Here is a 72,089-nt window from a genome sequence, read left to right on the forward strand (position 1 = left end):
GCTAAAACTTTTTTTTTACAGATAAGTGAATGATGAATAGATTAGACAGTGAAACTCTGTCAGCTATAAATCACTGAGTCTACCTGTAGGTGTGCCTTTCACTTGCTAATATTAAAGTTTCTTGAGCAAGTTCAATCAAAACTGACAGAAATGCCACAGGGCACTAAAGTGCTTTATTTGTTCACTTTTTTTGCAATGTACACAAATTTCTCTGTGCATCATGTTGCAGAAACTGTCTTCAAATGTTGTCTTTCTCTTTCCCATACATTCTATTATCTTAATATCTCCAATTTCCTTTACACATTTCTTAGTTTAGAGGAAGTGTTTTGAGTATATTAGTAATAACGTAATAATGAGAAAGTCCTACTCACTATGGCTACAGTGTTAGTTGATAGAGAAATCCACTTATTTCTATGCTCCAACAGAAACATTTTTAATAAATTTTTTATTGTAAATATACTGTACAGAGGTGTTACATTTACATGAGCAAGGTAATGAGTACATTTCCTATCAAGAATTGCTGCCTCCTCCTTTGATTTTCCCTTACCATCCCTTTCCCCCCATCTCCACAACTGCACTCCTCCCCTGCCTAAATTGTAAAGTTCGTTTTTCAACATAGTGCCTTGTACATATTGTTACAATGGGTCAACCTGTGTCCCTATTTAAACATTTTGTTTTTCCCGTTCTCCTCCCCAAATTAGACCAACATCAAATACAGTAAAAACAAGGGTTATACTGGGGGAGGAACATACAAAGGAACAAAAATTCACATGGTACATTATAAATATATTAGAAACAATAGCAAAAAAGAAAAAAAACACTTGTATCCCTATCTTGGGGTTCATTTTGCTTAATATCACCTTAGATGGTCATATATGTACATAGCTTTTGACATTTTCTGCTTCTCCCAGACATATACTAGTTACTGCAAATATGGGAAACCATGGGACCTATGTTTCTTTGGGCCTGGCTTCCTTCACTTAATATAATTTTTTCCAAGTCTTTCCATTTCCTAACAAATGGGGCAATGTCATTCTTTCTGATGGAGGCATAGAATTCCATTGTGTATACATACCACATTTTCTTGATCCATTCATCTACTGAGGGGCATCTGAGTTGATTCCATATCTTAGCTATGGTAAATAATGCTGGAATAAACATAGTTGTGCTGGGAGCTTTAGTATGGTCTTGTTTGTGATCTTTTGGGTAAATGCCTAAAAGTGGGATTGGGGATCCTAGGGGAACTCTATGTGGACTCTTTGAGGAACCTCCATAATGCTTTACCGAGTGGTTGAACAAGTTTTCACTCCCACCAACAGTGCAGTAGGGTTCCCTTCTGGCCACATCCCCTCCAGCATTTGTTTTTATTAGAGTTCTTGATTATATTCATTCTAACTGGGGTGAGGTGGAATCTCAAAGTTTTCTTGATTTGCATTTCTTTCATGGCTAGAGAAGTTGAGCATTTCTTCATGTGTCTCTTGACCATACTTACTTTCTCTTCAGAGAAGTTTCTCTTTAAGTCTTTAGCCCACTTATTTATCAGGTGGTTGTTTCCTTGAGAATTTGTTGTTGTGGGATTTAATTTTTTGAGTTCCAAGTATATTTTAGATAGGAGACCTTTGTCCATTGTATGGATAGTGAAGATCTTCTCCCAATCCATGGGCTTTCTATTGATCTTGCTAGCTATGTCCTTTGCCATGCAGAAGCTCTGCAGCTTCATGTAGTCCCATTTATCCAACCTTTCTTTGAATTTATTGTGTTTCCAACAGAAACAATTTTATCATGTAAGTTTGAAAAGGCTACCTTCATAGGAAATTCAGCTAAGTCATTTTCAAGTATTTTCCCATGAAGTAGGGCCAGAAAACTAGGAACCAATTCAATGGCAATGAAATAAGAATCTTTCCTTCCACACTAAACTTTGATTTCAGAGGACCTCAAAAGAGTGTAAAATGCTGTGATTGTTAGTCGTAAAGTAACTGTAAAATTGTTATGAACATAATCTAGGAAATATCTATAATTCTACTGATTGATCCATCAATTGATAGGTACATTAATAGATTCCCTTTAGATATAGTTCCAAAGAGGACATTCCTAGAGATCCATGGTTATCATCAAAGGCAAAGTTATAGCAGAGCTATGATTATGGCTAAACAAATTTTGTCGAATTTGAGCATTTGATCATCCCTGTCCAGGGGACAGTTATTTGGGACCATTGTGAATTTCTTTCTCTGTTCCTGATTAAATAGGTGTTTTTAAGTTCTTCTGTTAATTTTCTATCACTGTGCATATCATGGTTGGTATCTTGTGATAAATATAATTTATTCTGCAGGATGATACAAATGAATAGTCACCTGTGAACTTACTGGAGGGATCTTAGACAAGAGCAGGATAAACATACTTGGATAGGACTTTAGGAGTATATTACCTAAGTGATTGGTTTTTTAAGTGTGGAAATAAGAGTTCACATGTACATTTAAGTGGAAAAAAAGAGAAATGGATAACAGAAAACCCAACTACCTGAGTCTAGCCACTCTCTTTCTTTTTTATTTTTTAAAAGTTTTTTAATTTTTTATTGTGAAAATACTGTACAGAGGTGTTACAATTACATGGGCAAGATAATGAGTACATTTCTTACCAAGCATTGTATCCTCCTCCTTTGTTTCTCCTTCCCATCCCTTCCCATCCTCCCCCAGACACCACACCCAATCCTCCCGGCCCTGCTCCCCCCCACCAAAGTTGTAAAGTTTGTTTTCGACATAAGGACTTGTACATCTCATTGTTGCAATGGGTCCACCTGTATCCCTATTTAAACGACTTGTTTTTCTCCTTCCCCTCCACAAATTATACCAACATCAAATACAGTGAAAGCATGGGTTATACTGTGGGGGAGGGACATACATAGCAACAAAGAAATAATCTTATAAATGTGTTAGAAACAATCTCATGAAAGAAAAAAAACATTTGAATACATAACATAGGGTTAATTTCCCTAACATCACCTTATCTGATCTTTTCTGCTTGAATCAGACATATACTAGATATTGCAAATAAGGGAAACCATGGGACCTATGTTTCTTTGGGCCTGGTTTACTTCACTTAATATAATTTTTTCCAAGCCTTTCCATTTCCTAACAAATGGGGCAATGTCATTCTTTCTGATGGAGGCATAGAATTCCATTGTGTATATATACCACATTTTCTTGATCCATTCATCTACTGAGGAGCATTTGGGTTGGTTCCATATCTTAGCTATAGTAAATAATGCTGCAATAAACATAGTTGTGCTGGTAGCTTTAGTGTGGTCTTGTTTGTAAACATTTGGGTAAATGCCCAAAAGTGGGATTGCTGGGTCATAGGGGAGCTCTATGTGGAGTCTTCTGAGGAACCTCCATACTACTTTCCAAAGTGGTTGAACCAGTTTATACTCCCACCAACAATGAAGTAAGGTTCCCTCTGTCCACATCCCCTCCAGCATCTGTTGTTACTAGAGTTCTTGATTCTAGCCATTCTAACTGGAGTAAGGTGGTATCTCAATGTTGTTTTGATTTGCATTTCTTTTATGGCTAGGGATGTTGAGCATTTCTTCATGTGTCTATTGGCCATCCTTCTTTCCTCTTCAGAGAAGTTTCTCTTTAAGTCTTTAGCACACTTATTTATTGGGCAGTTGTTTCTTTGAAGATTTGTTGTTGGGGGATTTAATTTTTTGACTTCACTATATGTTTTAGATATGAGATCCTTGTCCGTTGTATGGCTAGTGAAGATCTTCTCCCAATCCATGGGCTTTCTATTGATCTTGCTAGTTATGTCCTTTGCCATGCAGAAGCTCTGCAATTTCATGCAATACCATTTGTCCAACCTTTCTTTGATTTGTTGTGGTTCGAGGTCTCTATTAAGAAAATTTCAGCCTGTGCCAAGGAGACCTAGGGTTTCTCGTATTCCATCCTGCAATGTTTTCACAGTGTCTGCTTTGACTCTGAGGTCTTTGATCCATTTGGAGTTGATTCCGGTGCAGGGTGATATATAAGGATCTAGATTTAATTTTGCCAGCACCATTTACTGAAGAGGCTATTTTTCTTTCATTCTATTTTTTTAGCTCCCTTATCAAAGATTAGATTAGCCACTCTTTTTCTTGTAGAATGTTTTAGACCATAAAAATATTTATGCATTGATCTAGAAAAATGTTCATAAGCTTACTTTTCTATTGTAGCATTAGGTAACCATTGAACACCTGGGATGAGTTTACTGGGAATATGGAACTAATTTTTAATTTGTATGTAATTTTATTTGATTCGTGCCTGTTTAATTGAATAGCACACTTTTATTTCAATGGATTTTTTTTTGGTGTAGTGGGCATATGGTTACCTAGAAAAGAGTGCTATCTCCATGTATATTATGGTGAGCTACAAAGGATAAGGATAAATAAAAGTTTTGCAAATTCCAGATTATCTAGTTTAGAACATGGTGTGTTCCTCTTCTTTCTTCTTTTCTTTATAGCTAAATAGAATATAGACACCTGGCTTACTTTTCATCTTATGAATTAGTATATCATTTTGAGCGATGATAGAAACACAATTTAGGCTTAGCTATGGCACAAATTCTTGAAGGTTCACATTTATTTTCTTACTAATTGTAAGGAATGCATACATATCATTTTCTTTTTTTTCAAAATATTCTTCCTGTGATATTTCTATATTTTCTGAATCTAAGGCTCTTAAAATTTCTCAACCATGTTGTTTTGACTACTCTATCTTTATTTTTTTCTTTCCTGAATTTTTAAATATCGAATAAAACATGAGTTCAGACCTTTATTTCCATGTTAACTTCACTGACATATTTCAATGTTAATATGTGTGAGATGTATACTGAGTGATTTTCAATGATTATCCTCCCATATTATATTATTATTATTATTATTTACATATATTTGCATACTTTGGCATTCAAATAGAAATTTCAGAACTTATGCTTGAGACTTGTCTCCTTGGTTTTCTGCTAAAATTGTTAGATCTCTTGTTTATTTTATAATTATCTTTTTCTCTGTTCTAAATAGTTCCTCTTATCCTTTCAATATAATTCAATGAGCATGCTTGAAGAGTCTTGTATGTCTAAATTTAATAGTAAATTTAAGAAAGTATTTTTGTGGTGCTAGAGATCAACCTCAAGCACTCTATTGATGAGTTAAGTCCTCAAACCTGTTTTTGAAGCAGTGTCTTACTTTGCTTTCTGTATGCCATACAATAATTTTATCATTGAGCTGGATCAGAATTGTAAGTTTCAGTTTTCTGCTTTGGCTCTCCTGTTTTTATGATACTTATTCTAGTATGTTCTGTAAATGTGAATTCTGAGGTGAAGATGTTAAGCAGATTTTTCAAAAGTCATTGGAGTTGACTTTATTCTGTGTTGATTTACTGTATCACAGGAAAGATATCAAATTAAGTATATTTATCAATTGGGCTTTTCCTATACTAAATTGTTGGTCTTGGCTCATGTTAGACTCAAAGATGTATTTCTTCTGATAACTAGTAATATATATATATATGAGTTATTGATTATTAATATCTGCAAAGACTTAAAATCGGGGCTGGGAAGGTGGCTCAGTGGTAGAGCGCTTGCCTTGCATGCATGAGGCCCTGGATTCGATTCCCCAGCACCACATAAGCAAAAAGAAAAAAAGCCGGAAGTGGTGCTGTGGCTCAAGTGGTAGAGTGTTAGCCTTGAGCTGAAGAGCTGAGGGACAGCGCCCAGGCCCAGAGTTCAGGCCCCACGACTGGACCCCGCAAAAAATTTTTTAAAAAAATAAATTTAAAAAAAAAGACTTAAAATTGTCATCAACTTAAACTTCACCATGTCAGTAGTGTGACCACTCTCCTTTGCATTTCACACCTCCTAATATTTCTCTTTATTTTTTCTTTTCTTTTTTGTACTGGGCCTGGGGCTTGAACTCAGGTCCTAGATGCTGTCCCAGAGCTTGTTAGCTCACAAGTAGTGCTTTACAGCTTCAGCCACAGCTTCACATCTGGCTTTTTTGATAGTTACTTAGAAATAAGAGTCTTATATTTTCCTGCCTCAACTGCCTTCAAACTGTGATCTTCGGACCTCAGTCTCCTGAGTAGCTAGGATTATAAGTGTAAGCCACCAGAAACCAGGTTTGAAAATTTTCTCTTTTTAAGTGAAAAAAAAATTATTTCAAGATTTCAGATGAAAATTAGCTTTGTCTTTTTTCATGTTTCTCTAAACTTTAATTAGATGTTCACATTGACATGCCCAACTATTGTAGACTTCTCTTATTTTCTTAGAAAATGTCCTAGCTTTCCATAGTATTGTATTTTAATTCATATACTTACAGTATTACCTATTCATTCATTCAATTATTAATTTAGTGTTTGCTTATTAAGAACATTCTATGTTCCATGTATTTAAATTACTTTGGGAATCCCAAAGAAGCTAATGAGGCAATTTCATAAAGATTTTTATATATTATTAATAAATCCTGAACTGCTTAATTTATAGGAAATGTCAATGGATTTTAAAAATGTCAAATGAGTTCACACTCATTAAGGGAAACCCGACAGGTTTAAAACACATTTTAATGTATGTAGATTTTTATTACAACAATTTGCTCTAATTTAAGTGAGAACTCATTAACATAAAAAATTAGTAAAGCATGATATTATCTGGAGTCTAGAATTACACATTATATGGATTTATGGAATAGGTTATAAAATGCACTCTGTAACTTGCAGTCAATACAAATAGTGTTAGATCTGAGTATCAGTTGTACATGTGATATAATAAAATTAGATGGGAAATCAGTCAGATGATTATTTTTGAACAACTTGTAATTTTTAATATATACTTTTGGTGTATATTAAAGACTTTTGCAGCCTCAGTGATTTTTTGTTTTCTGTTTTCAATATACATATATTTATTATTATTGTAAGGGTGATATACAGAGGGGTTAAAATTACATAAGTCATTCTTTCCCTCACTTTCTTCTAGTTTTTCCCTCTCAACCCCCATCCACAAGTCATATACTTAATTTTCAACCTAGTGATTAGTGAGTATCACTGCTGCATTTGTTCACACTTTGTCTCACCTTCTCTGTGACTACCCCATACTCTCTTCAAAACAGACAGACTTGCAAACAAGGCGAAAGGTACAGAAACAAAAACAGCAACAAACGAAAAAAAACCTCTTGTTTCTATTTTTGAGTTCTTTTAATAAATATTATTTTATATGATCATGTGCACATACCTATTGAGCTTTTGTGATGCTCTCCTAAGAATATATTACTTTGTTCTCACTGTGTGGATATCTAGAGACCTGTATATTTTATTATGTATGAGTTTTTTTTTTGTCTTTTACTATCCAGTGTGTTTACTTGTAGATTTATAGGCACTTTCTAGTTGCAAAAAATTAAGAAAACAATGCATCCTTTATTTCTTTGCTGGTATGGCTTACTTTATATAATTTTTCCAAGTCTTTCCATTTTCATAGAAATTGTACAATATTATTATTTCTGATGAAGGAGTAGAAATCTATTGTGTATATCTACCACATTTTCTTGATCCATTTTTCCACTGAGGGGCATCTGGGGTGATTCCATATCTTGGCGATGGTAAACAATGCTGCAATGAACTTGACTGGGCTGGTAGATTTAGTAATACTTTGTGTTCTATTGGAGAAATGCCTAGAAGTGGAATTTTTGGGTCATGGGGAAGTTCTATGTTTGGTCTTTTGAGGACTCTCCATACTGCTTTCCAGACAAGTTGAACAAGTTTACATTCTCACCAAAAGTGCGGTAGAGTTCTCTTTTGGCCACATCCTTACCAGTATCTGTTAATGTTAGTTTTCATGACAATGGCCAGTCTAACTTGGGTGAATCCTGACCAGCATCTGTTAATGTTAGTTTTCATGACAATGGCCAGTCTAACTAGGGTGAGGTAGAATCTCAATGTTGTTTTGATTTGCATTTCTTTTATGGCCAGCAATGTTGAACATTTCTTTATGTGTTTATTGGTTACTCTTCCTCTTCTGAGAAATCTCTTTAAATCATTATCCCATTTATTAATTGAGATGTTGTTTCTTTAATGGTTTATTTTGGGGGTATTAAACTCTTTTTGAGCTCTAAGGCCCTTGTCTGAAGCATTCTATGGGCTATTTATTTTGCTACCTATGTCCTCTGTCATGCAGAAATTCTTCAGTTTGATGCAATCCCATTTATCCAGTGTTTCTTTGACTTGTGATTCTGGATTTCATGAAGTTTCAGCCAGTACCAAGGAGCCCTAGTGTTTCCCCTACCCCTTCCTGTAACGTTTTTTTTAATTGTGAAAATACTGTATAGAGGGGTTACAATTACATGGGCAAGATAATGAGTACATTTATTTTTTTCTTTTTTTGGGTCCGGTCTTGGGGCCTGAACTCTGGGCCTGGGCACTGTCCCTCAGCACTTCAGCTCAAGGCTAGCGCTCTACCACTTGAGCCACAGTGCCACTTCCGGCTTTTTTTGTTTTTGTTTATGTGGTGCTGAGGAATCGAACCCAGGGCCTCAGGCATGCAAGGCAAGCGCTGTACCACTGAGCAACCTTCCCAGTCCATGAGTACATTTCTTATCAAGCATTTGTGTAACATTTTTTAAGAAGTTTATTATTGTGAAAATACTGTACAGAGGGTTACAGTTACATGAGTAAGGTAATGTGTACATTTCTTATCAAGTATTGTTGCCTCCTACATTGTTTTTCCCCTACCATCTTTCCCTCCCACCTCCTCAACTACACTTCCCCCTCCCTAAATTGTAAAGTTCATTTTTCAACATAGTGTCTTGTATATCTCGTTACAATGGGTCAACCTGTATCACCATTGAAACATTTTGTTTTTCCCTTCCCCTCCCCAAATTATACCAACATCAAATACAGTGAAAACAGGGGTTATACCGTGGGGGAGGGACATACAAGCAACAACATTCACATAGTACCATTTAAATAAATTAGAAACATTAGCAAGAAAGAAAAAAATACTTGTCCTCCTATTTTGGGGTTCATTTCATTTACATTTAATGGTATCTGGCCTTACAATGAAATCTTTGATCCATTTAGAATTGATTCTGGTGATACATAAGGATCTAGCTTCAGTTTTCTGCATGTGGATAACCAATTTTGCCAGCACCATTTTCCATCTTGTGTTTCTATCTCCCTTATAAAATATTAAGTGGTTATAGGTCTGTGGGTTCATTTCTGGGCCTTCTATTCTGTTTCATTGGTCTTCAGGCCAATTTTTGTGCCATTACCAAGATGTTTTTAATTGTATGGCTTTGTAACAGAGTTTGAAGTTTGGTATTGATATTGCTCCAATACTGTTCTCCCTGCTATAGACTTTTTTTGCTATTTGGAGTCTTTTATAAGTGTTGTTTTTTAAATGATATACTTTAGATCAGAGTTGCAAGTGAAATACATGTATTGGCACTAAGAAAGGGACAATGAATATTAATGGTTGTTTGCTAATGGTTGCTTGCTATAGGCTCCTACTTTTGCTAAGCAGCTTTGAACATGAAGTCCTCTTTGTGTGATGTGTGTGGTCACCTGATATAACACACCTTATATAAAGTTCATTAGTTTGTTTCATATACTAAAACAAACACTTGCTGGACCTTGTCAGTTTTGTGATTGGTCAATTTCAAAAATTGGTTCTTGAGAATTTGTTTGCTTCTACAGTGGACTCAAACTTACAATTCAGTATTTCTCACATTCTTACATCCCCATGCTGTTATTTACCATACATTTACCATACATGGTATTTTCAGACAGTTTCAATCCTAAGCAGTAGCTATATGATTACTTTAATTCAGTAGGTGAACAATTTTGCCATATATTTTATATTCTTATGTCTTTCATTTTCTGTACATTTTGAAAATTAAATTTGCATTTATGTGTACCTGTACACTGAGCAAACTGCAAATTAGGGATTAAGCAAAACACTTGGTGTAGGATGAAATTGAAAAATCTAAGCACTACATTGCACCACATGAGAAAAAAATCCAGGTCTACAGATGGTGAACTACAGGAAATATATTTCTTTCCAGTTCTCCGCAGGCTCTACTGCTGAACAACAAGAAAACAAAGATATTAGAGTAGTGCATAAAATGAGATCACACGTTACTCTTAGACATGCAGGGACAACCCAGCAGACATCTGGTACCAGATTCTCAGTGCTAGTCCTTGGCAGACATGGCTATGAGATGACTCCTTTGAGTGTGGCTTCTGATGTGAAATTTCACCAAGATAAAACACACATATGATATGTTAAACAAGGACTGAAATACAACCGTATTTTAATCTTAAAATATAGATATATATTATATCAATATACCTAGACTAATAAAGTTAGAGAATAGTGGGGATTTTTTTCTTATACAACTGAAACTTCTCAAAGAAAGTCCAGTGAAATTTGATATATACCATATAGAAAGAAACAGGATACTTAGTTGAAAAGAAACATTGAAAAATGGAGCAATTTCTATAGATTTGGCTAAATTTTGCAAGTCATTATCACAAAGCCCATTTTTAACTTCGAGGATATTAATTGATATGAGATTTTTGAGATACCCATTTACAAACTATTATGTAATGATACTCCATAACCCAATGATGGGATCATTATTACCTATTTTTTTTACTAAGTAGAATATTTTTATGAGGCATGAAATTAATAAAGAGTGAATATAAAAGGCTTCAGAGACAGAAGATCACATGACTTTCTGATTCTATCTTTTCTGGTGATGTCTTTAGCATGTGCTACTTTCCTGTTAGTAAATTTCATTATGGACAATAACCTCCAAAAGAGATTAAACAGCTTCTGGGAAGTTCTCATAGATGCTCCATCAGTACAGAGCTTATATAGTACTTCATATTCCTGTTTGTTATTTGAATTATAACCAAATGAGGGGCACATAGACCTTGGAATCTGTTTCTCTCAATTTCTAGTTTGCCATGTTGTGTGATAAATATTACAATAAGAAAGTGTGACTTCTTCTAATGTATTTTTTCCATAATACTTTGTTTCATGTTATCTTTAATACTGTGGTTGCAATTAGTTTAGAGTGTATAAAATACAAAAGTATTATCTTGGGATAACAGAAGGTCTAAATTAAAAAATCATTATTTATTCATTATTTTTAATCTTGCTAAAGGCCATCAAATTCCTTAAGGGAAAACCATACTCCTTTCATTCTTTTCCTGATAGATCCCATATAATGATTTCAGATGCATTTCAAAAGGATATGAAATCCAAATACAATAAACTCCTTTATCTTGATTAAGATATTGGAAATGATTCTAAAAAAAATCTGTATAAAGAACTTTCTTTTAACATAAATAGCTTAAGAACTTGTTCACAGAGTGATAATGAATTTCATGACTTATAGGTAGGAATAAGAGATAAGAATTATTAACTCTAAATGGCATGGTTTATTTTCAAGAAGAGCACAAAAATTTACACACAGAATATGAATAACAAAAAATTTTGGTGACCTCAATTGCGTCACAGAGTGCCCAGATCCTGAGTTAAGTGGTGTGCTGGATATGTCCATGTGCTTAGATGTGAATAATATTTAATTAGTAGATTTTTAGAAAACAGATTGTTGTCCATAATGTAGTTGTCCCCATGTGATTAGTTGAAGATCAAAAGGCTTTATCTTTCCCAAAATCAGAGTTCTTCAGCTAATAGCCTTAAAGGTAGGCATCAGCCATCTTGGCTAGTCAACAGCTATTGACTGTTGAGTTTGAATTGAATCATCTTTCAGTGTCTACCCTTTATATTTGAATCAGGATCTGGGACCTGCAAATTTTGATCTTGTCAGCTTCTATAATTGTGTGAGACACTTCTTAATATATATACACACAAAAATGATCTTTGAGACTTTCATCTCCAATTAACTACCAAAACCCAGAAGTAGAACTCAAGTGGTAGAGAACTAGCCTTGAACAAAAAGGCCAAAGATTGTATGCAAGCCCTGAGTTTAAGCCTCAGAACAGACACCAAATATAATTTATAAATTAGGGGAGAGATAAAGGAGAGTGATGGAAATGGTAAGTTTGATCTAGATACATTGTGCGCTTACATGTAAATATAAAATCTTCTTGAATTAATACTAACAAGAAATTTGTTATTAATAAGATTTGCTTGTAAAATATATCTAGGTTGATGTTTTTGAATTTTCCTTGTCCATTTAAATTACTTTTATTTCTTCCCTTCTGTCCTCTCTTCCCCTCCATTCTTCTGCCCTTCCCTCCCTTCTTTTACCCTCTCCTCACCTTTCCTCTCCTTTTCTCTTTTCCTTCACTTTTCTTTGCTGGTTGTGGGGCTTGAACTCAGTACTTCACACTCTCATTCTGCTTTCTTGCTTTTAACTAGCATTTTACCATTGGAACCAAACCTCCAGATCAGCATTTTACTGGTTATTTGCAAATGACATTTCCAATTAATAAGATCTCTTATTGGTTTTGTTTCTCTGAAGAACTTCAATTAATCTGATATTAAAATGTGGCCAGTGCTTATTTTGAACTTCCTTCTTCATGTCATAGCATCCTGAGAGGCTAGAATTATAGGTATTAGACATTGGCACACTGCTCCATTCTTGTTTGAAGTATTTCTGATGTAAAATTTACTGTAGTTCTTGTCTTTCTTCTCTACACAAGATGATTATTTTCCCCCTGGCTGCTTCTGCTACTTGTATTTGTTTAGATTTGCTTATTTATTTACTATTTTTCTCTTTATCTTTGGATTTTAGCAGTTAAATATTCCTGAGTGCTCTCTGATTTTCAAGAACCTCTAAATTGGTGTCTGCTATTAACATTGGAAAATTCTTTGCCATTATTGTTTTAAATATTTCTTCTATTATCAGAGCAGCCTAAGAGCAAGTATACAAACAATATTTAAAATAGGGTTGCAATTGTCACATATTTCAAATGTTATGATCCTAAGCAATCTTTATATAATACAGATTAGATTAAACAATGTATTAGAAGATTTTGGTGAAAATGTAGTCAATTTTTACAGAAGAAAGTATTTCTGTGTTTAATTACTCATATGTATGTATAGATACACATATATTTATATACATAGGTACACATATATACATACACATATATAGGGTGAGAGAGAACCTCTCATATTAGAGGCTATTCTTTGAATGAGTAGTCTCAAATATTAACAACCAAATATACCATCTAAGTGTATCTCTCATTTTGTGGCTTGTGTAGCTTCTAATCAACACAAGCTACTGGTTTGGATTCACTTGTCAACTGATTCCAGGCTGACAATTTCCTCCAAACTTTGGTTCTCTCATAGACCAAGAAAAATCATTGTTTTTTTTTTCAGCATATTTAGACTTTCTCCATGCTGTTAAGGAGCAATTGAGGATTCTCTACTTTTAGTACATCTCTGTTGTCATTTCTGATGTTTTAAATGTATATATATATTTTAGATGACTGAATTTTGTCAACATTTTGAAACAATTTTTACAAGTAAAGCAATATAATGTATTGGTCAAATTAGGACCCATTTAAAGAGAGAAGAAAAAATGTATTTAACACAGAAGTAAGAGCATAAATAGGGTCTGACAATGTGTTTTGTAAAGTACCCTCATATCTAACCTGAGTTCTTGTGTATCTGATATTATTCATATATTGCTTTCCTGTACAAATAACAGTTTTCTTTTTTTATTGTGAAAATACTGTAAAGAGGGGTTACAATTACATGGGCAAGATAATGAGTACATTTCTTATCAAGCATTGTAGCCTCCTCCTTTGTTTCCCCTTCCCATCCCTTCCCATCCTCCTCCTGCCTCCCCACCAAATCCTCCCCGCTCTCCCCCCCCCATCAAAGTTGTAAAGTTCGTTTTTGACATAACGACTTGTACATCTCATTGTTGCAATGCGTCCACCTGTATCCCTATTTAAAGGACGTGTTTTTCTCCTTCCCATCCACAAATTATACCGACATCAAATACAGTGAAAGCAGGGGTTATACTGTGGGGGAGGGACATACAAAGCAACAAAGAAATAATCTTATAAATGTGTTAGAAACAATCACATGAAAAAAAAACATTTGAATACATATCTTAGGGTTCATTTCCCTAACATCAACTTATCTGACCTTTTCTGCTTGACTCAGAAATATATTAGATATTGCAAATAAGGGAAACCATGGGACCTATGTTTCTTTGGGGCTGGCTTACTTCACTTAATATAATTTTTTCCAAGTCTTTCCATTTCCTAACAAATGGGGCAATGTCATTCTTTCTGATGGAGGCATAGAATTCCATTGTGTATATATACCACATTTTTTTGATCCATTCATCTACTGAGGGGCATTTGGGTTGGTTCCATATCTTAGCTATAGTAAATAATGCTGCAATAAACATAGTTGTGCTGGTAGCTTTAGTGTGGTCTTGTTTGTAAACATTTGGGTAAATGCCCAAAAGTGGGATTGCTGGGTCATAGGGGAGCTCTATGTGGAGTCTTTTGAGGAACCTCCATACTACTTTCCAAAGTGGTTGAACAAGTTTACACTCCCACCAACAATGCAGTAAGGTTCCCTTCTGTCCACATCCCCTCCAGCATCTGTTGTTATTAGAGTTCTTGATTTTAGCCATACTAACTGGGGTGAGGTGGTATGTCTATGTTGTTTTGATTTGCATTTCTTTTATGGCTAGGGAGGTTGAACATTTCTTCATGTGTCTATTGGCCATCCTTCTTTCCTCTTCAGAGATGTTTCTCTTTAAGTCTTTAGCCCACATATTTATTGGGCAGTACAAATAACAGTTTTCTTGATCATAGACTATGGCTTTCAGAAATATGCAAAAAGTTACTTTATTCAAAATCATCATCCAGTTTTGAATATTGAAAATCATGTACTTGGACTGATCATTTTCCACTACATAGGTGACTTATTTTCTTGTACAGATATCCATACAACTTTAATTATATTTGGGAATAAGGGAGTCTCATCAATATACTGTGATGAATCATTTGTATTAATGTTCTTCTGGAACATAGTTTGTTCATTTGATTTAGAATTATCAATTATTTCTTTACATACATATTTCTCCAAACATTTACCATTTACCTTTCTATTTGTCTCTATTTATTGATTTTACTTTCTAATGTATACAAATTTTGTGTATGTGGGTATCTTTTAATTTCATATTTTCTATAAATACTTTTTCAGTTTATCTTTTTGTTATTTAATTTAATTTTGTTCTGTAGAAGGACTGTGTGCTATCACTTTCATTTCAAGTTTATTGATGATTTTATTTTTATTCCTGCTTGTTTTCTCTAACTGTCAGATCATATCTAATCACTTTATTTTGTTTATCCTCTTTAATATCCTGCCTTGTCTTTGAGAATTTTTTCTCTCCACAAAGCTGTCTTTTCATGATTAATTTCTTTGGCAATATAGAGAACTATATGTTTGATGGTTTGGGAGCACTAACTCTAATTCTAATATTAATCAACCAGTTAAAAACATGGTGTTGATTCATTAACTCTTGTTGCTTTGCAGGTTATTATTTCTGTTTAAATGGGCCAGATCCTTTTAAGCTAACACTTTGCAGAAGAATCAAGAAGGGTATTAAGGAAGAGGAATAGATTGGAAGCTTTAGTTTGTAGTCTATTTCTTACAAATAGTCTCATGTATTTGTGATAGCTTCATCCTTCTTTTCCAGAATCAGTCTTATTAAGAAAATCAGAATCTACTGTGGATATGGGAAAGTCATCCTACAACCTCCTAGATGTCATACTTTGTTATCTACACTTTCTCAGCTCCCTTCAGTCAGCACAGAGAAAATATGACACTATTCCTTCTTCAGCTTTCTTTTGTATTTTACTGTTACATTAAGGTTAATTAAAGATATTTCTGATTTCTTTCACAGAGCTTTATGTGCCAAAAGACATTAGATGAGCCTTTTAAGACTATGTTTATAAACAAACTTGCAGCCTACCTGAGGCCAAGAAGGTATCAGTTCTGTGTTATCTTATTAACTTTGACAAAAGTTTCATTTCCTTTTTCATATAATGTTTGTTGAGTATTATTTAGAGTTTCAGGTATTTTCTTCTCTGTCCTATTTTGTCAGGGAGTTTCAGGGAGGATAATGAAATAAAAAGATATCTGCCACATTTTCAATATCAAGGAAAACCTTAGATAACAACTTTTAATATCCTGTATCTCCATCCACAATCTGAATTAAGAACATAATTAAGAAAATGCAGCATATTGTGCAAGATTCTTAGAAATCATTCAGTTCTTCAAAGAGGAAAACAGGCCCTTGTGTCTCAGTTTATCTTTTCTAAGTCATTACCTATTAGAAAATAATAGGGTGAAGATATATATAGAGAGAGAGAAAGAGAGAGAGAGAGAGAGAGAGAGAGATCTACCTATCTACCTTTCTATATTTATATATTGATATAAATACCTATCTATCTATCTAAATATGTATATTTATTTATATATCCCATATATTAATTTGATGTCAGCATATAATTAATGGAAAAATAAACACATGGATAACATGGATATTTACACCATGATTAATATGCTAAATATTGTTATTTAATCTATACTGTTATATAATTCTTTTTGGTCGTCTGTTGCTATCATTATTTTTGAACACTATTTTTTAAGTAATTTTTTTTTTTTTGGTCAGGTGGGGCCTAGTACTGTCCCTCAGCTTTTCAGCTCAAGTCAAGCACTCTACCACTTTAACGCCACTTCTGGCGTTTTTTGCTTATGTGATGCTGAGGAATCAAACCCAGGGCCTCATGCATGCAAGGCAAGCACTCTACCACTGAGCCACCTTCCCAGCCCTTTAAATAATCTTGTAAGTAGTTTTACACTATAGTATTTCCTAGAATAAATTTCACCTCCCTACCAGAATTGCCATCAAATCGATTATCAAATCTGTGCATATAACTAACTAAATATTAAAACTATCTTGTAATTTTTGTCTTTTGTGGAGCAGACACTTTTTAGACATTTTTTTAAAAAGACAAACAGAGAAAGGAAAGAATCCATTCAAAAAGCCTATTTTACAGACAATGTGAAAGTAAGAACTTCAGCTAACTCCAAGGACATTTAAAAAACTAACACGTAAGTCTTGTGAAGGCTACTTTTAACTCATGTCAAGGATATTGTCACTTTTAACACATATTTGAGTCATACTTGGTTAGTTTCAGCAAACTCAAAAATGCCATCTATAATGAAATGACTGAGGGATAGCTTAAATTCATTTAATAAGTCAAAAAATAAAAAATAAAAAGAGCTCAATTCTTTCTGCAGTTATCCCAGATGAACTGGTGTTGTTAATCATGTTTCTTCAAATGTCAGACAGGTAATAGACAGCTCCCGTCAGAAAACTCAATCCTTATAAACTATTCATTTTTAAAAACATTTCACATTAATGGCAGCCACAGGAAATTTCCAGACTCAGTTACTTCCATGTTTAATTGACTGAAATTATTCCTCTTTACAAAGAGTAGTACAAAAATATTCAAGAAGAAAAACAGTTACAAGCTTCTTGATTGGGAATGTAAGGAAGTGGAATGGGAAAGAAGAGAGTGATGGGAATCAATGTGATCAAAGTGCCTTATATACATAAATAAATATATATATATATATGCAGGAAGACTGAAATATAAAATCTATTAAAATCATAAAATGGGCTGGGATGTAACAGAAAGTAACAGATGAGTGAATATAATAAAAGTGATATGTGAATATAGGAAAAATAGCATACTGAGACTCCTTTATACAATTCATATAATAATAAAACATGTTTAAATACATTTTATTGAAGATGATAGTGCTTTACAGGGTTAGGAAATTGGGCACACTTTATTTTTTTCATGGATGTGGATTTGAAAGTGAAATTCTAAATTGGATAATATTTTCCTGAAGCTACCAACTAGTATACAATGGAAAAGTGCTCTGAAAGGTAAAGCTTGTGAAAAACTACCATCACAAAAGAGAAGAGTGTGGCAGGCATTTGACTTACAATGTCAGTTGGGCAGAATATGCTAGAGTTTCCTGTTGGAATATTGGACACATATCTTTATATATATATATATAGATAGATAGATACATATGTCTCTATATATCTCTATATGTAATTTTATTGTAAAGATGCTGTACAGAGCGGTTACAATTGCATGAGTAAGGAAATGAGTACATTTCTTGTTGAACATTGTTACCCACTCCTTTGTTTTTCTCCCACTATCCCTTTCCTCCCCTACTTCTCCTCCTCCTCCGGAGTTCTAATTTTCATTTTTGACATAGTTTCTTCTGAGTATAGTTGTTGGAATGGGTCATCCTTTGTCCTTGTTTCAGCATTTTGTTATTCCCTTTCCATTCCCCAAATCAGGTAAGGGTATACGGAAGACACAGGGTATCAGAAACAAATAAAATGATTGCCAGGGATAAACTAATGGAAAAAGAAAAATGAAAAAAATAAGAAAGAACTAGATACAATACATTGGCAACAACAAGTTCAACAACCAAAAAAATCTATTGTTTCAATATCTTGGAGTTCATTTTAATTAGCATCATTTTGTATGGTCATATATGCATAGCTATTAAGTTATTATAATTCTCTGCCAGGATTAACCTAACCTAGGCATAGAATAATTATTGCAAATGAGGGAAACCATAGAGCCTATGTTTCTTTGAGTCTGGCTTACTGCACTTAATATGATTTTTTCCAAGTCTTTCCATTTCCTTAAAAAAAGGGCAATGTCATTCTTTCTGATAGAAGCTTTATATCCCACATTTTCTTGATCCTACTTAGGGGCATCTGGGTTGGCTCCATATCTTAGCTATGGTAAATATCACTGCAATGAATATAGTTGTGCTGGTAGCTTTTTAGTGTGGCCTTGCTTATGATTCTTTGGATAAATACCCTGGAGTGGGATTGCTAGATCATGAGATAGTTCTATGTTCAGTCTTTTGAGGAACCTACATATTGCTTTCCAGCGTCTTTTAACCTGCTTACATTATCACCAACAGTGTAGTAGCCTTCCCTTTTGGCCACATCCGTGTTATAATAACATCGCTATTATTATTTGTTTTCTTGATAATGGCCATTCTAACTGGGGTGAGGTGGAACCTCAATGTGGTTTTGATTTGCATATCTTTTTTTTGTGGGGGAGTCCTATCGCGGGCTTGAACGCTGGGCCTGGGCGCTGCCCCTCAGCTCTTCAGCTCAAGGCTAGCGTGCTACCACTTGAGCCATAGAACCATTTCCGGCTTTTTTTTCTGCTTATGTGGTGTTGAGGAATTAAACCCAGGTCCTCATGCATGCAAGGCAAGCGCTCTACCACTGAGCCACCTTCCCAGTCCTGCATTTCTTTTATGGCCAGTGATGTTGAGCATTTCTTCATGTGTCTATTGGCCATTCTTAGTTCCTCTCCAGAGAAGTTTCTTTTTAATTCTTTTCTCCACTTATTAATGGGGTCATTGTTTCTTTGGGGATTTCTTACTGGTGGCTTAATTTTTTTTTTTAGCTCTAGGTATTTTTTTTAATATGAGGCTCTTGTCTGTTGAATAGCTAGTAAAGATCTTCTCCCAATCTGTGGGCTTTCTATTTATCTTGCTATGCCCTTTGCCATGTTGAAGATCTGTAATTTAATGTGATTCCATTTATCCAATCTTTCTTTGATCTGTTGTGTTTCGAGATCTTTATTTAGGAAGTTTTGACCTGTGCTGAGGAGCCCTAGCATATCCCCTTTTCCTTCTTGTAATGTTTTCAAGGTCTCCACTTTCACCTCAAGGTCTTTGATCCATTTGGAGTTGTTTTTGGTGTAGGGTGATTTATAAGTATCTAACTTCAATTTTCTATATGTATATAGCCAATTCTTCCAACACCATTTATTGAAGAGACTTAGACACATATCTTTATCAATGATCAGATCAGTGTCATGAGGTGATGTGCAATATTACTGAATGCATAGAGCATTTCCATATCCGACTATGTAGTTACTATTTCATTAGCTCATTTGAGTAACGTGTTGTTGAATGGGTTAAATGATGTCTGAAAGATGGAATATTCTGTCCATCTGACTACAGAAGAACAAATATGGACCTTTGGGGATTATTCTCATGGCTCACAAATGTTCATACATTCTAGCTTCAGCATATTCCTTCATGTAACTGTTCTTCATATCTGCTTGACGCTGGTAATTTTTTTTAATATTCTCCTTCAAGAACCACTGACTGATGACCAAACCATTTGCCATTTATCAACAAGTATGACTGATTCACACCTATGCTTTTTTGACATTTGAAAATTTGCCATTTCTCAGTGTCCTTCAGAGCCTCACACATATAAAGCTAATGGTGCCACATATGTCAGGAGATAGCATCGAGTGTCTACTTTTGCCTAAGTAGTCTATACAGCGTCCTGTAGATGAAGTGGTGCATGATGAAGAGAATTAGATTGGTTGGGCATGTGAGTCACCTCTTTAATAATATAATACCTATATGTATTAGTTGGTTCTCATTATTTTGTTGACATGGACTCACTATGTAGTCCAAGTTGATCTTATACATTCTCTATAGTCCAGATGAGCCCCGATCTCATGATCCATTCACCTCATCCTCAGGATGAATATTCATTTTAAAGTTAGATATTAAGTTTTCCTAAGTAATAAACAGTTTTTCAGATTACGTGGTAATCCAAAGATTACTTTGTAATTGATTCTTGACATGAGAAAAGAAACATATCAGAAGAGGCAAGTGATTATTACAAAACTCTATGAAAGTTTTGTTTTTTTCATGGAGGAAAATGTTATTTCTATATGTAATTTTTTCTTTTATTATTTTATATATTTTTATTGTAAAGATACTGTTCAGAGGGGTTACAGTTACATGAGTAAGGTAATAACTACATTTCCTGTCGAGCATTGTTACCTCCACCTTTGTTTTTCTCCTACCATTCTTTCCCTCCTCACCTCCCTTACTACTCCCTCCCCCCAGCACGCCAAAATTGTAAAGTTCGTTTTCAACATAGTATCTTGTATATCTCATTGTTACAATGGGTCAACCTGTATTATTTTATTATATTTAAGTGGTTGTACAAATAATTTTATCATTTAACAAAACAGTTTATAAATGCTATGCATTTTGGATCAATGTCACCCCATTCATCATTTTCACTCATCCCGCTCTTACCCATCCTTTCCCTCACTTTTCTTTATAGGATTTTAAAGCAAACTAATTTTTTGTTTGCAGGGGATATGATAAAGAGTAACATGTTTTTCATTTTAAAGAGACTTCAGGCAAGCAGAATTTCTATGTTTAGATTACACCACTAGTTTTGTGAGGTTCAAGTCCACTCATATGTTTTCCATCTGCTGTATCTTGTTTTTTTATTTTTTTATTTTCTTAAAATTTAATATATATTTTTTATTGTAAAGGTACTGTACAAGGGGTTCCAGTAACATGAGTAGGGTAATGAGTATATTTCCTATCTAGTATTGTTAACCCCTCCTTTGCTTTTCCCTTACCATCCCTTCCCTCCCCACCTCCTCAACTTCTCCCTCCCCCCACCCAAAGCTGTTTTTATCATAATAGTGAATCCATTATATAGGTTATATACAATGGCAGAGTGCGTACTTTTACAAAGAATTGGATAATTTCTATAACCTCAGAATATATTTGACTTCAATTATTATAAGTTCAAATTTTTAAAAATGTGAGAAACAGTTATTTGCTTCTTAGTCATATTGTAGGTACTGAAAGGATTAGAAGGGGAGCCCAGTAAAGTCCATGTAAGGAACTGTAGATGCTTTCTGATGAAGCTTCTCCGTTTGAACATTTCCTAATGAAGAAAACCTAAAATGCTCATTAAATAATGAAGGGTTATATAATGAAAAGAAGGAATTTAAGTTGTTTTAAAGGAAAGGCCATTTAAATGAACATGGTATAATGGATCATGAATATTTTCATCTGGAATCACCAGGTAGCTTCACTTAGCAGTACAAAGTATGAATTTCCATCATTAGCTGATAGATTTGCATTTAGTGTCAAATGCAATTATAAGACTGAAAATGTGGAGTTGATAAAGTGGTCTTTTAAAAATAGGAATCCTGCAAAGCATTTTAGCAGGATTTATTACACTTAATACCCACCCCTTTCCTTTAATGCTCACTTCATTTCTAGCGGCTACAAGTCCAAAATTCCTGGACATCATTATAATTTATGTACATATATCCCTGCTCCTGCCATGATGATGCCTTCATGAAATAGGAAATTTGAAAGAGATACAGGACAGCTCTGATTTCCCTTGTTTTTATCTCACAGACACTTTGAGAACTTCAAATGCTTTTTAAGTGGCACTGGGATATGGGAATACAATATGTTTCCTATCTGGTTTGGTGAACTTCATTTCACTGGTAATGTCAAAATTGAGAAATTTGTGGTGTTGAAATTATTCTTGAGTCTCTACATTCCTGGAGCCTGCTAAAGTTAGAGTTAGTCAGTAGTTTAGATGGATTTCTCTATTTTTCACTTCTGATTTGAAGCAGAGATTTTATTTTTCTTAGAAGACGGATTTATGAGAATCAAGCTGGCATGTTCCCAAAAAGTTTTCATACCCAGACATCCAAAAATATTTGTGTGTATTTAATTAAACGCACTTTGTCTCTCTTCTTTTATATTAGGCTTAATGGTTTATATTAATATAAATACATGTATGTGTTACATAACTATATGTATAGACATGCAACATGTATGCAGGTATGTATGTAAGTACACATATATTTATATAGACATCTGTATCTATGTTGATAAACTAAGTATCATATAGATATGTACATATACACATATAAAAACATCCATACACACATACCTAGATGGAGCTACTTAGTTTATCAACTATAAGCTGATGTTATATCTTGATTTTAAATGCTGATATTCTTACTAAATTTTATCAGTGTCACCTATTGTTTTTACTTTTGTTCCTTTTTAAGATCTTGTTAAAGATAGTACATTTCTTTCTATTTTATTTTAAATCATTTTATCCACTAGTCAATAGGAGTCATACACATGAAAATGATACACATAAGGAAAAGTAGTTAATTAATGTTATGCAATTGAAAACATGAATTAATATTCTTTCTGATAAACATTTTATACATTTCATCAAATGAGCAGGCAGTAGAAACTAAATTACTGGTTCAAAATGTTTTTAAAGGCATGGTAGTAGCAGCTGCCCTATGGAACATTTGCAGGAACATTTGTACATTTATACTGAGGCCCAAAACTAAACATTTGTTTTGCCATGGTAGAAATAAACATTTAAATTTAGGTAGCATGTGACACCAAAACAGGTTTCTTGAAATAAAACAATATTTAGGAAAGTAAGACTCATACAAATATGTTCTTCGCTAAATAAATATTTTGTTTGCTTAGGTTTGCCAATGCAGGTGTTAATATACATATTAAGTAAGGTGTAGGTGTCCTCCTTCATATAAATATAAAAGATCCAACTCTTACCTTTTCTGTAGCTATTGTGTATGACATAGAAAAATGCAGTTCGCTGAACAGGATAGATAATATAAATATGATCAATAGTATTAATAATTAACTTATATGGGAATCTTTTGTATACACAATTGTAAAATTTATGCTCACTCCACAATAGTTTCATTTCCTAAATGATGGACAATAAAGTACTTTTGAACTCATAAGAGTTATATAACATTTGCAACTGACTTTGAGTGAGTTAGCCCTCCAAATACAGAAATACTGGCTTTTTTATTTATCTTACCACAGGCTTCAGCTGAGGACATTTTATACACCGTATATCGTATACACTAGCATTATTGACAGCTTCCTTTTGGGTAGCTGGCTCTTGAGTTGGAATGCATACTGGAATCATTCTGTTTGGGAGCTGTGGGTGAAAGGCCTGTGAATTACTACTGGGTTGGTGAATATAGGATGCCTTCTGTTCTTAATCCCATTCCCCTTCCTGTCCCAGGTCACCATGGGTACAAAGAATAGAGATCAGACAAGGAACATGGAAAGAGATTTTATTAAATACATTTATGAAACAGAAATTTTGCAAGTGGATGTGAAGTAAATGGAAACACAGTTTAAATTCAGAAAAAAGTGTGAAATTCCCTCCAGGAGACTAAAAGCACACTCACATCCTTGAAATCAACATATGTAGAAATGATCACATAAATTAACATATTCTAGAAGAATAAACTTCTAACAGGAGGAAATGAGCAGAGTGTAATAAATAAATAAACGTGAAACAATTTTCTTAGTAAATTTCCATCATTAAACAGTACAAACAATCAATAAACTTGTATTTCACTGATGGCTCTGAAACTTAGATTTAAAGAAGGGTAACATTTCAATAAATGGATAACTAATTGGTATGTAAAGTTTGAAACTAATTGGTATGTTGAAGAAAACAGGTACTATACAATTATATGTCAGGAAATATGTATGTATGTATGTGCATATGCAGGTGACCAGGGAAATGATATCATATTATAATTTATTTATAATTAAAAGTGGATAATATGGAAGAAAAAATGATAGAAAATAGTTTATAGTATAAACCCCTGAGTACATTATTTAATGATTTATTATGTTTCCTTTTGTCTTCCCTTTAGTTGTATTGTTGATCTCTCCATTTCTAAAGCATGGAAGTGAAAACACCTGGAAAGTATCTATGCAAATTGACAGCTTATTATGGGGTGTGAGATCCCAGGTGTGGTAAAGAAAGGATGATGGCATAATGTCACAGCCCCTACAGAGTAAACAGAACAAATGTAGAAGCTGAAGAATGGTGCCTAATATCCAATGTTAATTAGCTCTCAATTGCTTTGCAACAAACTTACCCCAAGGTTACATTTTAGAGAACATATTTAGTATCTCACACAAGATTTTTACATCCAGATATCTGCAACAGTCTACAAATTCAATGCTATACCTATCAATATTCCAGCTTTATTCTTCAAGGAAATACAGGAGGCAATCCAAAAATTCTTATGGAACAATAAAAGATCCTGAATAGCAAAAACAATCCTCAACAGAAAGAATGGTGCTGGTGGAATATCAATACCAAATTTCAAACTCTACTACAAAGCCATAGCCATCAAAACAGCTTGGTACTGGCACAAGAACAGACCTCAGGACCAATGGAATAGGATTGAAAATCCAGAAATGAACCCACAGACCTATAACCATCTAATCTTTGATAAGGGAGCTAAAAAAATAGAATGGAAGAAAGAAACCTCTTCAGTAAATGGTGCTGGCAAAAGTGGTTAATCACTTGTAGAAAACTAAAGCTAGATCCTTATATATCACCCTGCACCAGAATCAACTCCAAATGGATCAAAGACCTCGGAGTAAAGTAGGCACCCTGAAAACATTACAGGAAGGAATAGGAGAAATCCTAGGTCTTCTTGGCACAAGCTAAAATTTTCTTAACAGAGACCTAGAAACACAACAAATCAAAGAAAGGTTGGAAAAATGGGATTGCATGAAGTTGCAGAGCTTCTGCATGGCAAAGGACATAGCTAGCAAGATGAATAGAAAGCCCACGGATTGGGAGAAGATTTTCACTAGCCATACAACGGACAAGGGTCTCATATCTCATATCTCAAAAAATTAAATCCCCCAAAAACAAATCCCCCAAGAAACAACTGCCCAATAAATAAGTAGGCTAAGGGAAACAAAGAGGGGGCAACAATGCTTGATAAGAAATGTACTCATTATCTTGCCCATGTAATCATAACTCCTCTGTATGGTATTTGCACAATAAAAAAAAAGCAAAGAAATAGGAACAAAAAAGAAATGTACTCATTGCCAGACTTATGTAACTGTAATCCCCTCGTACATCACCTTTACAATAAAATTTAAATGAAAAAAAGAAACTTCTCTGAAGAGGAAAGAAGGATGGCCAATAGACACAAGAAGAAATGCTCAACTACTCTAGCCATAAAAGAAATGCAAATCAAAACAATATTGAGATACCACTTCACCCCAGTCAGAATGGCTGTAATCAACAACTCTAATAACAACAGATGTTGCAGGGGATGTGGACAGAAGGGAACCTTACTTCATTGTTGGAGGGAGTGTAAACTTGTTCAACCAATTTGGAAAGTAGTATGGAGGTTCCTCAGAAGACTCCACATAGAGCTCCCCTATGACCCAGAAATCCCACTTTTGGGCCTTTACCTGAATGATCACACATAAGCCCATACTAAAGCTACCAGCACAACTGTTTAATGCAGCATTATTTACCATAGCTAAGATATGGAACCAACTCAGATGCCCCTCAGTAGATGAATGGATCAAGAAAATGTGGTATATATATATATATATATATATATATATATATATATATATATATATATATATATATATTCTATGCCTCCATCAGAAAGAATGATATTGCCCCATTTGTTAGGAAATGGAAAGACTTGGAAAAAATTATATTAAGTGAAGTAAGCCAGGCCCAAAGATACACAGGTCCCATAGTTTCCCTTATTTGTAATAACTAGTATATGTCTGAGACAAGCAGAAAGTTCAGATAAGTTGATATTAGGTGAAATGAACCCCAAGGTAAGGACTCAAGTGGTTTATCTTTCTTGCTAATTTTTCTACGTATTTTAACGTGATTTTTTGTTGCTTTGTATGTCCTCCCCCATGGATAACCCCTGTTTTCACTGTATTTGATGTAGGTATAATTTGTGGAGGGGAAGGGAAAAACAAATTGTTTAAATAGGGATACAGGTGGACCCTTTGCAACAATGAAATGTACAAGGTGCTATGTGGAAAACTGAACTTTACAACTTTGGTGGGGGTGGAGGGGATGTAGTTGTGGAGATGGAAGGGAAGGGATGGTAGGGGAAAAACAAAGGAGGAGGCAACAATGTTTGAAAAGAAATGTACTCATTACCTTGCTCATGTAATTGTAACACCTCTGTACCCTATTTTCACAATAAAAAAACATGAATAATAAAAAGGAATCTGCAACAGTTTGTCTATGGTTTGTATTCTCTTTTGAGGTTTCCACTGAATGTTCTCAAACCTTAGCTTGAGTTAGAATACACTTCCTAGTTTCTTCTCATGGTCACTGGATGTGGTCCAGAGCCTTCTATCTGGGTGTCTTCATGGAACTACACATGACATAGAAGCTTTCTTCCTTCAAGAGCTACTGATCTAATGTATATACCAACAAAGATGCTCCTAAGGCAAAATTCATAATTTTATAACTTAATAATAGAAATAACCTATCATCACTTTGGCATTATATTATTATCCAAGTGCACTAGCTTACTGGTGCCCTGTGGGAAGGAATTATATAGGACTCTGATTACTGTAAGGTACAGATCTAGGGAGACTACCTCAGAGTCAGAAGCAAGTACATTATCTCTGCATGCAAGTTCCAGAAGTGGGCTACAAGATCCAGAGATTTGAGAACATATCCTTTTTGTTGTCCATCTGGAAGAGGTCTTCAGAGCTAAAGCAGAGCAACAGTACACGTACATGGCGGCAGCTTGGTAAAAGGACATGGAATCCAAGATATGTGGACAGGAATCATGTATGGAGATGGGTAGGCAGTTGTATTCAGATGTTAGTTGTGCAGAGGAAGATGGATGGTGAGTGGTTTTATTAAAAAATAAAATTCAGCTGGGCAAAGTGGCCTGTACCTTTGATCCCTGGAGGAGGGGATTAGGAAGATCTAAGTTAAGGACCAGTCTCAGCCCCTTTCTAAAAACAAACAAACACACAAAAAAAAAACATTAAGGAAGAAATCATATCAACAAAATCATGACTTGTGTCATCCCAGCCTAAGTAGGTAGACAACAGACTAGTTCAAGCAAATACCAGTCAAGCAAAAACACTAGATCCTATTAAAAACAACAACAACAACAAAATAAAAAAGACCCTAGACTATGGCCCAAGTGAAAAAGCAAGAAAGTAAGAAAAAAAAGAAAAATCAAATTCTACTGCATTGACAAAGGAATCTACACACATGTAGAAAAAGGAGAAAGGAAACCCTCTACTATGAGATTGGAATTGAAAGTATCATTATGAATCATCATGGATTACAATAGAGAGATAAACAGATTTCAATTTGATCACATGATTCAGATTGAGATATGTGTATCCAAATACATTCATCCATGCATTCTCTAGTTTTGTCTATGGAAAATGTGTGTAACAGAAAATTCCTAATAAAAATAAGTCTCTTCTACCAAACATCATGATTTATAAGTACCACTATCTTCCCCAAAGCAACCAATTCTTTCAGAAATAACACAATTTTAATCAAGGTCAAGTAAAAGGCCAAATGAGTCTGGAATTTCTTATTCTACCAGAAAGTAAGAAAGTGTTCAAAGAGAAAGGATTTGCATCAAGGGACACAAAACCCACATGAATGGACCACAATTTCAGGGAATTTCAGCAACAAAATAAGTGTAGCTGATACATAGGTCCATAAGGAATTATTATATGAGTAAATCAAAAGATTAAATGATAAGGGGATATTTCATTGTTTCAAGTTACTTCCAATTCAAATTATTAATTATGAAAGAGAAAAGGGGTAGTCATGCAGATCAAGTGATCTAAGTGGCCATTATTAGGAACATGGCCAATCAAAATTGCGGGCCAAATCCCTGCTTCTTTGTAACGAGAACATGATTCTGTCATTGCAAAGGAACGTGGCCTGTGCAGGAGCGAGGAAGCAAAAAACATACCACACTCAGAAATTCAGTACATGATATTTAGCCTGAAGTCTTAACAAAGTATCATTTCAAGTATTAATTTTTATCTAATTAGATTCTTTTTTACTCACTTTTAATTGAAACTTTTGAAATAATTCAAGGGAAATTATCTGCTCTTATTTATATTGCATTGAAGCCAATGCTTTAGCAAATTTACTCACTAATTATTGGTTAATATTTTTGAATCTTTCTTTCTGACAATTCTCCCTATTTGCATGCTTGTTAGTATTGTTTGTAACATCAAAACAACAGAGGCTATTCCTGGCTATTCAGGGGATAATTGAGAGTGTTGGGAAATTTGTGTTTCCTAGCACACATATTACCAGTTGCAATTGAAGACTGACTCCCTGGTTCAGCTGACTAACTATGATTTGGTTTAGTATATTTTGTAGGGAGTTAGTTGCTTGTTTTTGGTAGTTTCAGTTTAAAATGCCAATATTTATTTAGTATTTATAATATGACTTGTGGAGAAAAGGTGTGAGTCAGAAAAGCCACAGTCAATCGTGAACTATAATGTTGCAAAGTAAAGATGTGAACAATCTTGTAAATCCAGAAAATGAAAGGGAAAATTCACTGACCTGTGAAAGAGATGTAATAATGGAAAAGGTATGAAAACAACAATATATTTGGATTCCTGAAATGATGACTGATTTAAAAGATAAAAGTGGAGCAGATAAATTGGTTTGAGGTGCAAAGACAAAATAAATTCATGGCTGTGTTTACCCAGGTTAATGGCAGGTTTAACCTCCTGAGTTAGTGCCACCAGCTCCATGGTTAAGGTTTCAAACATGATAAGGCATCAAACATGTTAAATATAGGCAAGAGGCAGTATCTACAATTCAGGAGGCTCTAGAATAAATTTTCAAATAGCTGCCATGTGTAAATAGGTAAGAGTCTGGTTAAAGATTTTCAATGTCAGTTCAACGTGCTTGTTTTACAGCAATGTTGACAAACAAACATATTAATTTATATTAATACAAAGGCTTTTAGAGAGTCCTTCAGTTAATGACAGTATTGTGTACAGAAGCTACCAGCAACTGAACTCTATTTCTCCTTAGAATGACAGTTTTGTATTTGCTAATTTTGCATTCATCATAACTATCACACATAACACAAAGTGGTTGTAATATTTCCTGAAGTATGTAATTTAATAGCAGTACTTATAGGAGAATCTTTTTAGTATTTCAGTGTTAAATCTTTGTCTAAAGATGTATTTATTTAGTCTCTCTTGAAAACTAGTTAATCTACTCATCAATTTCTGGATTGACACTTAGATCCTCTTAGGACTTCACAAATGTCTTTTTTCCCCACAATTTGTACTATAAATATTTTCCTTTTATTTTAGAAATGTGTTGTTCATGAAAGGAAAATGTAAATTACATTGTGCCGGGGATTGCAAAGAAAAACTGGAAAGACAAGACAAATATGGTAAGAATCTTAATTTTTTATCTGGATAATGGAAGCATGGAGATTTATTTGGCTTTTCTTTCTACTTTGAGTATTTTTTAAAATATTGATAATGTCTTAGGAAAGAAATATGAAAACAAATTTCTGTATGACTAAGCACCATAGCCTATCTCAGCATATAACTGCAAATTCCAAACTTAATACTCTCTTTTTTATCCTTCTATGTCTGACTCTCAGAGACTTTTTTGTGAGGTCAGCTATGCATTAAAAACATCTTTTATTATATATTATTTAGCATCCACATTTATAAACTGCCAGAATTTATCCTTGTCTGTCATCTGGCTGGAAGGATTCATTTTTCAAGAAGGATATGATAAAAGGGGACAAGAAGCAGAAATTATGAATAGCAGCAATAAATAATTTCATCACATCAAAATTAAAACAGAGTGCTCCCAAACAGCTTTAAAGCAATAAGCAACAGGTGATGTTTCCATAATAAAGTACTAGGTTTCCCACAGTATATAGAATCCAACAAATCAATAAGATCATTTAAAAAAATTCTCAGTAGAGCTGGGTGCTCTTGGCTCATGCCTGTAATCCTCTCTACTCAAGAGGCTGAGATCTGAGGATTGGGGGTGGAAGCCAGCCCCAGTTGGAAAGTCTCCATGAGATTCTTATCTCCAATTATCCACTTAAAAACTAGAAGTGGTGCTGTGGCTCAAAGTGGTATAGTGCTAGCCTTGAGCACACAGAGGCTCAGGGACTGTGCCCAGGCCCAGAGTTCAACCCCACAACTGACCAAAAAAAAGTAAGTAGGAAATATAAGAAAAGCAAGAGTTAGGAGGTTTATAAAATATTAAACTGTATTACTTAATTCCAATAAGAAGAAATCCTGACCACATTGCTAATTAAAGAAATTGAATTAAAAACAATACTAAGGTACTATTTTTAATTTACCATTTGTACCAGTCAGGCTACAATTATATGGCAAGATAATTCATTGGAAATTTTAATAAATCTATCTTAATGCAAGAATTAGGTTGAGTAGATATTGAAGGGCTAGAGGAAAGAGAAGAAGGATGTGGTTTCCATGGAGGTTACAATTCCTAGAAGCAATAGCCTTTTCATAGTTGCAGAAATAAATACAACATATCAGAGCATTAGAATCAAAGCATTTCAACCAGGTAGTTTAAAATTCTGGGAAGAATCTCTGAGGTAGTCGATTGGTGCCAGGTGTCAGATGCTCAGGAGAGGCCCCTGCAGCTCTAGAACTTAGACCTCTGTGCTGCCTTGGTGTGCATATTTTCCAAAACCCATGCATTCAAGGCTTTGTAGTTATTGGAAAGAGATGTAACCATTAAAAAGTAGAGCTTAGTGGCATATTTTCCAATCAATGGACACATGCCTTGAAAAGAAATCTGGGAACCCCATCTCTTTTGTCTTCTATTTTTTTTTGTCATAATGTGAATAGTTTTGTTCCATCATGTGCTCTTTCCAGGATGCACCAACATACACTCAAAGCCATAAGTCCAATTTGGTCATGGACTGAAATTTCCAAAACCATGAGCCAAAGTAAGCATTTTGGGGTTAAATAGACTTATCCTATATATTTGTTTAATGATAGCAGACCAGCACCACTGAGGTGCAGGCCTGCTGTGTGTAGGACTCCTGCATATACTCAGAAGCTGTGGGCCCTCAATAGGCAGATCTCTTATGTACTGCTATTACTGAAGGAGTATGATAGTGTTAGTTTTGAAAATATGGAATAAATGCTAAACAGAAACCAACTTTCATGCTAGGGTAACCTCTTTTTGATGCTAATAGAATAGCAAGCCCACAAGGAGAAAAAAGATCATTTTCCTCCTCCAACATTGCAAGGTCTTTTAGTGCCTCTTGTGTGAGCAGAGCTTAACATTTCCAAACAAATATATTCCAACTACAGTATCACAGTTGGTTTGGGAACTAAAAGGCTACAATTTAATCACCAGCATAAGAAACTTTAAGTCAAGTTCGATGTCAAACCATGACAATAATAATGGTTAGAAAAAATGAGAAGTAAGATTTAAATACTACGAAAGTTGTAATAGTTTTCCTATAGTAAGACTTAAAAATAATTTGAAATATCTAGTGCAGAGTGTGAAAAGTAAAAACCTTATAATGAATGATATTACATAACTTAAAGTGAATTACTAGTTTTGAATTTGAACACAGAGATATACATGATATTTATAATGTTTTTATGTAGTAGCAGAAAAGGAAAAGGTAACCATGAATGACACTACAAAAGTAAAAGAACAAATGGATACATATTTTCTAATATATGATACCTAAAATGATTGGAATAAACATATATCAATATGTAAACAATTAGCATATATTTAATGTATAATTTTAGTAAATATACACAGTATTTATATCTCATGATACATGCAGGCCAATTTGAAACTTGAAATTTTACCACATTATACTATCTATATCCCTATGCATACATAGTTTATTATGCTTCTTGTTAATAAATAGCACTCTCAGAAATATTAGCAGAAATTGGTAGGAACATCAAATGATGCCATTGATCATAACGAGTGGTAAATATAAGCATGTTGAAACTATATTTACTATGATTGCTATCAAGACATAGAATTATGAAAATTCTGGTTATAAAATTAGAGAAAACTCAGTCAATAAATCCAAGTCATTTTGTTTCTTCAAAGTTTTGAAGCTTTCCAATTATTTTAGGTTCCATTTCCTATAAAGTCTCCTGCCAAAAATATCAAAGAGAATTCTGGCCTCCAGTCACTTCATTGACACAATTGTCACTCACATGGAAGAGACACATATACTTTAAATTCAGTCGAATCACAACGCCCTGTAGAACTATTCACTTTGAGAGATAACTCGTGCTGAGCACTACAATTGTCTATTGCACAAATGAAGAGAACAAAGAAGGCTAAGACAGTTGAAAAATCTGATATCAATATTAATTTCAATCAAAAGTGAGTCCCTTTACTAGAACTTTTCCCCTGTTTTAAACAATGACAGGAATGTTTCATGAGACATAAAATCACTTGTAAAAAATAACTAATGATTTAACTTTCCATCAAGATGCCATATAAGGTGGCTTAGAAAATGTTCTAAAGCAAATACACAGCAGTAATAGGCAAAACTATTAAAAAGAGAAAAATAGAAGGAAATTAATATGTGCTTTCAAAAGCTAACTACTAATCATCTAATCTCATCCTACAACTCAAGTTTCCTGGAGCTAATAGGAATTAAATGTGACCCACTATTAATATAGACAGACACAGACACACAGAAACATATTCACACAGACAGACAGACAGACAGACAGACGTGTGCGCGCGTGCGCACACACACACACACACACACACACACACACACCATACTATTCACATATGCTGATCACAGCACTGGTGGGATTGAATGAATCACCATTCTGTGATACATTTGAATGTATTTGTTTTTAAAAAGTGGTACCCATTACCTTATTTTAAAAGAAAATCTATGCACAGAGAGGTTGGGATAGGGGGAGAAAACCAACTTCTTAAACCAAACCTAGGTTAAGACATCTGTGCAACTAGCAATCAGTTCTGAATTTGAAATGAATGAGCTAGGAGAAGGCACTCTGAGCTGGTGATTTAAGAGCAACCTTCATTGCAGTCACCAAAATGAGTGGGTGCCAGGTGAGGCCACTGATACAAATGTGAGAGAAGAAGGAAGAAGGAAGAAGATGTCATTGAAAAGTAAAGTTGACACATTTGTGTTAAATGTGACACAAACACATGGGTGTGTGTGCACGGACATACATACACACACAAAAAATATGCTGCAAATATGTTGCCATAATCTGTGATCATTTATTATATAATCTTTTCTGGCATAGTCAAAATTTTAGGTTATCTCTTTATAGTTATTTTCTTCTGAATTTCAGTTTGGACGCTGTCCTAGACTTTTTGTATTTTAATTTTTAATTTGCATACTTGATGCATAATATATTAATTATACTAAATTTGGGGTATCATTGTGACATTTTCATACATGAATATAGCCCACTATGACCATATTCCCCCATTACCATTTCCGGTCCCTGTCTTTCTATATATTTCCTGTATCTTGATAGTGACTCCCTTCTCTCCATGCCTTTCTTATTTATTCTGCATGTAATACTTATTTTTCTGAGTCTAGCATATGTCATTTATCCTAATGATCTCTGGTCCAATTTCTTTTCTTGAAAAATAGAAACAAAAATAGTATGATTTAATTTATTTAAATTAAATGTCTGTTGATAGACACATTGGCTGAGTCCATAGCTTGATTATTGTCAGCAGTGTTGCAATAAACAAGGACATATACGTATTTTTACTTAGATTCCTTCAGGTTTATATCCAGGAACTTCTATTATTCATTTCTGAGCAACTTCCAAACAGAGTTCCATAGTGACTGCACTAATTTATATTCCTGGCAACAGTGCAGAAGAGTGAGTCCCTTTGCTCAAGACCTCAACAGAATTTGTTGTTCTGAATTTGTTGTCAGAAATTCTATTATGACTAGGGAATTTCATTATATTTTTTCATTTTTATTTCCTTTACTGCTAAAAGATACTAGATTTCCTTTCAGGTACTTATTGGACATTTATGCTTATTTTGATAATAGTTTTAATTCATTTTCCTATTTATTCACTGCAGTATGTATTCCATTGTTGTTTTGGAAAAGATTTTCTTCCATTCTTTTCACTCTGATAATTCTTTATTTTGTAAGAGCCTTTTAATTTGATAAAAAAAATCACATTTGTTAGTGTTTACTCTTACTCTCTGATGTTTTAGTCATGTCCATAAAGTTATTGCCTCGACCTATATCATGAAATGTGGGCTTTATGTTTTGCTCTTGCATTTTCAAAGTTTCAGGTATTCTATTAAGGTATTAAAGTCTGCTTCAAACTGTTTATTTTGGTTTTGGGTGAGAATATAACTTTTAGCATGTGGGCATCCAGTTTTCTCAGCACTACTTGTTAAAACTGAAGAATTTTCCTCCACAAAGTTTTTGGCAATTTTAAATCAGATGAATAAGCTCTGTGAGCTTATTTCTCATCCTCCTAATCTATTTCATTGGTCTAGTAATTGTTTTTGCCATGTTTTGTTACTATGGCTCAAGAGAATAAGTTGAAGTCAGTTATAATACATCGTAAATTATTCTTGTTCAGGGTCATCAATAACCATTGTTGTGCTAAGTGTTAAGAAAAAGGGAGAGGGAAACAGAATAAGTAATAGGTTGAGGGTTAGCATTAGATTTAGATGTAGGATTAGTTTTTATATGTGCATTGATAATTAGGGTTAGGAGTAGTGGTAGAGTTAGAATTCCAGTTTAGGTTTAAGATATAGATTAGTGTTAAGGGTAGACATAGAGGTAAGGGCGGGAGTATAGTTAGGGTTAGGTTAAGGGGTAGGGCAAATTTAGGGTTAGGTGAAAGGTTAGAGATGTGGTAGGGTTATTTTCATGGTTAGAATTAGAAGTAAGATTAGTGTAAGGATAAATTTAGATTAGAATTAGGTGTAAATTTATGTTTAAGACTAAGGATAGAGACACACAGTTAGGCTATAAATAGGCATAATCCTAAACCAATGCTTCTTTCAAAAGACATACTGTCATAGGACAACATCAATGACCTTTCCTGTGCTGTGTTAAGGGAGACAGAACACATTAATATTTGGGTTAGTGTTCGAGTTAGGGTTAGATTTAGGCATAGAGCAGCATTGTGGTCAGGGTTAGTTTTTATAGTAGATTTAAAATTATATTTAGTTTTAGAGTATAGGGTAGGTATGGGTATGAGTATGATTAGTGTTTGAGTTAGGGGTTGGGGTAACATGAGGGTTAGGTATAGGGCCAGGTTTAGTTATAGAGGTAAGGGTAAATTTGGAGTTATGAGTATGATGTCTGTATATGCATATATATATATATGTATATATATATATATACTTTATTCAGCTGCTTGTTTTTTATTCTTGAAGACACTAATTTTCCTTTTTGGAAATTAGCCTTTTGACTTAAGGTTTCTTTTCTTTTCTCATTTTCTTGTCTCTCTAGTTGAGATATGCTCATCTATTAAGAAATATGTAATTTCCATATTTTTGAGGAGTCATCTTAGTGAGCAACCTCCCTAATCCATAGTGTGAGCAGAGAGGAGTAAACAAACGACTACAAGAGCAACCAGCAAGACAGAGAAACACATAAAAAACCAGCTACACCACCAATAACCATAGAACATGAAAAGTGCAATAATTTAGAATAACTTATGAAGCTAATTAGTAAATATAATAACGGAATAAAGTAGATTTAAAGGAGATCTCAAATAGTGTAATTATTTAAAAAGTCAAAATCAAAGTTCAGGAAGCTGGTATTCCAAGGGATGCAGTGAGGTCAAGGACAAAGAGGTAGACAAATGAAGCGAGGAAGACAGGGAAATTCAGGCAAGAATCCAATGTGTGTCCTACAAAGTTAGCAAGAGTGAAGGAAGTGGAGAGTAGGATAGAGATGGGTGAGAATGTGGAAAGGGGTGACAATGTCAAGATAGATTATATTCATAAACTGCTTTGTTAAATGGAAAGTCCTTTGTACAACTGGTTAACGATAACAATGAAAAATATGAATAAAGTTTAAAATAACAATAATGAAAATATAAAATGGTAGACCGTGCCATGAAGGGGAAAGAAAAGAACAAAGGAAAAGAATGTGCAGAAGTAGAAAAGAAGATGAGATTTTTTTTTAAATCTCAGAAAAACTCGATGAATACATATGCAAAAAAATTAGATGAAGGTAGAAAGAGAATAAAAATAAAAGTTAAAAATTATTAAAAACAGTAGCTATGGTCAGCCCTCTTGTACTCAAGAAGCTGATGCAAACAGATTCTATTTGGCTGCACAGTAAGACCTTCTCTGAAAAATAAAACCATCTCCCACAAAACAACCTCCTCCCATGACAACAACAACAACAACAGCAGCAGCAATAAAATACTAAGTGACACAAAAATAGCAGTATTAGGAAAAAATAAAATAATTTAAAAGAAAAGGCAAAGAATTTTAGAAAATCCTCTTCGGATCCTCTAGCATTAGAATCTACCAAGTTTGTGACAGAAGCAAAGGATACAATAGGCAGAGAATCAGACAGACTTGGAGTGTCTTGGGTCATAAGATGGGCTGATGCTATCTTAGCTGAGGGCTGGGCCAATCAAGGGAATGTTGTCTTAGAGATACATATACACTAGACCTCTGGTCTTTGCATACTGAGAGAGCTGCTATTGGTGTAAGAAGCATTGTGTCCTGAGAGCTAGAATGTTTCACTCGTGCTCCAGAGGAGCTCCCATGACTGTGAGGGTATCAATGTCAAGTTGAAGAGTGCACTGAATGTCAGGAAACAAGAAAAGCCCTGAGTTCTGTCTGCATTAGAGAGGAAGACTGAAAGGAACCAAGCAAGCTGCCTGTCAGTCTCAGTGCTCTGACCTCCTTCTAACAGTAAACCACCCTGTAAGGCGGAGAAACTGAAAAAAAAATGTGCTTCCTGCTAAACAGGGTCTCAGAGCTCTCCGACCGGTATGTTCAATGAGGAATCGCTAGAATTTTGAAATAGACCGATTTGGAGCTTACAATCTACACAGTAATGTATAGGCAATGGCTCTCTTGCCCACTATGGTTTTCACAGTCTGATTTCTCTACGGTTTAAATATCTCTGAATGTTTAAATCATACCTTTCCCCACTCCACAATTTTCCCTCTTTGCTATCTCTAACCTAGATACTGGCAGTATGGCTGTCTCATGATCAATAGCTTCCTCGGCTTACCACCTGGATGTAGCACTCTGAGAGATGGGGAGGAATATAGTAGATTTCTTGTCAAACGCTAGCTTCCCATAGACAAGGGATCACTGTCAGACCAAATACCTCCACCAGATTTAAGTTTTATGAGAACGGTGGCTTTATTCAGGATGTAAGTTTGCCATGCTGTTTGCCTTAGGGCTGTCAGCACTCTTGAGGCTTATGTTGTGATTTCCTTCCTGTAGGTTTTTTCTACTCAAGAACTTGGGGTTAGGATTGTGTCCTGTTTTATAGCTGCACTTTGTTTTATCTTTTTGTTTACTTTTGAGTTTAAGCTGTCTTGTCATTTGTCTTTCCATAAGTCTTCCTCTTTTACTTTCCTTGGAATATAGTTTCATTTTTGTTACTTTTAGTCTTCTCGTTTGTAGATTCCCATAAAAGAACTTCTAATCGAGGAAGTCTCTAGTTTCTTTAAAAGAATATTCCTTTTTTTCCAAATTGAAAATTTTTAATATTGTAACATAACATAGTCAAGTTATTTTCTTTTTTAGAGAGAATTTTTTTATTGTGAAAATACTGTACAGAGGAGGTAGAATTGCATGGGCAAGATAATGAGTACATTTCTTATTAAGCATTGTAGCCTCCTCCTTTGTTTCCCCTTCCCACCCCTTTCTATCCTACCCCCACCCTATCCTCCCCCCTCCCTCCCCACCAAAGTTATAAAGTTAGTTTTCCACATAACGACTTGTACATCTCATTGTTGCAATGGGTCCACCTGTATCCCTATTTAAACGATTTGTTTTTCCCCTACCCCTCCACAAATTATACCAACATCAAATACAGTGAAAGCAGGAGTTATACCGTAGGGGAGGGACATACAAAGCAACAAAGAAATAATCTTACAAATGTGTTAGAAACAATCGCATGAAAGGAAAAAATAATTAAATATATAACAGGGTTCATTTCCCTAACATCAACTTATCTGACCTTTTCTGCTTGACTCAGACATATACTAGATATTGCAAATAAGGGAAACCATGGGACCTATGTTTCTTTGGGCCTGGCTTACTTCACTCAATATAATTTTTTCCAAGTTTTTCCATTTCCTAACAAATGGGGCAATGTCATTCTTTCTGATGGAGGCATAGAATTCCATTGTGTATATATACCACATTTTCCTTTTTTAGTTTCTTGTGTTTTTACTTTTTAGCAATTCTGGAATCAGGACCTCCCATTTGCTAGGCAGGGAATCTAATCTACCACTGGTAGTCAAATGATCAACTTTGTGAAGAAGATTTCTTTAGGAGTTTTAAGTAGTTCCTTAATTAGTTACTCACTGCTGGAATAATTAAGATTTGACTCAACATTTGACAAAAAGGTTTTGTGGACTATTTCTCTTCAAGGAACACCCCACTGACTAAAAAATATACTTTCACAACTTGTCAAAAAATATTACCATTCAGAAAAAAATCAGATTCTGTCCTATTTTTTAATATAAAACTCCCCCCAAAACTACAGATCTTGCTTATTTATTCTTTAAAAAAACAGGAATTGGAGAAGTGGTATGCAGAAGTATTTTAAAATTATTGTTAGTTGGAATCACCATTTTGAGAGTATTCCAAGTGTTGGCTACAAATATAAACTTAGAAACTATACTTGTTCTACTTTATTTATTTTGGGTAAATTGTTGAACAAATAGAAAATGAACTTCCAAATTTCACATATATGTTGTAGCTATTAGAGGAAGCATGTTTTAAAGAAACAATATCTGTATTAAAGCAAACCCTGGATTTAAGGCAAAAACTGCATTGTTGCAAAATTTGCCTCCTGAAGCAATCTGCATGAAAACTTCAATGTTGCTAAGACTACATCCTACTTGTAGAAAAGTTTGAGAGAGCTTTCCAAATATTTTAAAAGTGCCACTGCAGTACACAATTAATGTATCACAGGCAAATATAAGTACCCATTTTTCTAAATAAGTTCCAAATACAACAGAATACTTCAAAGCCTGTAGCCTATTATTGAATCAATATTCAAATTAAAATACATTGCACTTGGATGCAAGCATCAATTAGGATGATATATTAACATATAAAAAGAAGTTAAAAATTACCATCTATGATGTCATTAATTCTAATATTGTCATTTCCAAGGACTGAAGAAATTTTGAAGTAGGAAACTTGGAACTGACAGGGAATACTCTAGGAAGAATCACCCTGAAGAGGATACAAGTGAGGGAAACTGCCCAGGGGCACAATCAGAGCCCAGTCCAAACCAAAGCACAGACTTCCGATTTCTGTGTCTCTTGCACAAATCATGGCTCTAATGAGGGCTGGACATTTTATTTTAGTCATGAAATATTTGATATGTATATAAAAAGCAGTTAATGTATGAGCAAATGTCTGTTTCCATTCTATATTGAGAGATATTGTCGTTACATAAAACATATTTTTATACTTTATAATAAATTGAGGGAAGGTAGTACATATTTAGACTTTACTTTATTTTTGGCTTAACTTTATTGCATATTGAAATAAAACTAGTGTCTTTTCAAGATTAACTTTTCTCATTTGTTTTTGATTTGGGTGCCGTGGCTTTCACTTGGCTTATTTGCTTGCTCAGTGCTGGCACCCTACCACTTGAGTCAGGTCTCCAACCCAGCTTTTTGCAAGTGGGCTGGCTTTGAACCCTGATCCTCTGATCTCTGCCTCCTCAGTAGCTAGGATTACTGGCATGAGCAACTGGTGCCCAACATTTGTAGATTTCTATATCTCAAGTGGAGACTAAAACTCTTATAAAGGTACTTTCTATCTTTGATACTGATAAAATTCTACCTCAAATCATATTCATAATTTCACATGGATAAATTATGATCCTCAATCTTATCCATTCTTGAAATGTAAATTGGCAACATTAAGCATGCATGAATATTTTTCCCAAATACCCATATCCAAAAGAAGCTTGACTTTCAACTACAGCACTGAAATTTCATAGGTTTATATCTCTCAGATATATGATAAAATTTATTTTGACCTTTATATATATTATGTACAACTATATACCTTTTTCTAAACTTATTCTACAAAATGTAGGTACATTTTCCAGTGTGAAGTTTGTATTTTTGTGTTTAATGTGCAATGTTTCTTTTAAAACAACACATGGGTGGTGGTTACCTTGAGTGGTAAGAACTGTTAGCAACAATGTACTTGTTATGTAAATTCATATTATTTTGCCATTTAACTTCAAAATTAGTACTGAAAGTTTAAAAAGCTTTAAATCTTCATTATGTTAGTGAAAACAAAACTAATTTTATAAATTGGCTATTAATTTCCTTTGGTATGCAATTATATAACCACATGATTGCAATAGCATAGTTTCATTATATTATTACGAGTACTCAGAGTACATTCATTTTACATAATTTGATTTTTTCTATAAAGTGTTAAAATTTTACACCTCCACATTTCACAATAGAAATTAAAGAAAGAAGGAGAGACACCCTCAAAAACCCACCTCAACTGTGCATTAAATATCAATTTCAAAAGCCAAACACTGAGACTGAGGACTGACATTTCAATCTACCATTTATAGCAAACACAATTCTTAGCAGAAAAAATTAGTGCTGGCGGAATATCAATATCAAACTTCAAACTCTATTATAAAGCTGTAATTATAAAAACAGCTTGGTACTGGCACATGAACAGGCCTGAGGACCAATGGATTAGAATTGAGGACCCAGACAGGAACCCAGAGACCCTATGACCAACTATTCTTTGATAAGGTAGCCAAAATTATCTGATGGAAGATAGCCTCTTTAACAAATGGTGCTGGCAGAATTGGCTATATATATATATATATATATATATATACACATATATATGTATATATATACATATATATACATGTATGTATATGTATATATATACGTATATATGTATGTATTTATATATATATATATATGTAGAAAACTGAAGTTAGATCCTTTAATATCACCCAACATGAGAATTAACTTCAAATGGGTCAAAAAGTTTGAGATAGGGGCTGGGAAGGTGGCTCAGAGGTAAAGTGCTTGCCTTGCATGCCAGAGGCCCTGGGTTCAATTCCTCAGCACCACATAAGCAAAAAGCAAAAAAAAAAGTTTGAGATAAAAGCAGATACCCTGAAAATATTACAGGAAGGGTTACGTTGAGATAAAAGCAGATACCCTGAAAATATTACAGGAAGGGTTAGGGATACCCTAGGGCTCCTTGGCACAGGTCGAAACTTCCTTAATAAAGATCCAGAAATACAGCAAATCAAAGTAATGGATTAATGGGATTGCATTAAATTGCAGAGCTTCTGTATGGCAAAGGACATAGCAAGCAAGATAAATAGAAAGCCCACAGATTGGGAGAAGATCTTTACTAGCTTACAACAAAGGCCTCATATTAAAAATATACCTAGAGCTCAAAAAATTAAACCCCCAGATAACAAATCCTCAAAGAAACAATGACCCCATTAATAAATGGACTAAAGAATTAAAAGGAGACTTCTCTGACGAGGTAATGAGAGCCAATAGACACATGGAGAAATGTTCAGCATCTCTGGCCATAAAAATAATGCAAATCAAAACCACACTGAGATTCTACCTCACCTCAGTTAAAGTGGTATTATCACAAAGACAAATGATAGTAGATGTTGGCAGTGGTGTGGCCAAAAGGGACTGCTACTACACTGTTGGTGGGAGTGTAAACTTGTTTAATCACTCTGGAGAGCAATATGGAGTTTCTCAAAAGACTAAACATAGAGCTTCCTGATGACCCAGCAATCCCACTTCTAGGCAAATGACCACAGACAAGGCCATACTAAAGCTACCAGCATAATGTTCATTGCAGCCTTATTTACCATAGTTAAGATATAGAACCAATCCCGATGCCCCTCAGTAGATGAATGGATCAAGAAAATGTGATATATATATGAATATATACATATACATATATATATATATATGAATTCTACGCTTCCATCAGAAAGAATGGCATCACCCCATTTGTAAGGAAATAGAAAGATTTGGAAAAAAATCATTAAGTGAAGTAAGACAGACACAAAGAAACATAGGCTTCACGGTTTCTCTCATTAGTAATGATTAGTATATGTCTAGGATAGTCCTAGCAGAGGATCACTATAGCTCAATAGCTATGTACATATGATGCTAATCGAAATGAACTCCAAGATATGGAAACAAGAGGTTTTTTTGTTGTTGTTGTTGTGAATGTACTGTGTGAAGTCATTTCTTTTTTCTTTTGTCTATTTTTTCTTTTTTCTTTTCCTTTGGCTTATTCCCTGATGTCACTGTTTTTTATTTTGGTACCCTGTGTCTTATATATATGCATATCTATCTATTTATCTATCTATCTATCTCTCTCTCTCTCTCTCTCTATCTATCTATCTATCTAATCTAATCTAATCTAATCTATATGCTTATCTGATTTGGGGAAGGAAAGAGGAATAAAAAAAGTGAGACAATGACAGAAGATGAACCAATGCAACAATGCTATAGTCACAAGACACTATGTTGGAAAGGAACTTTACAACTTGCAGGGTGTGTTTGGTGAAGTGGGAGAAAAATGAGAGAAGGGGTAACAATGTTCAACAAGAAATATACTCATTGCCTTACTTAAATAACTGTAACTCCCCTTTACAGCATCTTTACAATAAAATTTTAAAAATGCAAACTGTTAGAAAACAATCAGTAAGGTTGATAATAGAGCAGTAGAAACATTACCATCTATAATGTAATGAATTCGGGTGGAAGGAACAAAAAGGTTGAAAGTTATTGACATAAAATGCAATGATTTAGGTTGCAAATGACAGGAGATATTTTTAATTCCCCTAAGATAAGGTAGAGACTCTGACACTTCCTTTGAAATATTTATGAAAGTTGTGACTACATGATCAGCAGACTAAGATGTCAGGTTACCTAAGTCTTATCCCATATATGAAGAGATATGTAGCTTCAATTTATTGTAACTTTGAATTTACTTGCCACTGTGTAAGAAAATCAAGAGAGAACTGAGCAATTCAGGCCTTCAAACAATAATACCTAGCATGCCAAAGAGCCTTGGAAAGTGGCTGCATCAACTGCAGTGGAGCCAGTCTCATCAGTACCACAAGGAAAGAGGTTACTGCTTTCATTTTTCCAGATTTGAGAGCCATGTAATGATGCGTGAATCCTAAATTTTTGAAGCACAAGATAGTATTAGTGTCTTGCAAGGGATGTTCTCTTGAGACATCTGAAATTGACATGGGTAATCACACTAAGATTTACTAGGCAAATGTATCCCAATAAAAATGATCAGCCTGCTAAACTCATGTGCATTAGGGAATAGGATAGAATCAAAAAGTGCTGAGACACACTGCTAGAAAAAGACCTGAGTATAACACATACTTTAATTTGTATAAAAAGCAAATTAGAATTTGGCAGTAAGACATACTATGGCAGCAAGCATTAAACTAAATGGTGAAAAGATAAAATCATTTTCTCTAAAATCAAGAATGAGACAAGGATGTCCGCTTTCTCCACTCTTCTTCAATATAGTACTGGATACCTATCAAGAGCAATAAGGCAAGAGAAACATAAACAGGATCCAAATAAGGAAAGAAGTAAAACTATCCATCTTTGCAGATGACACTATACTGTGTTTAAAGAACCGTATAGATTCCTCCTCCAAGTTACTTGAGCTGATCCAAAACTTTGGTAAAGGTGTAAAATTAACCCCCTAAATCAGTACCTTTTTGCACACCAACAATGAGAAGAGCAAGATTGAAATGAGGAAAGCAACTCCATTTGTAATAGCCACACAAAACTCCCTAAGAATTAATTTAACCACAGATGTGAAGGACCTTTATTATGAAAACTATAAAAAAATCTGGGGGGAGGAAGCATATTAAAGCAGATTTAAGGAAATGGAAAAACCTTCCATGCTCTTGGATTAGGAGAGTTAACATTGTAAAAATGGCAATACTACCCAAAGCTACTGACAAATTCAATGTTATATCCATCAAAATCCCAACAACAAAAGCAATCCAACAATTTGTATGGAATAATAAAGGACACAAATAACAAAAACAATCCTTAGCAGGAAGAACAGTGTTGAAGGAATATTGATACCAAAGTTCAAACTCTATTACAAAGCCATATTAATAAAAAATAAAAGTTTGGTACTGGCACAAAAATAGGCCCAAGGACCAATGGAATAGAATCCAAGACACAGAAAGCAACCCATAGACCTATGGCCACCTAATATTTGATAAGGGAGCAAAAAGCACAAGATGGAAGAAAGAAAGCCTTCTTAACAAATAGTGTTAGCAGGACTGGCTATTCACATGCAGAACATTGAAGGTAGATTCTTATATATCACCCTGCACCAGAATCAATTCCAAATGGCTCAAACACATCAATGTAAGAGCAGATACCCTGCAAATATTACAGGAAGGGATAGGGAAACATTAGAGCTCTTAAGAATGGGTCAAAACTTCCTAAGTGAACATCTAGAACCACAAAAAAATCAAAGAAAGACTGGATAAATAAGACTGCATCAAGCTCAAGAGTTTCTGCATGGAAGATGACATATCTGGCAAGATAAATAGAAACCCTATTGAATGGATTTTTACTAGCTGTGCATAAGACAAGGTACTCATACCTAAAATATACTTAGAGCTCAAAAAATTACCCCCATCAAATAAACTCTCAAAAAACAACAACCCAATTAACAAATGTCCTTATGACTTAGAGAGAGACTTTTCAGAAGAAAAAATAAAAATGGCGGATAGATAGTCTTTAGCCCACTTATTTATTGGGCAGTTGTTTCTTTGAAAATTTGTTGTTGGGGGATTTAATTTTTTTAATTCCAGGTATATTTTAGATATGAGACCCTTGTCTGTTGTATGGCTAGTGAAGATCTTCTCCCAATCCGTGGGCTTTCTATTGATCTTGCTAGCTGTCCTTTGCCATGCAGAAGCTCTGCAATTGCATGCAGTCCCATTAGTCCAACCTTTCTTTGATTTGTTGTGTTTCTAGGTCTCTATTAAAAAAATTTTATCCTGTGCCAAGGAGACCTAGGGTTTCTCCTATTCCATCCTGTAATGTTTTCAGAGTGTCTGCTTTGACTCTGAGATCTTTGATCCATTTGGAGTTGATTCTGGTGCAGGGTGATATATAAGGATCTAACTTTAGTTTTCTACAAGTAGTTAACCAATTTTGCCAGCACCATTTACTGAAGAGGCTGTCTTTCTTCCATTCTATTTTTTTTAGCTCTCTTATCTAAGATTAGATGGATATAGGTCTGTAGGTTCATTTCTGGGTTTTCAATTCTATTCCATTGTTCCTCAGGTCTGTTCTTGTGCCAGTACAAACTCTACTTTAGAGTAGAGTTTGAAATTTGCTATTAATATTCCTCCAGCACTGTTCTTTACGTTGAGGATCATTTTTGCTATTTCTTTCTGATGGAGGCATAGAATTCCATTGTGTATATATACCACATAGAGCTCCCCTATGACACAGCAATCTCATTTTTGGGCATGTACCCAAATGTTCACAAACAATACCACACTAAAGCTACCATCACGACTATGTTTATTGCAGCATTATTTACCATATATAAGATTTGGAAACAACCAGATGCCATTCAGTAGATGAATGGATCAAGAAAATGTGGTATGTATACACAATGGAATTCTATGCCTCCATCAGAAAGAATGACATTGCCCCATTTGTTAAGAAATGGAAAGACTTGGAAAAAATTACATTAAGTGAAGTAAGCTAGGCCCAAAGAAACAGGTCCCATGGTTTCCCTTATTGTAATAATTAGTATATGTCTGAGTCAAGCAGAAAAGGTCAGATAAGTTGGTGTTAGGGAAATGAACCCTAAGATACATATTCAAATGGGGTGTTTTTGCTTGTTATTGTTTCTAACACATTTGTAAGATTATTTCTTTGTTGCTTTGTATGTTCCTCCCCCACAGTATAACCCCTGCTTTCACTGTATTTGATGTCGGTATAATTTGTGGATGTGTAGGGAAAAAAACAAATCGTTTAAATAGGGATACAGGTGGACCCATTGCAACAATGAGATGTACAAGTCATTATGTCAAAAATGAACTTTACAACTTTGGTAGGGAGGGAGGATTGGGTGGGAGGGTGGGGGGAGGATGAGAAGGGATGGGAAGGGGAAACAAAAGAGGAGGCTACAATGCTTGATAAGAAATGTACTCATTATCTTGCCCTTGTAATTGTAACCCCTCTGTGCAGTATTTTCACAATAAAAAAAGAAATGTTCAGCATCTCTAGCCATAAAAGAAATGGAAACCAAAACAACATTGAGATTCCATTGCACCCCAGTTAAAATGGCCATTACCAAGAAAACTAACAATAACACATGCTAGCAGGGATATAGCCAAAAGGAAAGACTTCTGCACTGTTTGGAGGAATGTAAACTGATTTAACTACTCTGGAAAGCAGTATGGAGGTTCTTCAAAAGACTAAACATAGAACTTGCTTTGACCTAGCAATTCCACTCCTGGGTATTTATCCAATAGGCCACAAACAAGGCCACTCCTAAAGCTACCAATACAATCATGTTCATTGCAGAATACTTTACCATAGCCAAGATATGCAATCAAGCCAGATGCAACTCAGTGAACAAATAGATCAAGAAAATGTGGTATATATTCAAATGGAATTCTATGCTTCCATCAGAAAAAAAGGATTCTGCACCATTATTATGGAAATAGAAAGATTTGGAAAATTTACATTAAGTGAAGTAAGCCAGACCCAAAGAAACAGGTTGTACATTTTTACTCATTTGTAATAAATGTGCCTATAAGTCTACAAGTAAACATACTGGATGGAAAAAAGACAAAAAGTACATGCATGCATGACAAATTATACAAGTCTTTTGATATTCATACAATGAGACCAAAGGAGGCTACTCCGAGGAAAAGATCATAGAGGCTCAATAAGTATGTGCATATATGATCATACAAAATGATATTTATCAAATTGGATGCCAAGATATGGAAATATTTTTAAATTTTGTTTTTATTTTTGTACTTTTGTCTTTGATGTAAGATTATTTGTTTGGGAGAGGGTAAGGGGAAAGCACAGAAATGGTGGAACAAAGTTTGAAGAAATGCAGCAATTATACTGGACAATATATTGAAAATGAACTATACATCTTATAAGTGTGGGGTAGGAGGGAAATACTGGGAGAATAGCAGGGAAGAAGTGACACTGTTCAAAAAGAAATGTACTCATTACCTGATTTATGTAACTATAACCTCCTCTGTACATCACCTTTACAATAACAATGAAAACTGTGGCAGCAGTTTGAATTTTGTAGAATACAAAGAATTCATGGAATTTTGTAGAATACAAAGAATACATGTATGATCTTTGGCCCAAGGATGCCATTTCAATTTGATGAAAATTTCTCCTCTGTTTCTGTCTCTGTCTTTGTGTGTGTATTTGTCTTGCTCTCTCTCTCTCTCTCTCTCTCTCTCTCTCTCTCTCTCTCTCTCTCTCTCTCTCTCTCTCTCTCTCTCTCTCTCTCTCTCTCTCATTATTTTTTATTTTATTTTTGAGATACTAGAATTTGAATTCAGGGCCTTAACATTGTAAATGAATACTCTGGTACTTGTGTCATACCATTAATCCTTGCTTTGGCCCAGGTTTGTCTCAGACCACAATCCCAAAATCTTCCTGTCTCTTCTTCTTCCTCTTCAATATCTAGGATTAAAGGCATATACCCCATCTTGTGTTTGAGATGGAGTTAAATAAACATTTTTTTAGACTGGTCTCAATTGCATTGCACTTCTATGATTTACATCTTTGGATAGCAGTTATTACTGGAGTGTGCCCTTAAGCCCAACCTGAGACTCAGCTCCCAAAAGCAGAGTTTGGTGAAAAAATTAGAATTGAAGGATAATAATTTCCAAATCTCTTGCATTGGTATACTAATAACTTCATGTGATAAATATTATATAAATTTTATATGGAGATATTCTATCCAGAAAAAAAGAGAGGAAATTGAAAGCTTTATAACCTTAGGACTGAGAAACATAAGTTAATTAGATGTGTTTCATCCTTTATCTCTACTCATGTTCCCATCCTGCCTCAAATTGTGTTGGTAGCAAAAGGACAAAGAGCTCTGGTGGAAATGAACTGACAGAAAATGCAGGAGTCAGGAATCAAACAGAAATGTGATTAAATGAATGACTCATATCACCTAAAAGAAAAAGTCTACCATACTTTTCAGTAACACAACAAACATTTCTATCAAGTCTAAAAAACAACAGAGAATCAGTAGCATGTGCACATGCATGTACACACACAATTTAAAGCATCTATATATTTACAAAAATGTTAAGTTGGCACAATCTATAGCATTCATGGTGAATTCTGATATAAGGTAAAAATCATTTTTTGCACTAAACGTAACAGAATAAAGTATATTTGTTCAAGGTATTCATTAAAGATAAAGATTGTATTAATTGGAAACTCAACTCATTTACAACCAGCATTTCAGAGAAAATATTAACAGCCTTACAAAACAATAGGACAGTGAAGATACAACAATGTTTATTGGGACTATTTATTGGGAAGATTTAAACAAATCCAAAGAACAAGTATACTGACAAGCAGTTCATAAAAGAATAAAATGCCTGTTCAACTCCTTGCCTATGATAGAGCCATTTACCAACTGAAATGGTTAAACCTGCAGGGAGTTTCCAATGCTGAGACATCAACCTCAGTTTCTTCCATACACAATAAGAATTTACGCTTGTACAGAATGTCTAGTCCTGACTGATCAAGATCTGTGATGAATTTTGGGCAGCTCATTGGTTTTGTTTGATTATTAGAGTAATGTATGTTTTCAGGAAGCTTAGCACCACCTCTATTTGCCTTAGTAGGATGTGATTGTAGATCTTATATTCTTAATTGAACGACTATGAGTCCTGGGTTTCTATTTATGACTTTGTGAAAGCACAAAACAGGCATATTCTCTGAAGGACTCCTAAGCATCCCCCTTTTGGATGGTCTCCATTTACCTCACGGTTACCTTAGGAAAGAGGAAATACAATTTCATAGGTAGACTTATGAACAAAAGTCTCATCTTAACTTTCAAATATAAGTTAATAAACCTAAGTTATCATGGCATTAATCTTTCTGACAATAACTCTAAAGTATGAAGTATTCCTACAGATGGTGACTGATGAGGACTAGAAACATTAGAACAAAATTTCAGAGCCTACATGTATTATGGAAGTTGAAGAATAATTCTACTAAAATATTCTTTTTGGAAAATAACAAAATGCCATAATGTGTTTGATGCCTCAAGCAAAGAAACACATTACTTCAGAAAAATCAGATTTGATCTGGGCTTCAAGAATCCTTAGAATGCATTGATTTGTATGCCAGGTGCACTTCAAAATCAGCCCATAAGCTTTATGCCTCTGTAGCTGACATCATTCCTGACACTCTCAATGTCTCTGCTCTGCTCTCTCCACACAGAAATGAAAGGAGTTAGAATGAAATGCTAGGGAGTAAATTGTTTTTAAGGAAGAATGTAATATTTTTAGCACTCTCTTGACTAAGTTCAAAGTAATAAATAATACAACTTAGTTTTTCATCTTCTGGGGAAAATGTGTGGCTTTCAACATTTTCTCAACAAAATTTAATTCGCAGCTTGAAAGAAGTAAATCTCTTTCAAATATTTTCATATGTTATTATTTTTATATTAAGAAATGGGACTAATCATTTTATACAGAAGGTTAGTGCTCATCCAATTTCATGCAGTTATTGGTTCAAATCGCTGATGTAAAAATGCAAGTGTTAGTTATTTCATCTTTTCTAAAAATACAAACCACTGCAGGTCTAAGTAATGGCATTGGCTTATCTCTCAAACACAAGTATAACTCAGGGAGCACTGAAGCATTTCAGGAAGAAGGGGCATTTCCTTATGTAAAACCCTTAAGGTTATTACTGTCTTCTTTCTATTGTTGTTCTTCTTAATAAAATATTATCAATCATCACTAAACTGCTCATCTTTAAATTAAAAAGTATGGGTATTACTTCTAACACTTCAAATCTCCAAAGAGTAATTCATTTATAGAAAAATATGGTACTTTAAAGTGGTAATAAAATCATACCAAGTTACATTTTTTAAATGTAAACCTATTTCACTATCAACATAGTACATCCTAGGATGGAAGCCAGTATGAGATTTATGAGAACTTAATATGTATACGGGTTTGTAGTAATAAATAAAAGTTAGTGTTTATACATAATAATAGCTGCTTTCATTAGACAATTTACAATGTGCCATTCAATGACAGGGTTCAAAGTGTTAGCCTACACATTATTACTTTGTTTCATGTCATTGTTTCCTCCCTCCTTTATTCTGCTTTCCAATGCACAAGTAACTGCTTCTCAATTCTTGATATGGGCTTGGCGATAGAACTTGCTTTGGCTAGTTGAATGTGAGCAAACATAGCATGTCATATTCTTAAAGAAAAATTAAATGCATAGATGTTTCTTCCAGCTCTCTGATTTCTATTCTCTACCATGAGAATGTTATGCTCTAGATAGTAGCAATTTAAGCCATGCTTAAATTAAAAAGACAAATGGAGTTAGCTCAGCCTAGTTGAACTAAACTGGGCTGTGTGTTTATATATATTTGTATATATATATATATATGTGTGTGTGTGTGTGTGTGTGTGTGTGTGTGTGTGCGTGTGTATATATATATATGGAATATATGGGTTATATGGGCTATATGGGCTATATAAACATATGGAATATATGGTACATGTATGTGAATTTATGTATGTGTGTGATATATGCATATACATACATATACATGCACACATGCACACACACTCATATATAATTCCTTTAGGATTTTGGATGATTGTTCCAACAAAAGTGCATATTGTACAAGGGTGACAATAGAAAACAAATGAACTCAACTTGCAGATTCAGACATAGTTTTCTCTCCTTTAAAACTTTGTATAATGCATTATTTGACATGGTTCTATAAAAAGACACCAGCATAAAATAAATTGGTTTGCTTTCAAGTAGGAACAAATGAAAAAAAAATAGAACACAGAAGTAACATTTGTATTTTTGGAGTTGGAAGACCCTCCATTTCCCTACTCAATTAAAAAAAATCTCAGTGATAAAATAGTCTGAATATGAAACCTAAACTAGAAAATTATGTGGGATAAGGCAAAGATTAAATCAATGACAGTATCTCTAAACCTTTACTAAAGGTTTATGTGGCCATAGCAAGTATTTCTAGTTGCAAAATATGACTCAGGATAAAAGCAACAGTGCTGTCTCACACAAGTGTAGTAATTTTCAACGATATATTCATAAGTTCAGAGAGACAAATACAGCTCAGAAAATATGGACATGTCTATTGGCACACACAGGAGTTTTGAATCAAATAGATAAAAGAAATCATAGGGGCTGGGAAGGTGGTTCAGTGGTAGAGCGCTTGCCATGCATGAGGCCCTGGGTTTGATTCCTCAGCACCACATAAGCAGAAAAAAGAGCTGGAAGTGGAGCTGTGACTCAAGTGGTAGAGCGCTAGCCTTGAGCTGAAGAGCTGAGAGTTCAGGCCCACGACTGGACCCCCTCCCCCGCCCCCAGAAAAAAAAAGAAATCATAGATCTGACAGAATTGCCTACTTAGATTTGAAAGTACACTGAATTATACCAACATCAAATACAATGTATAATTTGTGGAAGGGAAGGGCAAAAACAAACCGTTTAAATAAGGATACAGTTGGACCCATTGCAACAATGAGATGTACAAGTCGTTATGTTGAAAACGAACTTAGGGGTTGGTGGGGGGAGGCTGGGGGAGATGGGAAGGGATGGGAAAGGGAAACGAAGGAGGAGGCAACAATGCTTGATAAATGTACTCATTATCTTGCCCATGTAATTGTAACCCATCTGTACAGTATTTTCACAATAAAAAAAAAGAAAGTACACTGATTGTACTGGAGCTATTGCTCCAGTCTACGAACTTTACAACTTTGGTGGAGGGGGGCGGGAGGTTGGGTGGGGGGGGGCGGATGGGAAGGGATGGGAAGGGGAAACAAAGGAGGAGGCTACAATGCTTGATAAGAAATGTACTCGTTATCTTGCCCATGTAATTGTAACCCCTCTGTACATTATTTTCACAATAAAAAATAAAAATTAAAAAAAAAATAGCAAGTACGACACTCTAGGTTCAAATTCCAGCATTGCTAACAAAGAAAAAAATATTACACTGACTGAGATTTAAAACACTTGCACATGCACCTGTTCAAGGCAGAAAATAGGCCAGAATGGCTGTTTATAGATAGAAGATGATATATTTTACATAGATCTTTTCAGTGGAAAAGAGGCTTATAGGAATAAAAAGACCTCCCAGAAGCAGAGCAAAATCTACAGAGCTCAATGAACTGGGAAGGTACTTTTAGGAAGCTATGTAGACAAGGATTAGACCTTACTCCAAGAGAGCCAGTCATTTTAGTTATGGAATAGATTCAAAATGTCTAAAGCCCAACGATTACTTTCCTTTCCAAGTCGAAGATATTATTGCTATGTCAATACTCTAATTTGTCTTGGATGTATACAGTATTAAAAGCTAAAATACATGAATTACAGTAGTATGTACATCTGGATTCAAGACTTGCATCGAGGAGGGATGCAATGATAAGATATTTTTTCAAGGCTGAGACTAAAACCCGGGTTCTTATGAACTAGCATTAATAGATCACTATTGTAATACTGAGCCACATCTACAGGCATGAATGAGATTCTTAATTATTCTTGACAATGTTCTTCCTTGTTTTTTTGATTTGAGATGTGGAAGAAGTACATATTTATAAGTTAAAATATAGAATATAGTAGAATGGCTACTGTGGCTATGGTATTATATAAGCAGAATGTATACAGATGTGTAACATTGGAATACTAATATTCTTATTAAGTTTGTCACAGTAACCCTTAGACTACCCATTAAAATTAGCCACATAACCTGCTTTGACCAGTAAATATGAACCACCAGAATGAAGACACATCACCCTATACCTAAAGGCTTCAGAGCATAAAAACAAAAATTCTACTTAATTGGAAATCTACATATATAAATTTGATAACCTAAAAAAAGATGACCAGATGGCCCCTAGTATTACCATTAAGGCTGCTATCCAATTATTGGAATGTTGTTTGGAAGAAATCATTTTTTAAAAAAAGAGTTAAAATGAAAATTGTCAATCAAATCTTTTCAAAACTTGAGCCACAACTTGAAGTAATTCAATTGCCAGTTCCTATTCATCTTTCTATTCATCTTCCTTGTACTTATGACAAAACAATTGTAGATACTGTGAAAATCCAAGACAGGGACAAAGAACTGCCCTGAACAAAAGAGGAGAAGAACTGAAATCAATTACTGCAACCTCAGCATCTTCAGAAGGCACAATATTATTTTTATCACATCATTATTTTATCACATCATTCCCATAAACTCCATCAAATGAGGAAGAGATTAGTCAGTCCTACCTTGAAGCCTGAAACCTACCTATATGATTACAATAAACCGAATTTAGGTTTGAATTTCTCTGCTTTCTAAGGAGACTTTATCTTTACCTGTCATCTCTAATTTAATCCAAGCTGCTGAATTTTCTGGTAGGCTATTTTGCCTCCCATATTGCCTCCAAACCACCCCTTGTCCTTTAACCTTGTAAGTCACTAGGCTTTTATTGGTCTCTGATTCTTCACCAAAAGACTTTTTTGTTAGAGACATAAAATTTCCTAGTCCCATATAGAAAGATGAAAAGAGCACGTTAATTGCCTTGCCTTCCAGCCAAACTCAGTCTTCATTCTATCTTTGGTGGAGACTTCTAATTCAAATTCCTCAGAACAAGATCCAGTTTTAAAAGATGCTCCAATTAGCCTTTAAGCTTCTGATGCTAATGAAGTTCTTCACATGAACAAGTACAGAAGCGAAATCATGGTAGAAGAACCCTACAGATTAATACCCCTTTCTCCGAATGAATATGGTGTAATGCAATTTATAGAAAGCTCTCTTTTTTAGCAGAGAGTTCGTATCTTTGTCTTATAACTCTGCAATATACCAATATTTACAGTGGAAAAGGAAGGGAGAATTAAATAAGGAAGAAATCAACTCTATTAATTTATGTAGGAGTTATGAGCCATGAATTTCTACCTCTTGCTTTCCCAACATCTTTAACCAAACCTCAGTCCCTACTGATGAATATTGGTTATTTTCTTTTTTTTTTTTAATTTAATTTTATTTTATTTGAGAACATACTGTACAGAGGGGCTACAATTACATGGGTAGGATAATGCATACATTTCTTACCAAGCATTGCAGCCTCCTCCTTTGTTTATAAGTACTCCCTTCCTCTGGGATCAGCTACCATTTAAAAATAACAAGAGTTCAAGTATCTCAAGAAATATGAAATAATCCTTAATAATTCTCCATGCCTCAAAGCTTACTTACTTACTTAGGCTCACCCAGGGCTTTGTTATTGTTCAATATATTGCTAACTATATTTGTCACTAAATTGAACAGGGTGACTTTAAAGATTCCTTCATCTTTCTAAAGCTATTAACAGAGCAAGGCCATAAATTCTTTAATTGACATTTTAGTAAATACAAACAACTATTCTGTAGTTATACCATGACATATCTTAAGTCCATAAAAAAATACACTCCTCGAAGTGGTTGATTCATTTCATCCATTCCTTTCCCAGGAAAGGAATAATTACAGTAAAACAAGTTATTTTTAGAAGTGAATGGGCCTGGAAAAGCTTGCTTGTGGTACCCTCTCAGATATAGACTTAGAACACACTTCCTGAAGATGCTGGACCCTTTTGAAACATTAGAGTTAACATGTTTGCCAGGTGCTGGTGGCTCATACCTGTAATCTCAAGAGGTTGAGATCTGATGATTGTGGTTCAAAGCTAGTCCAGAAAGGAAAGTCTATGAGACTTAGCTCCAATTAGCCATCATCAAATGGGAAGTAGAGCCGTGGCTCAAAATGGTAGAGCACTAGCCTTCAGCAAAAAGCTCAGGGAGAGTGCCTAGGCCATGAGTTCAATCCCCAAGGTAGACAAAAATAGTTATATGATTGACCCTCCTAATTCTCAATTTATCCAACTTTAACAAATCTTGGAAAGATACATTTTTATAGTCTTAGTAGAGTTACTGACACTCTGCTTCTCAGAAATACTCTATAGAATAGCTCTTTTCCAACTTGAGATGTCCATCTGCCTGTGTATAGGAGCTACAATTGACACCTTTATTGGCAAAGTCAGTACTTTTATAGTAGACACTTCATCCACATACTTATTACTCATGCTATGCCAACATGTTTAAAAGTCTCCCAAACACATTGCCTTTCAACATGAGCCCAGGGCACCTATAATAGAATTAATCACTTCTTTGAATACAGCGACATCCTCACTATTCTCTTTCTCTCCAATAGTGGAGTGTGCCATTGTCTACCAGCCAAAGAAATATTCTGAAAACTATCAAATGAACTGTTGGTTACCTTTGCAACACAAACACTTCTATTTTGAGATGACTCATTTAAATAGAAATTTGCTTTGCCATATTTTCCTACATGAAATACTCATAGCTTACTATGAAATTAGTGTAAACCACTGAACTAATCACTTTTTCCAAATAACACACATTGGCAAAAAGGAATGCACCATTATTTACATTGACTCCAACTAAGCTTTTAAGTCTGGCATGTGAACACAATCTAAAAGTCCTATAGATTTTTGACCTACACTACACCCCAGTTGCCAATTGTTGTATAATTGCTATCCTAATATATACAATTGATTCCCTACTGAGACTACTTTTTTTCCTATTATTAGCACACTACAAGATGACTGAAATTATATCTCTGGGGAATCACAGATCTGATGTTGCTGCTAAATATAGCTTTCTCACAGTTTTCTCCCTAATGACCCTGACTTCTTCTCTGACTGATACAAGCAATATCTGACAGATGCCTCTCACTCTGAAAGACAAATGTCTGCAAAATAACATAATCTTCATTCAAGTGAGTGAACTTCCAATTGGTGTCATCTTTTGACTTTATTGCTTGCTTAAAGTCTAAATAACTAGGATATAGATACAAACAGAACATAATCCAGCAGTTAAATGACAAGTGATTTTGCTCTGGATTCTAAAAAATGACAAAAATGACTTCCCATGTAACATTTGTAAATGTAACTAAACATGTTTCAGTAAATCCTCTTACATGTAATTTTTTGCAACATTTGAAATGAAGTTTGTACTGACATCTGGCTTTTGACTATTCAGATTACTTGATGATTATCTGCTTAATTATTAATACTATCCACCTACATGTGCTAATGCAATAACAGTCATGAACAAACTAACAACTGAAGTTATTCCATTTTGGCATTCTTAGATTAATAGGGTGAATCAGATCAAGGGTTTCCTTTTACAGCCAGAGCAAATCACTGGGTCACAAAAACTTTTAGATACTCATTAGATTTTATACTTCCTACTTTTCCAATCCTCAAGACAAATGGAATGTAAAGCAAACACACAAAAGACAATTTAAAAAAAATTCTAATATCTGGGTACTGATGGACTCATGCCTCGAATCCTAGCCACTCAGGTTGACGCCTGAGGACTGTGGTTGAAAGTCAGCCCAGGTTTTCTTGATCCATACATCTACTGAGGGGCATCTGGGTTGCTTCCATATCTTAGCTATGGTAATAAACATAGCTGTGCTGGTAACCTTAGTATGGCCTTGTTTGTGATCATTTGGGTAAATGCCCAAAAGTGGGATTGCTGGGTCATAGGGGAGCTCTATGTGGAGTCATACTGCTTTCCAAAGTGGTTGAACAAGTTTACACTCCCACCAACAATGCAGTAAGGTTCCTTTCTGTCCACATCCCCTCCACCATCTGTTGTTATTAGAGTTCTTTGATTATAGACATTCTAACTGGGATGAGGTGGAATCTCAATGTTGTTTTGATTTGCATTTCTTTTATGGCTAGAGAGGTTAAGCATTACTTCGTGTGTCTGTTGGCTATTCTTATTCATCATCAGAGAAGTTTTTCTTTAGCCCACTTATTTATTGGGCAGTTGTTTCTTTGAATATTTTTTGTTGGGGGATTTAATTTTCTGAGTTCCAGGTATATTTTAGATATGAGCCCCTTGTCTGTTGTATGGCTAGTGAAGATCTTCTCCCAATCCTTGGGCTTTCTATTGATCTTGTAGCTGTGTCCTTTGTCATGCAGAAGCTCTGCAGCTTCATGAAATCCCATTTGTCCAACTTTTATTTGTTGTTTCTGGGTTTCAATTAAGAAATTTTTGGCCTGTGCCAAGGAGTCCTAGGGTTTCTCCTATTCCTTCCTGTAATGTTTTCAGGGTGTCTGCTTTGACTTTAAGATCTTTGATCCAATTGGAGTTGGTTCTGTTGCAGGATGGAATTCTATGCCTTCATCAGAAAGAATGGCATTGCCCCATTTGTTAGGAAATGGAAAGACTTGAAAAAAGTTATAATAAATGAAGTAAGGCAGACCCAAAGAAACATAGGTCCCATGGTTTCCCTTGTTTGCAATAATTACTATACATTTGGGGCAAGCAGAAAAGTCAAAAGCTTTGTACATATGACCATATAAAATGATGTTAAGTGAAATGAACTCCAAGATAGGGATATAAATATCTTTTTTCTTTCTTACTATTGCTTCTAACTTAATTATAATGTATCACGTGATTTTTTTGTTTCTTTGTGTGTTCCTCCCCTACAGTATAACCCCTGTTTTCTCTGTATTTGATGTTGGTACTCTGCATCTTGCATATAAGCTTCTCTAATTCAGGTAGGAGAAAGTAAAAAACAATGTAACAATGACCCATTGTAACAATGTTATGTACAAGACACTATGTTGAAAACCAACTTTACAACTTTGGCTGGGGGGGTAGATGTGGAAGTGGGAGGGAATGTATGGTAGGGAGAAAACAAAGGAGAAGGCAACAATGCTCAGTAGGAAATGTACACATTACCTTGTTCATATAACTGGAACCTCTATGTACAATATTTGTACAATTAAAAACATACAAAAAAAGCCAGCCCAGGTGGGAAAATTTGTGGGACTCATCTCCAATTAACCACCAGAAAACCAGAAGTGGAACTGTTGGTTCAAAGGGATAGAAACTTCTCTGAAAAGAAAAGAAGGATGGCCAATAGACGTATGAAGAAATGTTCAACTTCTCTAGCCATAAAAGATATGCAAATCAAAACAACATTGAGACAACACCTCATCCCAATTAGAATGGTTATAATCAAGAACTCTAATAACAAGAGATGCTGGAGGGGATGTGGACAGAAGGAAACCCTACTGCATTGTTGGTGGGAGTGTAAACTTGTTCAATCACTTTGGAAAGCAGTATGGAGGTTCCTCAAAAGACTCCACATACAGCTCCCCTATCACCCAGCAATCCCACTTTTGGGCATTTACCCAAATGATCACAAACAAGACCATACTAAATCTACCAGCACAACTATGTTTATTGCAGCATTATTTACCATAGCTAAGATATGGAATCAACTCAGATGCCCCTCAGTAGATGAATGGATCAAGAAAATGTGGTATGTATACACAATGGAATTATATGCCTCCATCAGAAAGAATGACATTGCCCCATTTGTTAGGAAATGGAAAGACTTGGAAAAAATTATATTAAGTGAAGTAAGCCAGGCCCAAAGAAACATAAGTCCCAGGGTTTCCCTTATTTGCAATGACTAGAATATGTCTGACACAAGCAGAAAAGGTCAGATAAGTTGATGTTAAGTGAAATGAACCCGAAGATAAGTGTTCAAATGTTTTTTTTTTCTTTCTTGAGATTGTTTCTACATATTTATAAATTATTTCTTTGTTGCTTTGTATGTCCCTTCCCTACAGTATAACTCCTGCTTTCTTTGTATTTGATGTTGGTATAATTTGTGTAGGGGAAGGAAAAAAAAGTTTAAATAGGGATACAGGTGGACCCATTGTAACAATGAGATGTACAAATCATTATATCAAAAAAGGAACTTTACAACTTGGGGGGCGGGGAACGTGGAGGGGGAGTGGTGGGAGATATGAAGGGGAAACAAAGGAGGAGGCAACAATGCTTGATAAGAAATGTACTCATTACCTTGTCCATGTAATTGTAACCCCTCTGTAAGGTATTTTCACAATAAAAAAGGGATAGAGTGCTGTCCTTCAGAGAGAGCTCAGTGATAGTGCCCAGGGCCTGAGTACAAGCCCCAAGACAGACCAAAAGTAAAACAAAATAAAACAAAAAAATCTCCAGTAAGAAATTTGTCAAGAAACTGGACTTAAATGGCCAAAGCATTGCTTCCCTGTTTATCTGGAATACTCCCAACGAAATACATATACCCTTTTAGAAATAAGTTTTGCCTATTAGCCTTTCTACATGTTTTATTTCAGAGTTGACTTAGTCTTGTAGAGACAATTGTGATACAATGACACTGTGGCTGGCTATGTAGGAAAACTAACTGCCATGAACAACATCAACATGGACTATGAGTCCTGGTCTTCCCTTCTTTAACCGACAAATCAACACCTTCATCCATCTTTTTTTCCCAGAGACCTGGTGTGCATAAAGATTTTTGGAAAAACAAAAACATATATATCCCTGAATGGGAGAGACTGTATGGAGCATGGCTTACCATTTATACTGGTGTAAAAAAATAAAAGAAAGTATGTCTTGTATTCCCAAAGTCCGTATCAACTTCTATATGAGGTGGAAAGTTTTATTTTATGTTTTGTTTTGTTTTTCCAGTCCTGGATCTTGAACTCAGGGCCTGGGCACTGTTCCTGAGTCTCTCTGTGATCAAGGCTTGCATCTGAGCAAAAGTGCCACTACCAGCTTTTTCTGTTTATGTGGTACTGAGGAATCGAACCCAGGGTTTCATGCATGTTAGGCAAGCAGTCTACCACCAAGCCACATTCCCAACCCCGTGAGGTGGAAAGTTTTAATGTTTTTCCAAAGACTTGAATCTAGTCACATTTCCACCTGCTTTCCCCTTAAATTTTTCTCCTCTTTGATAATATATATATATAATATAGATTGTATATCTCTAGAATATAATTTATAGCTCTTATATATATATATATATATATAGACACACATATGTATACCAAAAACTTCTTTTCATTTTAAATAAATTACACCCTTGTTATTTATTGAAAGCAAGACTAAAGCTTGCTTGCCTTAACTTGCTCTATTCTTTTTTTATATTTCTCCTTAATGTCTTCTCATTCAATTTACCATTCTTCACCTAACCCTTTTGATGTTTTCAACAATGCTAACAAATCCTGGACTGGCTTGAATCACACATATACCACTGGTCTCTTTCACTAATCAATCTGACTGTTGTTTATATCAACATACAGGTGATTCAGAAGAATTTGAACTAATTTTCACTTCTCTTAATAAAAACAACTCTCTGGTCAAGACCGGTCAAAAAGCATATGGTATATATAAACAGAAAAGAATAATCACTTGCCCTCTCCTGCTAGTAAGTTTATTTGTAACTAAGAAGAATTTTATGGATAAAAGGTAAGTTCCTTATGTAGCTAATGTTACTGAGTGGTTAAGTCTCCCTTTGAAACTCTTTTTAGGTGAAATACCAAGATAGCATTATAATCCACCCCCAAGGTGTGAAAGGTTTGATTCCACAGATTAGGTACTTTAAATACATGTCATTTTGGGAATATATGAATATAAACATATACTATAAATATATTAATAATAAATGTTTCTATATAGGGAATCTATCAAAAATATTAAACATATATAATATATATTATAACATATATTGAAATTCTAAAATAACTTGGTGAGGAAATAAGACCAATCTTCATAAACACCAAGGTCAGACTGTAAAACATTCCTACCTGGCATTTCAAGTTTTTTTACTCTTACAGTCTAAGGACATATGCAAAAATATAGAAATATAGATACCAACATGAGTGATGGATATTGTGAAAGGCAACAGCAAATCTGTAAATCCCCAATTCCATTCAGAACTTGTTCCTCAACAACAGTGGTCTTTTCATTTATATAGCAACAAGTATGGACATAACCAATTAATTGCCTATGGTCATGTGGATTCAGATATCCAGTGCCCTCACTCCTTAGACATTCCACTTTGTAAAGATAATCACAATCTTGCTCTCTTGTACTAAAAATAATAGCATATATTTGAAGGATCTTAGAAAACCCAGTTATGCATCATGGATCTAACATTTCTTCAGTGATAAGGACCCCTTTTCCAAGTATTTCAACTTATAATTTCAAAATAATGATTCTAAACTTTCCAAGATAATAAAATAATGAATAACATATTCAGTCTTGGGAATCATCTAAAAGTCAACAGTTTTGCTCCATTTACTTAAAGTTGTCTGTCTCAGATACAATGCCCAGAAAATTGGAACTTGCTCAATCATTGCCAAACAATTCTTTTCCATGAGACAGACTGGGAAACTTGTGTCTTGTTTACAACTTAATTTTATATTCTCCATCAGAAGCAAGGCAATGTTTACTGAACCCATTAACTCCCAGGAGTGGGTGACTGGTTCAATGAATATGAATCAATGTGCATAGGTGTCTAATTTCTACTTACTCATTTTTCTAAGTTGTTCTTCTTTCCCTGTGTACCCGTCTTATATCAAAACTTCTTCACTCATCTCTCTACAAAACCAACAGGTTCTCATTTGTAAAGCTCCCAGACATTTCAAAGTGAGAGAAATGTAGAAACCCATTTAAAAACATTAAATTGATATGAAAATAATTTACAGTGGAAAATAGTTGAATATCAAAAGACTCTATTTCTCAACAACCTAAAAGCATAAACTTCTAGGAAATCAGCCTATCATCAATTTCTTCTTCAGGCTGAATTTTCTCCCAGAAAGAAACCAAGAGCAAACTTTCTATAATTTCCTTTTTAGTATGGATAGATGACCACAAAGAAGATGGAAACAGCCATTACCTAGGTAAACTGACATTATCACAAGCTTCCTTGACTTAGCCAACTGACTCATCTTTGCTAAACAAACCCATTTTGTCTCCTTATACTCTCTACCTTTTTCCTGCTGCCACTTCCTCCCTAACTAAACTGGATATGCATATGAGTCTCTAACCATAATCATTTAAGGGCCTTCTTTCTTTTCAAGTACTAATAGTTCATTCAAATAAGTGTTTTACCTCTTTATTAATCTCTTTTGCACTTTGATTTGCAGGTCACAGTATATGTACTTAAGAGGCCACACACAAAAAAATTTCCTCCCATCAATTTTCTTGTCCATCAATAGTGGCAGAAATTAAGGGCTATGCATGTCACATGATTTTCTTTATAAATAACTCTCAAACCCTTATTTTGATACCAGGAAGTAATTATGATCACTAACTTTAATGCCTTGAGAACATATATGTTGGATTATATTTGCTTCTTCACCAATATTAGAAAGAAGGAATTTGAAATCTGTTATTTATTTCTAAGGAAACTTGTTTTTGGTCAAGGAACATAGTAAAAATTTTTCTTAAACAGTTGCTATATATTCTCAGGACAGCAGTGATCACCTTTAATAGTTCTAAAAATTCATTTACTTATAACTATATTTTCTGCATTTTCTCTTACTAAACATCTGAAGAAAAACTGATAGATTTATTTTAATGCCTGAAAAAAATCCTAAAATAGTCCATTTCAACTGCTCAAACTGATGAAATTTCACTTACTTTCCATCCATTGACAAAGTCAACAGTAAAACTTGCAGCAAAACTAGAAAAAAGAATAGCCACCAATTTAAAGGCCCACAGGGTCACATATTTATTTTATAAAGGAATAAACTAAGGATAAAAACATCATGAAGTTATTTGAAAATTATGAAGTAATAGCTATGTCTATATTTCTTATTAAAATGTAGAGTTTTAAATGGTTAAAGGACATATTTACATTCAAAGTTTTGATTGAGTCATATGATACTTTGCTGTATGGAACAAGAAAAACATAAACAGATGACTAAGGTACACAAAACATGTGCTTATAGAAGGTACTTAGCAACCGAAGAGGATGAGTAATGATTTTATATGCTAAGTTTCTAGTGTGAGAGGTTACAGCATGAGCAGGGATGAGGAAAGAAATAGAATAATGCTGATGGCTTTGCATATCACTCATGCTGACTGGAAATCAGAATGTTGGATGATGACACTGTCTAAGTCATCTGAACTGGGAATCTTGCCATGCATTATGAAAACACAATTGAAAGTTCTTTGAACTTTGATTATAGCTAAGAGTACCTGCTTTACTCACTATAACTTCCTGTGACTTTGATCCATCAAATTGACTTGGAAAACATGGTGTGTTAACTGACTGTTATAACAATGTAACTGGGATAATCTACTTATAATTAGGACAGTTTTATTTGATTGAACACAACTGTTCACCTCATGGTTATAGAGAAGAAGGAACAGAGGGAGAAGAAAGAGAGAAAATATAAATCATAATATCAAGATCCCTCTTCATGGCCTGCCCCCACATAACTGAGTTACTCTAAACTCCACCTCTCAAAGGTTCTGACTGTTCAAATGGTACCATGAGTCAAGGACTTAGATCCTGTGAAAGACTTAAAGTTCACAACCACTGACCAAAAAAGATAAATATCAATGGGGTAAATTATCATAGTTCCAGAAGAAAACAGCTGAGATGTTAAATTTCAGGATCTATTATAGTTATTATTATTATTGTTGTTGTTGTTGTTGCATCAGTCAAAATGAGTAGTCTCTGATATGATGCCAGTCTTTTTCCCAGCAAAGCAGAAAACTCTCATTGGCTCTTTAGTAAAAGATGAATGCTTGCAGTATATAAATGGTTTTTGTACTAGTTCCAACCAGAAGAATATTTAACTATATCTTATGATGGCATTCAGCAATATGTGTCATATTCCTGTAACTATACTTCCACATGACTAATTCACTCTATTAGGCATTTAGTCTTTTAGTTAACATTTTACATTTTAAAACTCAACCTCATTTTTTTCCTTATTTCTCAATCTTGCATCAATGACAATTGAAGCTAAACTTAAGTTTCTGTGGCTTGCATAAGTACTCCTCAAGTCTCATGCTTTTACTATTCTTTTTTTAAATTTTATTTTATTGTAAAGATGCTGTACAGAGGAGTTACAGTTACATGAGTAAGGTAATGAATACATTTCTTTTTTTTTTACTATCATGTATTCTCCATTTTACTAACTTATTTTTTTATATTGTGAAAATACCGTACAGGGGGGGGGTTTACAATTACGTGGGCAAGGTAATGAATACATTTCTTATCAAGCATTGTTGCCTCCTCCTTTGTATCCCCTTCCCATCCCTTTCCCACGCCACGCCCCCATCCTGGCCAAAATTGTAAATTTCCTTTTTCCCACATAAGGATTTGTACATCTCATTGTTGCAATGGGCCCACCTGTATCCCTGTTTAAACGATTTGTTTTTTTCCTGCCCCTCCACAAATTATACCAACATCAAATGCAATGAAAGCAGAGGTATATATACACAATGGAATTCTATGCCTCCATCAGAAAGAATGACATTGCCCCATTTGTTAGGAAATGGAAAGACTTGGAAAGAATTATATTAAGTGAAATAAACCAGGCCCAAAGAAACATAGGTCCCATGGTTTCCCTTATTTGCAATAACTAGTCTATGACTGAGAAAAGCAGAAAAGGTTAGATAAATTGATGTTAGGTGAAATGAACCCCAAGATAACTATTCAAATGTTTTTTTTTCTTTCTTGAGTACATTTCTTTTTTTTTAATTTTTTTTTTATTGTGAAAGTACTGTACAGAGGGCCTACAATTACGTGGGCAAGATAATGAGTACATTTCTTATCAAGCATTGTAGCCTCCTCCTCTGTTTCCCCTTCCCATCTCTTCCCATCTTCCCCCCCTCCGCCCCCCCAATCTTCCCCGCTGTCCTCCGCCCCCCGCACCAAAGTTGTGAAGTTCGTTTTCAACATAAGGACTTGTACATCTCATTGTTGCAATGGGTCCACCTGTATCCCTATTTAAACGATTTGTTTTTCCCCTTCCCCTCCACAAATTATATCGACATCAAATACAGTGAAAGCAGGGGTTATAATGTGGGAGAGGGACATACAAAGCAACAAAGAAATAATCTACATTTCTTGTTGAGTATTGTTACCTCCTCCTTTCTTTTTCTCTTACTCTCTTCCAACCTGTAGTTGTAAAGTTTATTTCTTCTGAGTCTCATTGTTGCAATGGTCCATCCTGTGTCCTTGTTTCAGCATTTTGTTATTTTTTAATAACTTTTAGTTCAGCATGCTCAGACCACTGGATAAGGAACACTTTATGACTAAATTAATAATAATAATAAGAAGAAGAATGATAAAACTAACAATATATTAATCAGGTTCTTTTGAAACAACACAATTTTCTTAGCATCGATTATGTGTACAAGGAAGTTTTATTTTCATAAGTCCATTTATGTATACATACCATCTTGATTGGAGCCAATCCCTGTATCATTCCTCCTCCACAAACCCAAAACATTTGAAAGAATTTGCTTTAATATTTTAATATTTGGTTGAATTCACCTGCAAAGATATCTTGACTATGTGTTGGAAGATCATTCACTACTGATTCAATGTTTTCATAGGTCTGTTGTTGTGATTTTTGAACTTTTCTATTTCTTTTAAAGTCAGGGTACATAATTTGTATGGAAAGTACCATATATGAGAGGGAAAACTTTTGTTTTCCACATTGATTATGATGCTAGTTGTGGTGTTAAATGCATTGTTTATTATATACTGAATTAATTGAAAATATTTTAATTATGCTCCCATATTCTATGGTCATATTTTGATGTTAATATTATCTTCAGGAAAAGAAGATATACTGAATGTCTAATGAATTGCTAAATAAAATTTAGATTTGTTTTAGTGTACTATTGCAGCTAAGTATATTAACATACAATTTGACATAACTCCTGAAGACTCATGAGACTCTCATTCATAACTAATTTGCATTTTAAGCATTTATATCTAATGTTAATAACTCTTTCCAATTTGTGTATATTATGATATTATATATATTTGATTTTTTTTGTGTGCCAATCCTGGATCTTGAACTCAGGGCCTAGGAACTGTCTCTGAGTTTTTCTGCTCAAGGCTAACACGCTACTATTTGAGCCACATCTCCACTTTTGATTTTTGGTTCTTAGTGCAGTCATTAATATAGCTTTATGTGGTATTAACTATCCATTCATTAGGCAATATAGAGTTGTTAATTTGAAATTACCTACATATTTATAGGAAGGCCTCATTCTCTAGGCCAGAAAAAATTGGAAATGTCAACCTATGTTAATTTGGGTAGCACTAATATTGAATTGATCTTGAGATAATGAGAACATATTTTTCTTATCTAAACTTTATAAAGTCCTGGCTGCTTTACTTTTATTTAATATGCATATTTCAATATATAATTAAAAAAAATGTTTTGTCGGTTGTGAAGGTTGAACTCTGGGCCTGGGCACTGTCCCTCAGCTCTTCTGCTCAAGGCTAATGTTCTACCACTTAAGTCACAGTGTCACTTCCAGCTTTTTCTGATTATGTGGTGCTGAGGAATTGGACCCAGGGCCTCCTGCATGCAAGGCAAGCACTCTACCACTGAGCCACCTTATACTTAAGAACTTTTAATATACTTTTATATACAAAAGCTCATATACTTAAAAACTTTTACATGAAAATGTATGACAGAATTTCTCCACTAAAAGCAGGCTGCATCACAGTATTGATTTCTTTTTTGTTATTTTCACTGCCATTTACCCAGAAATTATCACAGTACTTAACAGATAATAATATATCAATAATGAAATTCTTACTTAATTGAATAACAGTTTATGCAATTGCTATATGGTTGATAGTAGTTTAATGACATAGTAATAAATACATATATTTAAGAGTAAAATATCTTGTTAATGTACACATGTTATTTTAAAGGAAAAAAAATCAACACAATGTTACATATCCCTAGTAACAACTTAGTAACAACTGTAATCAAAATTCTTTGGGGATTTTAAATAATTGTAGTGTTGTAAATTCAAGAGAGTTTTCTGACCCAAGATATTTATTTAAACACATTTATCACTATACTTCTCCCAAATCTCCTTAGAATAAGAACTTAATTTATTAGGAAATGTAAAATAAAAATACACTTATTTAAACAAGCTAATGATCTTAATTTAGAACACAAATATTTATCCTCCATGTGAATACTTTCTTTCATCTCCTGGAGATTTTTAATACATCATAATTTATACAGAGCCCTCATGAACAGGGTGAGTTTCTCGATAAAGTAAGAAAGCTCTCAACCCACTTCCCACCATGTAAGAATACAAGTCCGAAATCTCTAACCTCAAAGCAGGCTCTCAAGCAGCCTCATGTTCTCATGTTCAAAGCCTTCAGAACGCTGAGAAATATACTTTTCAGTCGATGGTACTGTGTAAAGTTCTTTGAGCTAACTAAGCCAGTCTTGTCAACATTTGTAAGTCCTTACTCTCAAGAAAACTATGCAATGTAAAAGGGAATTAAGTTTGACAGAATATTTGGATCTGCCTCTGTCAGTGAGAAGCATAGAAGGCAGAGCACAGAGGAAACATATGAATACTCCATAATCTTCAAAGACAATGAGTAAGATAGATACTTAGAGGAACTCATAGATACTTTGGTTGTGGCCAAGCAGATGCTTTACTATCCAGCTATCTTCTTCAGTCATCAAATATAGACTTTACTAATAGTTATTTCCCATTAGGAGCTTGACTTTCAAGGTTCTATATTACACAAAATAACTCTGATCTTAAGGCAACTATGAAGTGCACAGTGAGCAGGTAAAGTTACTTCAGAAAATATTAGCTACAGATGGAACTTTCAAGTCCCTTCACTGAAAGATGTTGGAGTCTATTTTATTTCTCTTCAATCTATGTACCATGAAATAGTTGTGATTTCACTTTTGTAGCTCAGGTTGATTTTACATCCTGTCTCCTTTATTACTAGCCCTTGAAAGCCAGTGAAGATGCTATGAGAGGCACAAGTTGTTCCACGAAGATGGCAACATGGAGATAAACCACCAAGGCCAATGGTGGAAGAGCCTGGGTGAGCTACTAGGCAATGATAGCATTATGGTCCCGGCCATGTGAATGGATTTTTGAAAAGTAGATCCTGTAACCTGATGAAGTTATTCTAGCTATTACAGCTGACATCATAAGGAAGGAAAAAAAACAACAATGAGCTCCTCCAAAACTAAAAAATGTATGAAAACATCAAGTGAAGATTGTGGCTTTAGGTATAGCTGGTACACTGCATTAGAGAACTGGAACTAATGGTGCTGTCTAAACTTGCTCCAAAGCAATGGTCCAGAGAGTATACATATAGCTCTGCAATAGAAGTAAGTTTCATCTTAATGTGAAATCATTTGCATGAGAAATTCAGCTATATTATGGATATACTCACATTAAACAATACATTCAATATTATATTTATCAACAAGAGTCGTCATTTAATTATTTAAATATAATTCAATTGTGCAGTTTTGAATAGTTCTGTTTTATAATCCCCTAAAAATAGTTTAACCTTTTCACAATGCATGCAAAACTCTATACTGAAGGCAACTAAAAATATTTTGAATAGATTTTTCAGAAAATTTTAATGCAAGATATTACATTAAAATATCAAAATAACCAGGTGTAGGTGACTCACATCTGTTATCCTATGTACTGAGGAGGCTGAGATTTCAGGATCAAAGTTTGAAGCCAGTCCAGTCAGGGAAGTCCATGACATTTCTTCTAATGTAAATTTTATTGTAAAGGTAATGTACATAGTGGTTACAGTTACATACAGTGTTACCCTCCCCCTCATTTTCTCTCACTTCTCTCCCACCAAATGGTAAAGTTCATTTTCAATATAGTGTCTAATAAGTATCACAATTGAATTGGTTGAGATTCCTTTATCCAATTAGCTGTTAAACTCCAAAATTAGAGTGGTGGTTCAAGTATTAGCATGCTTTCCTTGAGCAAAAAAGCTCAGGGACAGCATCCAGGACCTGAGTTCAAGCTCTAGGACCAACAAAAAGAATTAATAATTTTAAGTTCATAGGCCAAGGTTAAACAGCCTCTAAAATTATTTCAAAGTGTTACTCAAGCTAAAAGGGTTGTTTTTAACAATATTTTCGCTATATTTTAAATTGAATACATAACAGAACATAAAGATAATTTTTACCAACCACAACATAAATACAAAATTACTTCACTTAAATCATGAGCCTTGCATGAAAAAGTTTGCCAAATACTACTTTAAATATATTGCCCTCATTTTCAAGCTTAGGAAACTCAAAATTTTAAGCATTATTTCTCAAAATATTCAACTGGAATTGGAAAAAAAAGAACAACTTGAACTCAAGCTTTTTAAAATTCCTGGCCTATGCCCTTTATGATATATTTTTACCTCTTGAATAATTTAGCCTTAAGAAAAAAATCCTTTGATCTTTGTATCACAGTATGTTTAAAATGCAATTATACTACCAGTTTGGATCAGTTCATGCATCAAAATTGAAAATGAGTTCTTTTTTCTTGTTGAGTCTAGATATAGTCAGTCTCTTTGTAGGCTTAGCAATTCCCTGCTCCACAGACACCTGATACTCATTAGACAGAAGAGGATTTGCCTCTAGTTTGGTTTTGATCAAAGTCAGTCACAACCACAGTCCACTCAGGAATATAAGGTAAACCCACAGGTAATGTTCCAAGTTTTATGCTGTTAAACCCTGGATTGAGACAGCTTTTGTGTGAGCTTTGTACACCTTAAAAAACAGCATCTGTTCTGAGTTACAAAAAAAAAAAAGAAATCTTAGTGCATATAAGAAAAAAATGCATTCTCTAGTTGTAACCCAATTGTAAATTATATTTCTGAATAATACCACCAAAAAGGTATTTTTTTCATTTTTTCTCAAATTAAATGACTAATAATGAAAGCCAATATTATAACTATCTTAAGGTAAACCTATTCTCAGATGTCTACTAACTTTTAGATTGTTTTGGAAATAACACACTTTCTATACTTTTTTTTATTGTTGTTGAACTCTGGGCCTGTCTCAGAGCTCTTCGGCTCAAAGCTAGTGCTCTACCACTTGAGCCACAGTGCCACTTCTGGTTTTCTAATGATTTATTGGAGATGAGTCTCATGGATTTCTTTTGCCTGGGCTGGCTTTGAACTGTGATCCCCAGATCTCAGTCTCCTGAGTAGCTAGGATTACAGGCATGAGACCCCAGCACCCAGCTTCTAGACTTATTCTATTCTATTACTCTAATTTATACATCACACACATATTACAAATATCATATATTTAATATCACATTTTCTTTATCCTATCTTTATTGCACACATAGTGGTTTTATATATATTGACTATTGTAAATAGTGCTGTTATAAACACATATGAAAGTTGTTATCATCAAGAAAACAAACAACAAATGCTGGCAAAAATTCTGAGGAATAGAACTCTATACCCTTCATCTACTTAGGAACAGCTGGGATGGTTTCATATCTTAGTTATGGTAAATAATGTTGCAATAAACATGGTTGTGCTGGTAGCTTTATTATGGCCTTAATTGTGGTCATTTGGGTAAATGCCCAGAAGTGGTATTCCTAGGTCATAGGGGATCTCTATGTTTAGTATTTTGAGGAACCTTCACACTGCTTTCTGGAGTGGTTGAACAAGTTTACTCTCCCATGAACAGTATAGTAGAGTTCTCTTTTGGCCACACCCCCTCCAGCGCTGTTGTTATTAGATTTCATAATGGCCACTCTAACTGGGAATCTCAATAAAGTGGAATCTCAATGTGGTTTTTATTTGCATTTCTTTTACGGACAGAGATTCAA

This window comes from Dipodomys merriami, unplaced genomic scaffold (genome assembly GCF_024711535.1).
Source record: "Dipodomys merriami isolate MVZ:Mamm:240054 unplaced genomic scaffold, mDipMer1.0.p SCAF_4, whole genome shotgun sequence".
Taxonomy (NCBI): domain Eukaryota; kingdom Metazoa; phylum Chordata; class Mammalia; order Rodentia; family Heteromyidae; genus Dipodomys; species Dipodomys merriami.